The 72,089-nt window shown below is 36.9% G+C and overlaps 3 protein-coding genes and 1 pseudogene across 11 annotated transcripts; 3 read left to right on the top strand and 1 right to left on the bottom strand.

Moving 5' to 3' along the window:
- Positions 1-5,289, top strand: part of LOC109051296 — a 9,834-nt pseudogene extending 4,545 nt beyond the window's left edge.
- LOC109051171 (E3 ubiquitin-protein ligase znrf1) lies at positions 3,487-30,376 on the bottom strand. 2 transcript variants are annotated; one of them, XM_019068727.2, is made up of 5 exons: positions 29,334-30,370; positions 13,508-13,603; positions 6,591-6,696; positions 5,733-5,824; positions 3,487-4,173 (listed from the first exon to the last, which is right to left on the bottom strand). In XM_019068727.2, the coding sequence occupies exons 1-4, from the start codon at positions 29,719-29,721 to the stop codon at positions 5,767-5,769; spliced, it is 648 nt and encodes a 215-aa protein (XP_018924272.1). In that variant the 5' UTR covers positions 29,722-30,370; the 3' UTR covers positions 3,487-4,173; positions 5,733-5,766. The 2 variants fall into 2 exon arrangements, with proteins under 2 accessions (XP_018924272.1, XP_042608702.1); XM_042752768.1 differs by lacking the exon at positions 3,487-4,173 and adding an exon at positions 4,449-4,458 and having other exon boundaries at positions 29,334-30,376.
- Positions 30,377-32,925: 2,549 nt separating this feature from the next.
- Positions 32,926-35,437, top strand: LOC109051172 (DNA replication complex GINS protein PSF3). The gene is made up of 3 exons (XM_019068728.2): positions 32,926-33,241; positions 34,049-34,282; positions 35,013-35,437. The coding sequence occupies exons 1-3, from the start codon at positions 33,071-33,073 to the stop codon at positions 35,241-35,243; spliced, it is 636 nt and encodes a 211-aa protein (XP_018924273.1). The 5' UTR covers positions 32,926-33,070; the 3' UTR covers positions 35,244-35,437.
- Positions 35,438-41,334: 5,897 nt separating this feature from the next.
- On the top strand, positions 41,335-71,412 carry LOC109051173 (protein NDRG4-like). Of its 8 annotated transcripts, XM_042753128.1 has the most exons (18): positions 41,336-41,489; positions 42,947-43,020; positions 48,921-49,011; positions 49,901-50,035; positions 53,254-53,292; positions 58,436-58,541; positions 61,276-61,396; positions 62,179-62,241; positions 62,325-62,385; positions 62,482-62,625; positions 63,064-63,167; positions 63,355-63,411; positions 63,497-63,548; positions 64,732-64,779; positions 64,874-64,909; positions 65,106-65,157; positions 65,399-65,437; positions 69,355-71,412. In XM_042753128.1, exons 2-18 carry the CDS (start codon positions 42,947-42,949, stop codon positions 69,507-69,509), a joined length of 1,377 nt encoding a protein of 458 aa, XP_042609062.1. In that variant the 5' UTR covers positions 41,336-41,489; the 3' UTR covers positions 69,510-71,412. The 8 variants fall into 8 exon arrangements, with proteins under 8 accessions (XP_042609064.1, XP_042609068.1, XP_042609062.1 ...); XM_042753130.1 differs by lacking the exon at positions 42,947-43,020 and having other exon boundaries at positions 41,335-41,489; XM_042753132.1 differs by lacking the exon at positions 49,901-50,035 and having other exon boundaries at positions 41,337-41,489.
- The last annotated feature ends 677 nt before the right edge of the window (positions 71,413-72,089 follow it).

Below are 72,089 nucleotides of genomic sequence, written 5' to 3'. Positions count from 1 at the left end.
GAGCAATGTTATAAAAGCACCACACAGCCAGTTATAAACTATTTAGAGAAAACAGCCTACACTTTACAAAAATGTCTCCATTTTCTTACAGGCATATTCTACAGACGTCTGTGTGCCAATCTCACGACTGCCTCAAATTATAGTGGAGACAAAGGAAGATCTAATCAGAAACAATATAACCGGTAGTTTGATCAAGTTTGATTTTCTCATTTAGTGTTGAGAACTGTTTTTAACTGCTGATATATAATATCTTTACATTTGTAGGTCCCATTGCAGGTCATGTGGGCGATGGAAACTTCCATTGTTTAATAGTACTGGATCCCAATGACCCAGACGAGGTGCAAAGGGTTCACTCCTTCACTGAGAGACTAGCCAGGTACTTCTACTTAATTCCTTTCAGCAGTTTTGCTCTCTTACACTGATCTTCTGAGGCGGCTGAGAGGGACCGGCTGCAGCTTTTGTGTACATTGTCAGTTTTGTTTTGTGTAGCAATCAATACCAGGATTATTTCTCAAAGTGTCTTCTGCCATTTGGACAGCGTTTATTGACAATGACAGACATAGAGGGTCTAGTGTCTGGCTTTGGAAACAAGCACAAATAATAAAGGTCCTACCTGCCTTAAGTCATTACGGGTAAAGTGCTGTCTCTGTCAGATACAATAAACCAGCAACAAAAAAGAAGACAAACACTGCAATCTCATTTGCTTCAACGAAACCTGGCTGACTTGATACTCAAGAGTTCTTCCTGATAGGAGCAAATGGAGTTGGACTTGCCCTTTTAGTGAATGACAGACATAATGTAACTTCAAAAGCATAAGTTTGCAAAAATGATAGCTATATTAACTGCCAAAGGAGTGTTTGCACACTGAAGTGAATACACTGTAAGGAGAAGAAATGTTATTGAGTTGAACTTGTGTGGAAACTTAAGCAGAACAATGTGAAGAGATTGATTTCAGGCTCGCTACCTGGAAGTATAGAGAAACTTGACCAGGCCAAGTTAGATGATCCTGCTCAATCAATTCAACTTCAATACCATTCTGCCTGTTAAAGGAAAGTGCTAGGTTCAAGTAAAGGCTGGAAACTGGGCATCGTACACTAAACGACTGAGGACTTTAAAATCGTTCCGAACACAAGAAACTCAATGAAAAACGATGTCTTTTATAATCTTATCAAAAGAGTAATCATCTTTGATTTCCTCAGACTGACTGGCAACTAGCATTAGTTCCTCCAGACTGTAAATCTGGGCAAAAATAGCATGGTTCATCTTATCGCAACACATATTCCAGTCTCAATAAAGCTCAATCAACAGCATTCGGTTTATAATTTTACTTCACAAAAATAATTCAGAATTGTCTTATTGCAGCAAAAATTGTGGTTAGAGTATACAAGGTGTACTTCGTCATGTTGAACAGTGGAAACCTGCATGAACAAGATGAGTAGGAGTTGGATTTCTGCTGCGCCAGGGAGCCCCCAAGACTAGTCTTCATCATTCAGTTGGAGAATGTGGAGGTGGAAACACCTGGGAATATGAATTGGACTGGACAGACAGCTCAGTTGCACAGATTCTACTTCGTGAGGAAACTGTGGTCTTTCAGTGGTTGCAAGCTGCTAAAAGAGTTCTTCCAATCTGCCAGCCACACTGAGGTCTTTTGGGGCAACAATGCCAGATCTAGTGATTCCAAACTTCTTAATTGATCAAGATGGCCAGATGTGTTACTTGGGTCACCCTATTTATTGCCAGTAACAATTACAGTGGATGAATTCGTTCTCTTGTTGTCTTTCCCCATGCAGGAGAGCACTGGCGATGGATGGAACTTGTACTGGTGAACACGGGATCGGTCTAGGAAAGCGGGCCCTGCTCAGAGAAGAGGTCGGTCTATTGGCCATAGAGGTCATGCAGGGCCTCAAGGCCACCCTGGACCCCAAAAACCTCATGAATCCTGGAAAGGTGTTATAATTAATGCAAACCAACACAGAACACTATAGAAGATACTCTGCACTAGACTTTCTGACCACTAGATGTCAGGAGAATAAGGTTTGTTTTAAATTTTAAGAATGATAATAATTTAGACTAGAGTGTTTATAAAATCTGCACATGCAAAACATAATTTTTGTGAAAATTGCATATGATTTAAGCTCCTTGTGTGAATATTAAAGGGTAATTAATTTGTTATGTATTATTATTGTGAATGCACAGTATAAATGTACAGGGCTGTATTTTCTAAGAATTATTCCATCCTTTTATTTTGCTTTTTTCATGGCCATCTCACACCACTTTGAAATATGAATGAATGTGAAATCAGTGTGCCTTAACAAATTTGTATATTTCTGTGAATACATTTATTTATATGGATATATGTGCTTCTAAAAACAGAATCTGTGAAGCTGAACTCCAAACAAGCTAAATGTGATTTTAATGAACTGAAAATAATGTATCTTGTTCTTTCTTAAGTGATTGTTTTTGAAATTATTTGACCCTTTTTGTGTATTAGCAGTGGACTTAATAAAAGAAAGCAACATCTGATCTTATTTCATCTTGCTTTAATTATATGTATGATCATCATCATTATTACTCGTCCCACAGATTGCACATCAAAATCGTCAGACACTTAGTTTGTACCTCCTAAAAACAGGCATCCGTTCATGTCCCTGGAAAAAAAGAAAAGAAAAACATACAAAATAACAGACAAAAATAAGAAAAGGATGGGTTTCGAGAGTGCCGAGTCACTTTCCGCAGCCCATGCTGCACAAGATAGTGCTACGCTACCTGACTCTGTTTTTATTATTTGTTTGAATTGTTTTACACGGTGAGGCGAAATTATTATCCATTGTTTTGATGGATGGTGTTTGTATGCCCTCATTTACAGGCACAAAGCAGAAAAAACTCAGAAATGCTCTATTTCTATCCAACACAAAAAATAATAGGCTGTCAAATATTTTCTTGCGGTTATTTTTTTTTTCTACCTTTTCATTTTACTAATTTTTAAATTTTTTACAATTTCAGCAACATTATTTTCTAACAGTGCTTGCTGTTTATACAGTAGACAGAGGCATCCTGAAGGTTAAATAGATTTCTTGTGAGGTTTCTCACAGATTTTTCAAAAATAAAAAGTAAATGCAGATCATAGAAATGATCTTGTAATAGATTCACACCAGTATATCTGGGCTTTACATACAGTAGTGAAGCAACATTAGCTTACCAGACGCAAGCTACACAAAAAAATACAGAAAACATGGGAGGATGACAGAAGCCGAAATCACACACACATACACACACACTGAATACGTACTCAAGGCTTTTACAGGGAAACTGTCCGAATGTTATGGTCAGCGCTTCATAATAACTGCCCCAAAAAATTGCAGATGAAACTAGGAAAATAGCTTTGAGCTTCTTATCGTTTCAGAATCCGTTGGGGAAAGACATCTATCGTGAATTGTAAACATTTGAAGACAGACCGTAAACCCCATCCCAACCCACATGCTGATGTCTTGGACTTGCTCTGGCACTAACAGGAAACACAATTTACACATTTCCCTGCCTGTGGACACATGATCACGCACATGCACACACAGAATAAGTAAATCTACGTCCACCGGCTGTCCAACACATCAATAACGAGTGAACCGCGCACACAAAACTCCTCCCACGAACCAGGTGTGAAACCCCGCCCCCTGCCACACCCCTATAATCAGCATCGTTTGATTGACAGGACAGGTATGGCCTCTGGATCAGTTTGCAAAGCGTGGTCTACTTCCTACTTATTTACCGCATATGCCCCGCCTCTTGTGTTGCCCCGCCCCGCCCCCTCTTTCCCATCTCCTTCCGTCTGATTACATACACAAGGAGAGAGGAGCGGGTCAGAATGCAGACTGAATACACACGCCGATAAGAACACAGAGTATGGAGATTGGGCAAGAAAGCGAGACATTTTCCAAAGCCAGACATCCGGTGTTGGTGGTTTTGCCGTGAAGGGGCCATTTAGCAGTTTAGCGGGCAGGAGATAAGGGATTCTGCAAGTGGTAATGATGGTGTTGGCTGGATGAACGCTTTTATTTGGTTCAGTTTTGCGATGACACATTTCCGTTTCTGTAGGTTTCGATCGAATTGGTTGGTAGATTGATTTATGTGGTTATTTTTGTGTCAGGATATCCAGGTTTAGGTCCATAAAGTGCCCTACAGTGAGAGAAAAAGAGACAGAGATGGAATATGAGAGTCATACTGAGCCTGAGGGGGTTTCCACACTTGGTTTATGTCAGGGGTCTCGGGAGGTGGTCTAAGCGTGGTTTGCTGTAAGTCAGCTGTGTGGGTGACGTATAAAGTGCATATATACATAGAAAAACAAGCATCTTTAAGGTTTAAATTTGAAGCCTTTACCCGACCACCTTTCAATACCATGTCAATGAAGAAACTACAGAAAAATCTTTCTAAATGTGATTTTTTTCAGGTCTATAAAGTGCCCTGAAGTGAGCAGAAAAGAGACTGAAGAAATACAAGTTATAATAATCCTGTGGGTGTTTTCACACTTGGTTTACGTCAAAGGTCTCGGAAGGTAGACTGAGAATGTTTTGCTTTAAGTCAGTGGTGTGGGTGAAGTATAACGCACATTTAAACATAGGAACTCAAATTTAAAGCTTGAACCAAATTGCTTTTTTAATACTGGACCAATCAATAAATAACAGAAAAAAACCCTATATAAAAATCTAAATAATAATCATGTAGTATTATATATGCAATATCCAACTTACTACTACTACTACTAAATAAATAACTTGATTACTCAAAGGGATAGTTCACCCAAATATGAAAATTCTGTTTACTCACCCTCACATCATTCCAAACCCATAAGACCTTTGTTCATCTTCAGAACACAAATTAAGATATTTAAGATGAAATCCGAGAGCTTTCTGACCCTGCATAGACAGCAATGCAACTGACTTGTTCATGGCTCAGAAAGCAAGTAAGGACATCATTAAAATAGTCCATGTGACATCCCTGGTTCGATCGTAATTTTATGAAGCTATTTTATAACTTTTTGTGTGCAAAGAAAACAAAAATAACAACTTTATTCAACAATTTTTGTTTTATTTGCGCATAAAATTTTTCATTACGGTTGACCCACTGATGTCACATGAACTCTTTTAATGAACTCTTACTACCTTTCTGGGCCTTGAATGTGTCAGTTGCATTGCTGTCTATGCAGGGACAGAAAACTCTCAAGATTTCATCAAAAATATCCTAATTTGTGTTCTAAAGATGAATGAAGGTCTTTCGGGGTTTGAAACGTCATGAGACATTAATGACAATATTTTCATTATTCATAATTTGAAGTATTATTGTTAACAATAATAATAATAATAATAATAGGAGAGTTGTCTGAGTTGTAGATGTTTGTGAAAGTTGATTTTTTTTAAAGGACAGAAGTGTAAAAACTTGCATGTGCATATTATTACTGTTAATTGTGATATTTTAACAATAATGACATTAATAATAATATATTACTGAAGTGGTCTGAGTTCTAGACCTTTGGAGACATGGAACAAAAACCTGTTTTGCTACTCTGGAAATTGCTTTTTATAGTCTATTTAAAAATAGTGCACTGAAGTAATGACTAGCTGCTAATTACTGTTTGAAGAAGTCAAAGTCAAAAATTCCAATACAAAATGACTGACAAATATTCAGATTATTGAGACACGTGTTGGCATGTAGGTGAATATTTGTGAGAAGGTGTTCACCTTTCTCAGTGGTAGCAGAAGTAGATGATGGAGGTCAGTCTGAAGGATGTTCAGGGCAGGAGCGGTTGATCTCAAACCAGGAGTCTATACAGCTATTTACATCAGAAAAACACAATTTCCATTAGCATAATGCTTTTAAAGGATTCTACTAAGATTACCACAGTGTCCTAAACAGTCACAATGAATTCCAGCATTAAATCACTTTGCTGTCCTCACTAAAAGTGCAGAAAATGACTAAATCAACGCCAACATATTAGATGTTAATATACAGCTATGTATAATGAATTCTGGACCAGATATAGAAACCATGCAAGCAAATTTCACAAATGTCTTGCCGGTTGCGGCAGCTTAGGCCAAAAATATTACGATTTACTTAGAAGTGATAGGATTTATCGGTTGTCACTTTGTTGTGCCTTGCCTGGTTAGGACTGAGCGTATAATTTGCTTGTGGAAAATTTGTTCTGAAAACATCTCAAGTGTGAGCTGCGGTTCACTTAAAAGGGTCAGTTGTTTGAGACATAAAGACTTTGCAATGAGTGTGCTATTCAATACCAAGAAGCCTCCTGCTGAGACGCCATATACAGACATGAAATGTCAATCATATTGTTACATAATCACATAATTATATATAGGACTTGACAAGGTTTGTGTTTCACGCTGAGCATAAAATGTAGAATGTAAATTCTCAGGAAATTTGACAGCTGAGACTGTCGTTCATTTGACTGGCAAAAAGCTGTAACATTTCCTGTCAGCTTGACACAGGGTTGGACAACAGGAGGTTTGTCATTATCACAAGCAATTTACCAGCACATTAACAATATAAACTGTGCAATAAAAATGTGTTTCTGTCCATCTCACCTTTTGTGATAGATACAGAGGCACGGCAGTCTAGCGATGGTGTCTCCCTGCTGTAGCTCCTCCAGACATATTACACATTCTCCTGAGTCTCTTGACAACACGTCGTCTGTAACACACACAGACACTCACAATGAGCACATCATGCAAACACTGCTGTTCAAAACGTTTGGGGTCAGTAAGATATTTCAAAATAAATTCATATTTTTATTCCGCAAGGGTACATAAAATTGATAAAAAGTGACAGTAAAGACATTTAAACTGTTACAAAATATATATATTTTAATATTTATAATATTTATTTATCAAATAAAAACTGTTCTTTTGAACTTTCTATTTATCAAAGAATCATAAAAAAAATTATTATGGTTTTCACAAAAATTTTGAGTGTTTTCAACATTGATAATAAATAAATGTTTCTTGAGCAGCAAATCAGCATATTAGAATTATGCTGAAAATTATGAGTTATGATGCTGATAATTCAGCTTTACCATCACATAAATTACATTTTAAAATATATTTAAATAGAAAACAATTGTTTTAAATTGAAGTAAAAAACATTACTGTTTTTACTGTAATTTTGATTAAATACATGCAGGCATATTTTTTCAAAAAGCATATTTTTTTTTTTTTTTTTTTACCAGTCCTTATTTATTTATATATTTGTGGCATAAGAAAACTATATGCAGGGGCATCCGACAGGGTGTAATAGTGGAACTGAGTAACAGAACAAAATTATATATATAATAACAAAATTATATCCTGGTTATTATTCTTAATATGATTTATGAGGTGTTGTGTTGTGAGGGGCCCACCTCCTTGGTTATGTGACCGGGGCCCGACATTTGGTGCTACACCCCTGACTATACGCAAATACATTTATAAATAAATTAATATAAATTATGTGTAAATAAAAATTTGTATAATAATAATAATAATAATTTTTTTTTATTTTATTATATTTTTATTATATTATATTATTTTTTTATCTATTCATTAATTTTAACAATATTTCCATATAGTTTTCTAAAACACTAACTACTCTTCAAAACTGTAATTTGGGTTGAGAAGATTTTTTTAAAATGTTTTTGAAAGTCTCCCATACGCAACTGTGTTAAATTTATTAGATTAAAAATACAGTAAAAACAGAACTATACCTTTTGTAGCACATACATCCCATTTGAAAACTCCTGTTTTATCATATTTTTGGCCATTTTATAAAATCAGTATAACTGACTTTAACACATAAGCCCTGTGTTTTTTTGCGGCACAGCTTATGTCTGATTGGGATGTTTTTGATACTGCAGATTGATGAAAACATACACAGTGCATTATTCGAAACAGCTTGTTTGGCAGCAGGGGGCAGCGGTGAGTAAAGACGCATGAAATGCAGTTTACAGCGTTCCTCCACTCTCTCACTCACAGTAACGTCTGGTTGGCAGTCAGCATAACTAGTAGTTAAAGACAGTTACTCATGCTTCATTGCTGTGTGTATGTTTGTGGTGGAGAGATGATGACGAGGTGTGAACTCATTTTCTGCTAATAGCTTAAGGGCAACAACCAACACGATTTGACTTGCATGCCCATACCAGCATAACCACACACACACACACACACACACACACACACACACACACACACACACACACACACACACACACACACACACACACACACCGTTCTCAGCCTGTTTTAGTTTCCAGTAAAAGTCTTCTTCACAGGAAATGCTCCAGAAAGCGAAACAGACCACTTCCTTTCATATAACGTGCACAGCTTCCCCTGGAAACACCTGTGTGTGTGTTTCTGTGTCTGTAAAGGTGAGGAGTGTGGTAAATACTGACAGAAGGTTAAAGAATCATGACAGGATAATGGAGTTTTTGCAAAACAGGATGTTGATTGTGGGTTAACCCAGTTTCCCATAATGCTTTGGGATGAATCTCACACTACAGAGGTGCGAAACCACCTCAAAGACGTGTCACAAATTTGTTTGTATTCAGGTTTCTTTTTCAGTTTAGGTTTAATGAACAGTAACAAAATAACTTTTTTGGCCTGCCATCTGCATTGCTGAAGAAGTGGCTTGGGCAGCTGAGGTGAAGATGGGGAGATGAAGCTCCATTGTTAAATGTGCAGGGAGCAGGCAGACAGGACAAGAGATAGATTGCAGTTTAGAGAGGATGTGATGGAGGGAGAGAGAACGACACGGGGTGGAAAGCAAGAAGAGGTGAGCTGGGAAAAACAGGAGATGATGGCAGCAATGAATAGAGAACAGACGGCAGACATATGCTCCAAATACAAATCAGCTTAGTGAGGCGACGCAGTATGAGAGACCGAGGGCAATTGTAACATGCTACAATTCTTCAAAGTTAGGCTGAAATTAAACTTAATATGTTAAGTGTATATATATATATATATAAGTGTATATATATATATATATATATATATATATATATATATATATATATATATATATATATATTCACACACACGTATATATATTACACATCCAATACTGTTTTTCTTTTTTGTATTTTTGCTCATCAAGGCTGCATTTATTTGATCAAAAATACAGCAAAACAGCAATATTGTGAAATATTGTGAAATATTATTACAATTTAAAAGAACCATTTTCTATTTTAATATATATTTAACTAAGATTTATTTCAGTGATGACAAAGCTGAATTTTCAGCATCATTACTCCAGTCTCTATTGTCACATGATCCTTCTAAAATGCTGATTTGTTGCTCAAGAAACATGTATTATTCATTATTATCAATATTGGAAACAGTTTTGGTGATTAAAAATAATGTGGATTTAAAAAAAAAAAAAAAAAATCTTTGATGACTAGAAAATTCAAAAGAGCAGCATTTATTTGAAATAGAAACATTTTGTAATATTATAAAGGTCTTTACTGTCACTTTTGATCAATTTAATGCATATTGACTGAATAAAAGGATTCATTAAAAAAATAAAAATCTTACTGACCTGGGCTGCGTTTCCCAAAAGCATCGTAAATGTAAGTTGATCGTAGCTCCATTAATAAAGATATTTCTACGATCAACTTAGGCTTATGATGCTTTTGGGAAACGCAGCCCAGATCTTACAATACTACTGTATATTATAATTAAAAATATTTCATTTCTTTTTAAATAATCAAATAATTCTAATGTACTTAAAATAATAATTAAATGTCCCACTTAAATTTATGCTTTATTTTTTTTTCTTTTTACAAAATAAATATGTAAACTTAAAAATACAAAAAATAACACAAAGGATAAAACAATTTAGTAAAACTTAATGTTGGTTAATTGTGTTACAGTTGCAACAATTGCAACACTCTTTAATAATCTTGTATTTAATTCAGTATTATATTTCTAATTATAATGCTTAAGTATTAATAAAGTTACTTTTTGCAATATAAATGTGTCTTCTATTAGATATATAATACATACATGTGTAGTTGTTTGTGAGTTATGAAGGAATTTATATAAAATATTGCAACTATTCTAGCTCTTCAAACAATTCTCAAATGCTGTTGCAGTTTTCCAGACGCTGGTCCCGGCAGTCAAAACACGTCGCCCTTTCCCCCGCACATCCCTGGACAACAGCAGGACGCACACCCTCCTGCACTTGAGCTTGTTATCCTCTTAGGGCCGATGACTTCAGCAGCTCAGACGAGCTGCACTAGTTTACAGGAATGGACAGGTGTGTGAAAGAGAGATCAGCCGCTGGTTTGGCCTTTCAGTTCAAGTTGTTGGTAATCATGTCCCCCATTCTTTCTGCTAGATAGCTGTCAATTTGTGTCTGGGCTTCTGGGGTCAGATATGTTAACGCTATTACTTTGATAGCAGTTTTGTGTGTGTAAGTGTGTTTATCACCCTCTGAAGAGCCCATGTGAGCCGACCAGTGTGTCTTTTCCAAGCCAGGACTATGCATGATGATATTTTAATACCTGCTGTTAAATTTAGCTCTCACATGGGGAGGAGGATGAGAGAGAGTTTTTCAGAGGGCAGAATAACATTTCTGTTACACAATCTATCTATCTATCTATCTATCTATCTATCTATCTATCTATCTATCTATTTATCTATCTATCTATTTCTCTTACAGTACAGTTACTTTTTGCAGTGTTTCACTACACAATTCAGTGACTGAGTTTTTCACTTGGTAACTGATTCAGTGAACAAGTCGTTCCTTAGGTCAACCCTCCAACTGATTGACTGAATGAGATGTTAACTCACTATTTATTTGGACTATTTCATATCAGAATGATTAAGAAAATGAACACTTTGGACATCACAATAAAGTAGTGCTGTATTTGGACAACACAATACAATAACTATCTATTATTTTGTGACTGCCATCTCCTCTGGGGTGAAACATGTATTAGTTCAGGGTTAGTCCAATGTTACATCTAGCATTAGGGTTACATCTAGGGTTATTCCCTGCCTGGATCAATACAAACTGGGGTGGATTAGAGTTCGCAGGGAAATGGAGGGCTAGCAGGCACAAACCACAGTGTCAAAAGGCAAGCAAAGTGTATTGCATTCACAGACAGCGGCTTTTACAGTGAGCAGATCTGCTGACGTGTGACTGTCACTGGCTGCAGCTGACAATGGGACAGAGTGCATTGTGGGAAATAAGATTAACTCCAGTGTGTTCTGGTCTGGTAATGTCACTAACTTGAACATGGTGGGGTCAGTAAGTGAAAAAATGCAAAACTGTAATGAAAGCAAGTCTTCTTGCTGTTTTAAACTGGTATTAACATGCATAACCTGTATTAATTTTCTTTTAAAGGTGCCTGTACATTTAAAAGCCTTGCTTTATCTCAATAGTGACTGACAAGTAAACCAAAAGGCATTAAATGAATGTTTTTGTGAAGACAGATCAGATGCATCGCTGCGGGTCACCTTTAGCTCAGGCTGGGTTGGACAGTTGTCCCTCAGTCAGGTAGCTGTCAGTCAGACGTCCATCTAACCCAACACAGCAGTTACAAGCAGAGACTACACATGTCATCGGGTCACTACAGCTAAGTCACGTGTGCTATCTTCCTGCAAAGCTGTACTTGACTGATCCAAAAGCTCACAGAATAGATAGTGAGCTAGTGTTGCTTGTCAGTGTATTGCATCACTTCTTGAATTGTACATATAAAAAAAACAAAAAAAAAAATATGTAAAGCATATAAAATGATTTCAAACATTTTCATAAAGATAGGTTAAGATTAAAATAAAATAAAATGTATTTATTTTATTTATATTAATTAATTTTAAAATTATTAAAATTGCAACCGTTTTCTTATAAGAAAAAAACTTATGAAAAGATAATGAAATGATAAAAAGAAATATATATTCATCATCCCTTCCTATCAAAATACTTACTACGTATGGAAAAATGCAGAAAATAGAACCTGATCCGAATTTTTTTTATGACAGATGAAAGTTTCGGAGGCAGTGTGTAAACATGATTGACACAACATGAGGTCCTATTTATTTTTTTAAGGTGCGAAAATTTCGGAAGAGATTTCGGACTCGATGCAAAGACCTTTAGATTTTAGTTTTATAGAATAAAATAAAGAATAGAATGAATTAGAATAAAATCTAAAATTTAATTTTAATTTTAATTTAATTTTAATACAACAAAATAGGTTTAGATAGTTGAAAATTAAATAGAACAAAAAGAAAAGAATAAAATTAAATAAAAATAAATTTATTTATTTTATTTATATTAATTAATTTTAAAAATATTAAAATTGCAATTATTTTTTAATTTTTATTTAAATTTTTTTGTACTGAAATATTTTTATTTTAAGAAATAAAATGAATGAACTAAAAAATAGGTTTATAGGTAAAAGATAATAGGTTTAGATTTACATTTACATTTAATCATTTAGCAGACGCTTTTATCCAAAGCGACTTACAAATGAGAACAGTAGAAACAATCAGATCAACGAGAACAACAACGGTATACAAGTGCTATGACAAGTCTCAGTTAGTCTAGTACAGAACACGTGATTTCAAGGAATTACAAGGAATTTAAAGGAATTACATCATTGTAATTTATTTTATAAAGTATAAAAATGATATACTTGTTATGATGATAAAAAATCTTGTTTTTAATAAGATCATTTTAAAAATATATTAGAAATTTTCAAAGATGTAAGAAGTCAGTTTATTTGAACTTAGGGCTCAGTTTTAAGTTAATTAACCAAAGCATAAAATATAAAATTGTAATCAAAGTTGACCTTATTCTTAATAAAAACATTTAATTGAGCACAATTCATCAAAGCTCTAAACTTTTTTCTAAAGAAAAAGTTCATATAAACTTTAAAAAGAAAAAAACAAACAAACTTTGAACTCTGAAACAACCTTTTATCTGATGTAACCATGGGAAGAATAATATTAATATTTTAATATACCCTTACATTTAACATTGAAATAATTGAGGAAAGGATTCAATGAAAACCCAATGGAAAAAAATAAAATATTGCCCTATTTATTTAGCACTGAACATTCTGTTTACTCGGATATCATATTACGGAACTTTAATGCGATGCAAATACACTAATATCTTTAAGACAATATAAGGAGTGATATCAAACATGGCTAGAGTAGAAATCCATAGAGGAACATTTTGAAAAACTGACTGTAATTCGACAGCCTACAGATGCCTTGAAACTCTTTAGAAGAAAAAAGAGAAAGCAAAAAATGGGTGCCAAATGTCATATACATCGACGACCTTAGTTTCCCACGGCAAAACAGAAAGAGAGAGAGACCTAGATTAAGGGGTCATCTACAGTTCACAGACTCTTTTCAGCCCCGGAATTGAGATACAGACAAGAATGAAATGGAGAATGAAAGGATAAACTGATACAGTGACTCAAAAAAGGAGGAAAATAGTAGAGGATATTGGGGGCGTGTCTTACCGTTGTAGGAGAGGCGGGGCTTGCTCAGACACATGATAAAGTGAACCTCCATCTCATTGGATGCCACTGATTTGGAGCAGACAGGACACTTAAATCCTGGAGAGGGAAAAGGAAACAGCATTGTCAGAACTCTTGAAGCAGCAATAAGCCAGTAAAGCCGGTGGAATGAGCTGTGACAGTGATGCAGCAGTCAGATAACTGCCAATGACATAATCCTGCGCAACATGTTATGTTTCTATGCATTAGCTTGGCTTTTAGTAACTTCGTTGACACAAAGCTTTTTTAACTTAAACTTATACTTTACAAACACATACATCACTGTCACTTGTTCACCAATGTCATTATGACATCGGCAGCTACATAAGGCTCATGTTAGGCCGGGATCATGCAAACAAACATTCAGTTTTCTTAGCCTAGGGTTCATCACGTGTATCTTACCTGCGTCATAAGAGCTTCAGACTAACATATGAGTTTTACAGTCCAATAATGCATAAATGGCTGATATTAAAATTCTATATTATTTGAGGCTGGTAAGATTTTGTTGTTTTTGAAAGAAGCCTCTTATGCTCACCAAGGCTGCATTTATTTGATGAAGGATACAGTACAAATAGTAATATGTGAAAGGTTATTACAATTTAAAATGACTGTTTTCTATTTTAATATATTTTAAAATCTAATTTATTCCTGTGATGTCAAAGCTGAATTTTTAACATCATTACTTCAGTTTTCAGAGTAACATTATCCTTCAGAAATCATTTTAATATGCTGATTTGCTGCTCAAAAAACATTTCTTATTATTATCATTGTTACAACCAGTTTTGGTGATTAATAATTTTGTGGAAACTGCAATTTGTTTCAAGACTGTTTGATTTAAATACATTTTAAAAGAACAGAATTTAAAATATAATTTTTTTGGTAATATTATAAATGTCTTTGCTGTCACTTTTGAGCAATTTAATGCATTTTTGTTGAATAAAACTATTATTAATTCTAATAAAAAAATACATTTAATATAAAACTCAACTTGTAATCTACATTCAAAATCAAACACTTAAAATTAAAATCAGGTGGTGATCCAATGTACGTTTGATATTCATTTTGAGATTTGCTAAAGACTACATTACAAATTTTAATAACACAACAGTGTTATTAAAAAGATTTCCTTCATTTGAGCACCATAGGATGAAAAAAAAGTCAAATGTACTAGTATAGGAAATTAGTATTGCACAATTGTATATTATTAAATAATGAAAAAATATATATAATATCAGCAGATATGGCACCGTTATGCCCAGATCCAAGCCTTAAATTCGTATTATTTATATTATTGTGAAAATATTCAAATTTGCCTCTAAATTTTATGTTTTGTGTTTCAGTGGGGTATTTCTGTAGACCTCTATTCACATCGACAGTAAAAATGGTCACAAAATGTAACTATCTAATCATATAGACTCAATCTCCATATTACACCCATCACAAAAAATAAAACAAAAATAGAAATGTTTCATATCTTTTATTAAAAAAAAAAAAAAAAAAAAAAAAAACTTTTATTAAAAAAAAAAAAAAAAAAAAAAAAAAAAAAAAAAAGTAAAAAAGTTTGTCTTTCAGTAAAACAAAAACTCCTTAAAACAGTATTTATAGATGTGAGTTGGCGAAAATTACGGCCTTTTTTACAGTGCATGCCATTATAAATAACATCTATCCCTCACAGCCTTGTTTTCATCACCGTTAAGTTCATATGAAGTCTAACCTGACTATTATGTCTAACCAGTCTATTATGCAATGAACCACAACACTAGCATCAAATCAGCAACCAAAGGGAGCTTCCACTCACACCCTGTTCTCTGACAACAACCGCAGGCCCGTAGGAGAAGACAGAGAGAGAGAGACATTCACACACCGAGTCCCACAGAGCTGGGCTGTGTCCTTCATAAACACAGTCGCAGCAGCAGGTCATTGAGACTCTGTTTGGCATCTAACATCCCACCATGAAACCCACAGGCCTTGTTTTAGACAGACAGCAAAGCCTATGGGCCTTTTCGCATGATTCGTGTCAATGTTTCCCAATGCACTGAACTCTAGGATGAGAAGTGGCAAGCTAAAGTGTTGTTCCTTAGCAGGCTTTGATAAATGAATTTACGTTCACAAACTATAAGAAAACTTGCCACGTCAGCACGGCTATATAAAACACAGGCTGGTGTGTTTGGGGGACTTCCATTGGAGAAGGTGCAGGTGTGGTTTTGAAACTGTACTGTACACGAGGGCATGGCCTTGACAAAAAGACTCGAAACCAAGAAAATTATAGTTTTGTACAACTTGCAGAACTGGTATAATACAAGTTGCTCTCAGTATTCATGAAGAACTAGGAAGAAGTACTGAATAGGAAGCTCTTTCACAATTGCCTGGAGGGATTTTTAGAAATTGTAAACATAAGAGAAAAATCTGATTGGATTTCTGCCGAGAGAAGCTCTTTGTGTTCATGATGTGGAACCTTGGTTTGAGGGGAGCACTGTAAAATCTAATTAACAGCAGTTTTGAACACAATTCAAATGCATATAATTATAAATATTTAAGACAAATACATTTCCCTTTCCCAGCAGCATCAAACTCAAACATAAGCTGCATAAGATCTCTGGTTAACTCTCGAATTTTGTTCATATTTTTGTTTTAAATGAGGTATTAAGCAGCAATATCATAAAAGAAAAATTATTCATTCAAATGCAAAAATCATGACTTTAATTATTCAAACCTGTTTTGCTGAAAAGACTTAGTCACATGGTAAGTGGTAGAAAAGTACAAATGAATCAGTAACGCTTTGCATCATATGCATCGTTTTCCTGCAAAAGTGTTTTATGGAGTTACATAATAGCAGTAAACAAAACTGTAAAGTAAAAACTATAAAAATGTATAAATACATAAATTAGTATTTCAGCAATCTTTTATTCATCAAGGATGCATTAAATTGATCAATAGTGACAGTAAAAACATTTATAAGGTTACAAAATTTTTCTGTTTTAAATGTGGTTCAATTCATTAAAGAAAACTGAAAAAAAAAATTTTTTTCAACATGGATAATAATAAGAAATGTTTCTTGAGCAGCAAATCTGCATATTACAATAATTTCTGAAGAATCACGTGACACTGATGACTGGATTAATGATGATAAAAATTCAGCTTTAATATCACATGAATAATATATTCAAATAGAAAATAGTTATTTTAAACTCTAAAAATATGGTCAAAAAAATACCGCCTTGATAAGCACGTTAAGATAAGCAGATAAGAGAATTCTAGAGTTTTTACTTTATTTTTGGTCAAATAAATACCGCCTTGATAAGCACGTTAAGATAAGCAGATAAGAGAATTCTTTCAAAAATATAAAAAAATCTCACTGACCTCAAACATTTGAACAATAGGGTAAATATACAGTATAAATATATAAAAATATAAAAATCTTCAAAAAAGTCTTCAAACGTGTCTACTCTTGTGTTAAACAGCAAGAAAAATCAGCAAATGAGTTTGGAACGACATAAGGGTAAGTAAAAAATGATAAAATTTTCATTTTGGGGTGAACTTCAGTCAAAGAAAGCGGGTGCAGACAGTCTAATGAACAAAAGTAGCCATGCCAGGAAAAAGAGTGAGAATCCAAGAGTCCAAACAGAGCCAAAATGCAAAGTCAGTAAAAACACAGCACAAAGTAAATGTAGGGATGAAGACAGCTCCATCTGTCAATACAACCCAGGTTCGATTCTCTCCGCCTCCTGACTCTTCACGTAACGCACAAATCCCACCTCAGGAACCCATGATGATGCCTGACCCATTTTTCCCTAGGCTGCTATTTTCAGGCTTTCCTTGGGGACAGATGGAGAGAGAGAGAGAAAGAGAGAAGGAACGAAGACTGAAGTGGAAAACGGAGGTGTGGAAATCTCTGACAGGGATGTCCCATCTCCGCAGAGGTGTGATTCACTAAAACAAAGCTACTAAAGGGGGGGTGACGGGGTTCCATCTGTCAACACGCAGAACTCGAGTCGCACATGTGAGAGAGGCCAACTGTCTCCACTACCGCAAGTATCACATGACGCCGAAAATATCAACAGCAGCTCACCGCAGCAACAAACAGACCAGACATCTTTCATGCACAACAGAGATCAAGTCATTAGACTTATTAAACTTATTTGTAAATTACCTCAGTTGACCTCGTTCAAGTGGAATGTTGCATGTCACAAATCATATCATTTCATCTTCATGATGTTCTAAACCTGTATAACTTTCTATGATTTTTGTCTTGATTGCTGCTTTTCAATGGGGATTGAAGCTTTCACACTTCGTAAAGGGATGGAAAAATATTACAGAAGTGGTCATAGGACTTGTACACAATTATTAAGGTTTTCTGATTGCTTTTTGTTAGAAATGGACCAAAACTGAAAAATAATTTTTCATTGATAATCTTTCTCCAGTCATGCTGAGTCAGTGAATTGAACTCAAGAACTGAGTGAGTCCAAACAGTGAAAGAATCATTCAAACTAATTTTGTGAACTCCAATCAGAATTCAGTTGATAAGATATTTAGAGTATATAGCACATTTAAAGCAGCATAAGTTGCTGTACAATGAAGAAAAATCATTTAAAATCATAAAAAGACCAAAACCCAAATATAAAAATGATACAACTTTTTAACAAAAATGCAGAAGTTAGATGTTATACATAAGGAAAGAAGTTATACATAAGGAAAAAAAATGATTAAAGAGAAGGAAAGAAACAATCAATTAAGAAGAACAATATGAATCGGAAAATGTCACTTTTCTCAAAACCTTTGTTGAGAAGATGTTTAGCGACACAAACTTCAGTTTCCCATGACTTCAGAAGGCTTAAAACATAGCACACAGATCATATGGACTACTTTTATGGTACTTTACCTTCCCTTGTGCAGCTAAAAATTACAGCAGTTTAGGTTACAATTTATTTTAAGGTGTACTTGTTATATGTTACATGTACTTACTATTGTGATAACAAATTATGCATAATTACATGCAAGTAAACCTAAACCAAACCCTAATCCTAAACCTAACCGTGCATGTAGTTAATTAATACTACTCAGTACTTAAATATATAATTACACTGTAACTGCACTTTATTTTACAGTCCTGTTCCGCATGTGCATACTATGTACTTGTTATAGTAATTACAATAAATAATAACTAGGTACTAACCTTAACTCATGTGGTTACCTTAAATCACCCACTACTTTCTTAGGTAAGTACACATAAGTACACGTGCTGTAACATAAAGTGCAAACAAAAAACTCTTTTCATTGTAACTGAATGGAAAACAGTGACTTGTGCAGAATTTAGATGAATAAATGTGAAAAATAATGGCTTAATTTTCATTTTTGTGTGATTTGTCAAATAAATATGAATTCAGATGCCAGGCAGCATGGTTTGAACCTTTGTAAACAGGGTTGGGAGAAGAGTCCATGGAAAAAGGCAAGAATAGAGCCATGGGCCCCTCAGTCAGTGAAATCCTAAAGGCTGCTGGGAAGACCAGCTGCTTGCTCTCACAGTGCGTAGCTTAATTAGACACTCTATTGGTCTTAATGAGCTCTGGCTCAAGTCAGGACATTAATGGGAGACCGAGCGTTTGGAACTTTTGTGTATTTGTGGGTTAATTGCCGCTGTTGTGTGTTGTAGCGGTCAAGGGGGACAGCTAATGGTCAAAAAGACATTTTTTAACGTGAATTTAGCCTTGATTACAATCGGGCTACATCTTGAAAACTTCATTTCTTTCAGTTTGGGAATTCTTGTTGTATAGTTGTTTCACTGTATGTCCTTCACACTTAGAACAAAAAAAAACATCTTTCAAAACAAAAAAACAAACCATCCACAATACTAGGAGAGCAACATCTCATTGTGCCGTGTCTCCGCACGCATCTGAAATAGAGCCGTCACGCTCTGCACCTGTTAAAGTGTCCCCTGGCTCTCGTCCTTCAAGCTGACGTGTTCCTCAAGCAGAGCCGACTGCTCCGTCTGATATCCATGCATTTTTGATGATACCTCTGCATATAGTTCTTGCTCCGTTCCCCACGGCTGACGATGAAGAAGTCAAAAAGCTTAAGGCTGGAATACACATTTTTCTTCAATTTACAGTCTGGAGAAGTTGATGCTAGTTGCCAAAAGTCAGAGCCAGTATTACCCACCAATGTAATATACAAATAATGAACCGTGATTCTAAAAGAACTGTGGTTCTTTTAGATTTTTATACAGAAAACAATGAAAATCAATAATTAAAAACTATTTTAATTCATGTACAGTACTATGTGTGTAGATAGATAGATAGATAGATAGATAGATAATCAGAATATTATAGACAGATAGATAGATAGATAGATAATCAGAATATTATAGAGGATAATAAACAAAAAATTTTATATATACAGATAGATGGATAGACAGATAGATCAAGATACTCAGATTATAGATAGATAGATAGTTTATATATATAGATAGATAGATAGATAATCAGAATATTATAGATAGATAGATAGATAGATAATCAGAATATTTTATATATACAGATAGATGGATAGATAGATAATCAAAATATTATAGATAGATAGATAGATAGATAATCATAATATTTTATATATACAGATAGATGGATAGATAGATAGATAATCATAATATTATAGATAGATAGATAGATGATAGATATATAGATAATCAGAATATTTTATATATAGATAGATAGGTAGATAGATCAGAATATTAGAATGATTTCTTAAGGATCATGTGACACTAAAACTACATTTTAAAATATGTTAAAATACAAAAAAGTTGTAATAAAATTTCAATATTTCACAATATTACTATATTATTGCATTTTCAAATAAATGCAGCCTTGGTGAGTTTAAAAACAAACAAAAATTTGAAAAATCGAACAAAATAAATGTATCAATATCATTAATATATATAATTTTTTACGTAATTCTGCGTAGTTTTGTATGCTTTTATAAATACTAAGAACAACAACAAACACAAATGTGCACCTTTGTTTTCATGTGTGATAATAACCCTAGTCAACTCTCAATCAAAGTATTGATCTGTCTCTTCACAAGGCGGCTTGAAAGGATCAGTGTTTCCTAAACAGTATTCGGACGAACCGCTTGATTACAATGAGGCCCTTTACAGACACCAGCGATGCTTAATCAATCAGCGGCAGCATGAGTCTGTAAAGGACTCTATGATGATTACATCACAGAACTGCATCAGGAAGGACCCAAAGCACGACTGTCAAACAGCTCGAGATGTCTTAATAAATCCACCAAGTGAGCTGCAGTCTGTAGATATATTCTGCAGCCAGATAGGAATATATCATGATGTTTCAAACAAAAACTATGAAATGAACCATAGCCAAAGACAAACAGGCCAGTGTGCAAGCAGGAAACAGTGCATGACTCAGCAGAAAAAAACCACATACAAAAACAGGTCAAACCATTAAAAGGTGTTAAGACTAGAAACCTCAACTAGCCAGACGACGATGACTTCCTGTGACTATTCATTTGTCATAACGCACTACAGCTTAGCGCGGTACACACATCCATCACTGCAAGCCAAACCATAAAGCTCAGTTTCACTCGCCAGCCTCTTTCATTACAAAATATTGATCTGTAAAATATATAACTACTCTGGGGACATAGTGAACCATCTCTAATGCTGAAGTCCGAGAGCTTGGTGTTTAATGTCTCATTGCCATTAAAATCCCCCCTTTTAGTTAATGCTTGACGAGCAGTGCTAATTTCTCCCAGCCTGACCTTCATTCTGGTTTATAAAAGGACGACACAGCTGACGCACATCTGCACTGATACAATGGCAATACTTCATTGTCTGCTCTTCTTAGGTAAGGTTTCTGTACATTGTCTCTCATACAATGACTCTGACAGCAAACAGAAAGAAGAGGGGCCATTTAAACAGGTACAGGTCTGTGATAGAGAATGGATTTTTTTCCAACCAATGAATATATATTCATCTATTCAAACAGTGTTCGGTAAGCAATGGATGGACATTTATTCTGTAGTTAACTTATTCTTGTAGATATAAATACATTTGGAAAATAAAGATAGTTGCAATATATTAACAATATATTATATCATAAATTAGTAAACAAGATGTATAGTCCTGTATGTATTAAAGACATGAAATATATAGATACGAATAAATAAAAACACGTTTTATTAAAAGTATTCATTTTTCTCTACATACATAATTACATGATTCAACATTTCATTTTACACAACATTTGGTAAAAAAATAATTCTTTTTGCTTTGATGTTCTGACCAAATGGGTTAATTATTCACTAAAAGCAAGCAACATGAAGAATACTGTTAAATTATGCACAATTAATCGATTCTGCAATTATGAGGAAAGTGCATGGGATTTTGTAATTTGCTGGTTGGTTTATATATCACTTTCATCAATGGTATACTTGTATTATTAGTCTAAGAACACTCTGAAAGGAAAGGAAAGGAAAGGAAAGGAAAGGAAAGGAAAGGAAAGGAAAGGAAAGGAAAGGAAAGGAAAGAGCAGAGGGAAAAGGGGAGGAGTGCTGGAGAAGTGCGAGACAAGGACGTAAACATGGTGACACAGCACTGTCGAAGAAAAGAAGAGAGCAAGCGAGCAAGAAGACAGCATGACAGCTTCTTTTAAAGCAGTGCCCATCAGGACAGTATTCCTGCATCTGCATGCCCCCTCACAACAAGCAGCTTTGCCGTCTGAAGCCTCGGATTCAAGAGCAGACGAATCAAGGGCATTCCCTGTCACTAGTTGCGAGGGCGTTGTGTATTAGCTTATTCAGCGCAAGTGTGTTTGTGTGTGTGCAAGTGCCTCCATATCACTTTGTAGGTTATACACAAACATATCAATTTGAAGTGTTTATGCTATACAATCCCAGAGGAAATCTGAATTGCTCAACGGCTGCTATTTCACAGCTCAGGAGCCATTTAATTTACATTGCCTCCACCTCAGATGTTTCTCCTAAAATATATTACACAAATTAATTATAATTAGTTAAAAGGACAGAGCTATAAATGATTGTGAATGATACTATAGATCTGATCATTTGGTCCTGGAACAATGTGATCAGAAATGTTTTAAATCGTATTGATTGTAGTATCTTAGCAAACCTAAGCACAGATTGAGATACTGTTTAAATCTCGTTTTGAAGCTACACATGTGAGATTACTAGGGATACACTGATATTTAAATTATGGTTGTTACCAATAAGCCAATAATAAAAATAAAACATTTGATAGTTTTTTTTCTAAATAAATACGTATACTACTATTAAAAATTTGGGGTCAGGAAAAATAAAAATAAACAAATAAATTATACTTTTATTCAGAAAGATGCATTAAATTGATTAAAAGTGACAGTAAAACCAATGTTACAAGATCTATTTCAAAAGAAAATTTTCTATTCAAAAAATAATACTCAAAAAAAAATACCAAAAACAACCCAAAAATACTAAGGAAAAAATACTAAGGAGCAGATCTGTTTTCAACGTCTTGTTTCTTGAGCAGCAAACTGGCATTTTAGAATGATTTTTGAAGGATCGTGTGACACTGAAGACTGGAGTAATGATGCTGAAAATTCAGCTTTAATATCACAGAAATAAATTATACTTTAAAATATATTAAAATAGAAAACAATTATTTTAAATTGTAATATTATTCCACAATATTACTGTTTTACTGTATCTTCAAAAGAGAACATTTAAAAATAACTTACTGACTTTTAAATGGAATTTGCTAAAGGTTACATTTAATATTATTATTAAAATATGAATGTTTTAAATGTTAATTTTAGGTCAGCATTAAATGACGTCAAGGAATCTAAATGTTCAAAATATTATCTATTTATATAGCTGCAATTTCAATAATTTCTTAAAGTGTAAAAAACAAAAAAACAAAACAAAACACGTACAAGTTCCAGAAATTTTAAGGCATTGTTAAACACAATAGATGCTGATGACTGAATAAATGTTGTTAGTTAAGCCAGATAGGAAACTGGGTCAGGAACGCCAGCTCATCAACATCTAAAAAGTAACATGTGGATGACAATTCCAGATTTAAAAAAAAAATGACACAAGAAGAAACTAACACTTCTGACACTTGTTATCCATCACTGAAAATAATCTCAATCTCAATCTAATTTATCAGTCTATCACTACATAATATACTGTAAGAAGTTTACAATACACAAATGCATTTAAATGCGAAGCGCAGAGAGATATAGCGCATAAAAGCGAGTGAAAGCGGCAACAAAAACAAATCAATATTGCATGTTGTTTTCACCGCTTATCAGCTCTCAAAGAACGCTGTCTGCAGGGAGGCTTATTGTGTCTCGACATCAGCGGTGGCCATCGGAGGGCCATCTGAATCACAGCCTGCGACGCTCCTGAATGGAACGGCCAGGATGCCCATACATGGGCGTAACGTGTTCACATGACATCAGACCGAACTCTCCTCAACTAGTTTCAACTTATTACCTTCAGTGGGAAAAGAACACCTGTTTCCATGGCAACAGCAGAATGAGAGGGAGGTAATGACATGGAGAGTGTGTGTGGTTATAGATGCAGACATACTGTTTTCCTCTGTAAACTTCCTGATTACAGGATGTTGTTTTGGCCCTTGAGAGAAAAGACGGGGGTATATTTTTGTCGTCGATAGCGTACGAACGATCACGTAACAATGTGTAAGGTCTCAAAAGACAAGGAAGTGGGCACACAATGGTGAAAAACTACATCGCAAAAGTCCCTGGGGCGACACAAGCCGCCCTTGTGCTCGTCACAGGTTTATCTTTAGCTGGTCTCCACTGTATAATGGCAAGGTTTGGTCGCCGCTCCATGGAAACGGATGTCACGGCCTTCTAATTGGCTGGTTGTTTGCACTAGCGACTCCTCCTTCAGCTCTGGCAGCTGTCATTCACAGGAGCCGCTACATGCAGGAATTGTGAGTGATGGGGTGGGGGGAAATGTCTCTCTGTTTCTCGCGCTCGCTCTACCTCCCTCTGGGTCTCGCTGAAATGAGTGTGCGAGTGTTGTGGGGGTGGCAGGCTTGTTGAGGCCGCATGTAAGACTGCAGCCTGAAAACAGCGGTGGCAAGCGACAGGGTTGTCACAGCAACAGCCGACCTCCTTCAACTCTGCGGTGTGTGGCTGCCTTCCAATTCACAGGGGCCCTACGCAGTGTACACTGCTCCCTGTGCACTGTAGATGTTCAATGGCAATGTCATCAAACCTGAGTAAACATTTGACTTATATATTAATTTAGACCCTCTAAATCTAGCAAACTGACATTCAGTGTATTTCTATATGGTGCTAAATGATTTACTCAAAACCCTTCATTTTTGCTGGACCCTCACTTTTTTCACTCAGCATTGCTGAATATCCCATGAAATCAACTTCAGAGACACTACTAGGCGATTGGAACACACCCTGTATATCTGTGCATATGTGCGTGTCTGATTTTGTTTTTGGAACTCTGTGTCTTCCTTTTGTGTCAGTAAGATGCTGCGCATGTGTATGTCTTTGCATAAATGTATTACACCCTGAGCTAAGAGAGAGAGAGAGAGAGAGAGACCCAGTGAGGGCAATTAAAAAAGCAGAAATAATTTGAGAGAGTGACCTATATTTCTTGAATCCTGCTGCCAGACCGATCAGCACAGATGTTCCACAATTCCAACATTCCTAAAAACTTGCCACTAAAACCTGCACCGTAACATACTGTTTCAGTTTTAATTAACACGAAATGTTAACGTTGACTTAAGATGTCATCTTAAAGGGTTCCGTTGTGATATAAGGGCTGCTTTAAAAGTGGCAAATATGCAGCAGCGAAGGCCAGTGAATGATTACTCAGTTTTCTAATGGGTGAGCAATAATGATTAAACAGAGCGATTACTTTAATCTGCTTGTGTGCAGCAAACAGGTGAGTTGACCAGCCTTCAACACAAATGCTACAGCTTTAACATGAATGGACCAGCTTTGAAATAAGCAAACTAGCTACAGTATGTGAAGACTGCCATGACAGCACAGAATGGAATGCATCATTTCGACAGAAAGATCAGCAAGAAATACCACTTTCTAATTGGAAATTAAACACTGCTACTAACACAATGAGCCTATAATTATTCTGAACAACTTCCTCTCAATAAACAACTATCAATGAGTCAACTTTAAATCACCAGTGCTTACGCTTTAAATAAAGGCAATTATTGATGATTAGTGGTGCTTGCTAAGAAAAGCAACACTACTACGATTGCTCATACTTATTTTCCAGTCCATAACTCATCCCACACGTTTGTGTTACGAACATGAATGACATCTCAAGTCGTGCAGCTTGTTGAGGAGAGGTGTGCTACTTTTCTAAGATATCATATTCTCCTAGCAGGCGATAAAAAAAATCATGTATCTTAGGATCAGAATATCAAATGAACTTGAGGACATAATAACATCCTAGCAATGCCCTAGCAACCACCCAGAACACATTAGCAACCATTTAGAACATCCAAGCAACAACCTATATAAAATATATTTTCCTATATATTAACTATCAATATATTTAATTACTTATAGCATATTGAAAATATACTGATATAATGTGTTAATATATTACTGTTTACTGAACAATAATTAAGGAATTGCTTTTTATATATTGAACAATATGACAATATATTTACATATCATAATATGTAATGTTATATTCAAAAATATCCTTCATATATAGATGTACATGTAATAAAATATGCTACTATGTGTGTAAATATATTTGAACATATATATTCACATTTATATGGCAACATGTATGTACAATATATGTACTCGTTATGAGGAAAATATATATTGTGATATATATCCATGTATTTTTATTTACATAAAGTACTCACTCAGTCAATTAAGACCCCCATGTTGCCATGACTTTTTTTTTTAGTTTTCAGCTATTGTACTAATACAACCACACGTTTTCATGTATGTAACACCAAGCATTAAATTAATTTTACAATTAAACCCTTACCTAAATCTATTTATAAGAAAAAGGACTTCTCTTATTATTTATTCTGCATAAAAATCCCTCCTTTCTTACAATCGATTGCATGCTTGCATTAAGATCTGGCTCCATCCAATCAACAACCAGTTGATTTAACCCAGTCCCTTCCCTACATATTTGTTTATTTTTTAATAGTCCATTCACTCGGATGTACATAACAATAATTGCAAATAAAAATTTAATGAAAGAAAGAAAGAAAGGAAGGAAGAAAGAAAGAAAGAAAGAAAGAAAGAAAGAAAGAAAGAAAGAAAGAAAGAAAGAAAGAAAGAAAGAAAAGAAAGAAAGAAACAGAAGAAGTTAAAGACAATAGAAGAAACAGAACAAAAGGAACAGGAGAAAGAAAGAAAGAAGAAAGAAAGAAAATAAGCTGAGAAAGAAAGGTTGCAAGTAGACCAACACTCACCCAAAGATGGTCAATGGTAATGCAGTTACTGTAAATATCATGAAGTTTGACACAGGACATAAATGAATAAAGCAGGTAGGCTTAAAGCGCTCTACAATGTGTTGCAAGTAGACCAGCACTCATGTAAACAAAACTTCTGTTTGCCTAGTGAGAATAAACAGAATTTACTTGTAAGACACTGATTGAATCCAGGCTCATTCATGCCTTGTAGAGCCTGAAGGTATTGATAGCTCTACAGATAATATAAGCTTACAGCTCATCAAATCTCTACAGTTAACGTTTTTTTTTTTTTTTCTGAAAAAGTCTAACAGCAAAACTGTGAACCTGTAAATGTGCAGTCGATTATTAAAGGCGAGGTTTCTGTTCCACCGGCTGAACCGAATTGCAAAAATAATGAGTGTCAAACAGGTTTCCTGAACACTCCCTCCATCTGCCATTGGCCAGCCAAACTGATTGGTTGTTTAGAAACTAATGTTTCTAATGCTAGTTATTATGCTCAAACCAACAGATTACTGTCTTAAAGGACTGATATAGAACAAATACATAGCTTTTGGGTATACTGGTTGTAAAGGACCATTTTATTACAAAATAGAGTAAAAAAAAAGAATGAATGTTTAACAAATCTGTTTGTGTTATATGTTAAGCAGTATGTACTTATTTTCTTCTGTGGAACACAAAATAAGATTTCTTGAAGAATGATTTTGTTTTTGACACTGTACGAACAGAAAATCCCAATAATTTGCTAAATATCTGCTTTTGAGTTCCACAGAAGAAAGAAATTCATACAGGTTTGGAACAACACGAGGGTTCGTAAAAGATTACTAAAGATTACTGTCTCTTTAAAAGAGGAAAATAAAATTGCAGAGTAAAAGTATTCACATTTATGCAGCTTTAAATTATAGATAAACTGGGCTGATATGAGTGGGTATCTTTAAGTCAGCGTTTCAGATGAGTCATTCCCATTTCATTAAGTGTTTGACATGAGAATATACCTACGGTATTTACTAAGACTTACTTTCAAACACAAGGGAACAGGCAGTACTTTTCCAAGAGACATTTCCCCTCATGATCCCCAAGCCCCACCCTTCAGAAAGGCACCTGACCTCTCTAGTGCTCACTGTGACATTCATTAACTCACAGTAGCAACCTGGCAACCTGTGTCTGATCACTGTTTAGAAGCCAAATCACACACCATGACATTCAAGGCTGAACGCCTCACCTGTGAACATGAGCTACGTTCCCTGAAAATGAGGGAAACCTCATTTGGTGTCAGTGGAATAACCTTTAAGGGAAAACGGAGTCAAATTGTTTACATCTGGCAGATTTCCTCTGGAGGCCACATTTGGGGCTTGCTTAACGAGCACCGAGAGACTGAGGCTGGAAGACATCAGAGCGCTGCGGCTCAGGCCTTGACAAAGCTAGCAGTGGTGTTTCAGTCGTGAATGAATCGTTCTTGTTCACTTCTATGTGCTGACTCATATTTCTGTCTCTTCCTTTAGAGGCAAGGGACTGTCTGAGAGGACTGATATAGCATGAATATGTAGCTTTCGAGTACTGGTTCTGATGGACCATTTTATAGGTTGAAACTACTGTAGACTCAGAGCAACAAAGAACAAGAGATTTTAATGTTAATGAGTCGTGAAAAATAAGCTAGGCATCTATTATGTTTATTTGCGCTGATAAACTGTCTGTTGTTCGCTTAGTTTGTCAAGCGAGTTAATATCGATCTCACAAGAGAAAGGTGCAGATGATCTATGAACGTGTTGACTTATAACCATCCGTGGTTAAAATAATGTACTTAATGCAACTCTTTTGGAGCTGACAAAATGGAGATCAAAATTAAAAAAAAAATTAACAAATCGGTTCAGTAATTGATTAAGTGACTTGCTCGCACACACACATAAATAAACTTGATAGTCGCCACCTACTGACACAACGATATAAGTCGCTAAACATATCAGCAAACGGATCTTTTGAGTGAAGTGATTCAAAAGATTCGAGTCACTGTAATGAAACAAAATCCCTACCACTAAAACCCAGTCACAGAGACATACTGTGGTTCGAGCTAAGCGGATGATAACCACTGAGTCCCCCTCTCTCTTTGTAATCATAGGCTAATTGTCCCAGTAAGATTTGGCAACCTGGCTTATTAACGTCGGTCCGCGCCAGCCGTTGGTCAGACAGGTCTCGTGCGCATTCCCCCTCCCGCCGGCGCGAAAACTGGAGCAGCAGCGTGCCCTCAAGTGATATTCCGTGCTACATGTGGTGGCATCGATGTAGCTGTGTGCCACTGCGCCCTGTTTATGCGGAGTTTGAGTTATCACTTACCGCTATGGGCGCTAAACCATCGGGGCGCAATGTGCAGGGGCAACGTGTCTGCCAACGACGCCCGGGGTCCCAGGTAAAGCATACCGTCCGTGTGGTGCCCGCCGCCCGTTTCTTGGTATCCATTCCCGTTATGAGCGGGATCCGAGCCAGACCCCCCTCCGGCTCTGTCCGAGTCTGTTCCTCTGGGGGTGTAAAACCCGAAGGGCACCGTGGCGCTGTGATCTATGCCCATCCCCGCCACGGAGCTCACCGAGCGGCTGCGCAGTCCCATCGTACCACCTGGCCGGTAGTGTCCGAAGTGGGCCGAGGGTGGCACCGCGCTGTCATCCGTCGAGACACCGGGAAAAGCTCCCCGGGGCCGCCCCGCCGTACTCTGCTTGCCCCCCATCCAAAAGTATCCACTAAAAATGGGTGGGGGTGTCGCGGAAAGGGTGTCACGGATCGCCCTGCGGCGCTTCTCGAGCCTCCTTCAAACAAGCGACCAAAACAAGCGCTAGAATCCGCGGTTGTCAAGTCTGACTAACACAGCTGTGTCTCGCAGACGCAACAGCCCATTTTCCTGGTCGAATCATGGACCTACAGTCTCGATAATCACCTTAGGGCACAAGGGGGTGAAAATAAAGCCGTTCGCGCGAGCAAAAACGCAACACGTTCTCCGCTTATGAGCAACTGACAGGACAGCCTGCCCAAAATCACCAGGCGCGACAACACATCCGCAGTACTTTGAATGCAAAAAGCTCTCTCTTATACAGAGAGGACTGATTCAAAATACACCAGCCATGATGCCCGTCCAGTGTGTACGTCCAGAGGTCCGCTCGTCCTCCCTCCGTCTGCCTGGAGATCGATTCAGCGCGCGCTGCTGCTGCTGCTGCTGCGAGACAATAGAGGCGCGTACTGCGCATACGCGGATTAACAGTGGCGAGACGCGCTGTAAACGCGAGCATGGATTTACAATATCTAGCCCAAACAATCAATTATTAAGTAGTGTCCTTTCTTTCTTTTTTTTCACGCAGACAACGTCTCGCCCCTGACAGCCGCTTGGTGATCTGGTGTTAAAGGAGGACAGATATGTGACCCAGTAACGTTGCGATAACGAAGTTAACACAGAGGCGGCAGACATGATTTAATTTAGGCACTCCTCATGTTTTCATTTGCAACCACTCATTCGGAGGCCTAGTAAATGCTTGAGTAGAGAAAAATGATAGTCTTTCATCTCCATAATGGGGCCAAAAATGCGAGTGTATTCTGTAAGCAAGCCATGAAATCTCAGAGCATTTGACTGTTACTGACAGAAGTTACAGAAAACCATGGTTTAGACCACAAACTGATGATATCTGCAAAATCTCCTTCAAAGTACTTTACTGGCAGGAATATTTTAGTATCTTGACGAATAATTAATACACACATAATATAAACACAGACACACACACACACACACACACACACACACACACACACACACAAATAAAAGGCATGCTGATAGATAATTGCAATATACAATCAAATAATATGCAATGCAATCAAATAAACTTTCAGTAAGACAACAATCTGCTGTATTTCTACTCATTGCTTGCAGTAAATCAATATATTATGCTTTATTTATATTTCTGGATTCATAAATTATGTATGGACCACATCATTAATATCATAGTCTGCATTGCATAAAACTTACTTAAATCTTTTAGAGACACAGTCTTGTAACCAGGACCATAACAACCAAAGACAGTGATGTAAATTATTACTTTTGTTTCCCCTGAGGCTCTTTAAATTAGCATAAAGTACACGATTATTATATTATTTCCTACTGCCTGCCTATCTCACTATTCAACAACATTTTAGTCAAAGTGTGTTCAGGGCATTGAGCAATGTCACACTGAGGAACATTTTGAGAATATAATTTAAGGGTAATTTTAGGATATGAGCACAATAAATAAAACCATAATTTATGTCCATAAAGAGATTAAATAAAACAGAGCACTGAGTCTGTTCTGTAAATTTGGCTGTTACGTTTATAACTACAATACTGTCTTTTCTCTTTAAAAGAAGACAGTGACCTGGTATTGACCTTCATGAACCTATTTTTCATTTATGCTGTAAATCAAAGTTGATTTGAGTATATAATAGCACTAGCAGACGAAAAGCACACAACTGTGTTGGTAGTGCAGTTAGAGATAATATATTAACTGAGACATTTAGAGAGATTACGACTATATTATGATTACTAGATTATGAAACTGACTTGTTACAATACAAGAACTTAAAGTTAGTTGTAAATAACTTTTGAATTTACAACATACTTATAAGATGTTTATATTATAAGTTTGTTTAATGACAGGCAAACTATTGTTATGTTTAGATGAGTAACCATGATATTCAGTTCTACCTGACAGACAGTAATCACTGCAATGATTACTGAAATTAAAGAAACAGCGACATCTGATGGCCAAAAGTGATCAGTATATATTTCATTTACACATACAGTCGTGGCCAAAAGTTTTGAGAATTACATAAATATTAGTTTTCAAAAAGTTTGCTGCTAAACTGCTTTTAGATCTTTGTTTCAGTTGTTTCTGTGATGTACTGAAATATAATTACAAGCACTTTATACGTTTCAAAGGCTTTTATCGACAAATACATGACATTTATGCAAAGAGTCAGTATTTGCAGTGTTGGCCCTTCTTTTTCAGGACCTCTGCAATTCGACTGGTCATGCTCTCAATCAACTGCTGGGCCAAATCCTGACTGATAGCAACCCATTCTTTCATAATAACTTCTTGGAGTTTGTCAGAATTAGTGGGTTTTTGTTTGTCCACCCGCCTCTTGAGGATTGTAGTTCTCAATGGGATTAAGATCTGGGGAGTTTCCAGGCCATGGACCCAAAATTTCAACATTCTGGTCCCCGAGCCACTTAGTTATCACTTTTGCCTTATGGCACGGTGCTCCATCGTGCTGGAAAATGCATTGTTCTTCACCAAACTGTTGTTGGGTTGTTGAAAGAAGTTGCACTTGGAGGGTGTTTTGGTACCATTCTGTATTCATGGCTGTGTTTTTGGGCAGAATTGTGAGTGAGCCCACTCCCTTGGATGAGAAGCAACCCCAAACATGAATGGTGTCAGGATGCTTTACTGTTGGCATGACACAGGACTGATGGTAGCGCTCACCTTTTCTTCTCCGGACAAGCCTTTTTCCAGATGCCCCAAACAATCGGAAAGGGGCTTCATCGGAGAATATGACTTTGCCCCAGTCCTCAGCAGTCCATTCACTATACTTTCACTATACTTTTATACTTTAACTTTTGGCCACGACTGTACATAATGCAGAAAGTATTATCTTAATTTAAATACTTTTTTATTTTTATATTGTTTTCTTTTTTCTAAAAATAATTAAAACGATTTTAACATGGTCTAATTAAATATGTACAGCAGCCAACCAAACAAGTTTTTCTTTTTTTTACTAACCTGGTATAATATACTGACCTGGTATTTTCTAGTTTTCTTCATGTTTTTAAGGTATAAGTGTGCTGCAAATCAAAGAGGATCGGAGATGCTGTCTGTCTTCATCGCTCTGTTATCAACTGCTCGTGTCTGTTCGATGCTCCTCGTGCTCGACGCTCTATTACTTCTCATTTGAAGTTGCGCGCCAAATACTGCTTTGACGGTGCTGTTGTTTTGACATGTTCCTCTTTGTTTTCTATTAGCTTCGTTTGCTCATTTAGAGTTGACTCCTAAACAATAAAAATGGACTCGCAATCCTACATGCCTGTTCCCCCAGGGATCGGAATGGAGGAGAATTTCTTTTCTCTCGATGATATTTTACTTTCTCACGAGCGACTGCCGTGCAGGACTGAGAGCGCGTTCCCGCGTCTCGGGTTCCTCGAGAAATCCAGCGAGACACGCGACATACCAGAGGTACTCGCATTATCGGTCATGTTTGTTATTAACGGGTATAAAAGGATTTAATACCTTTCAGAGCACATTTGTGTACAATTGGTCGAAAGTAATTTTTCATAAAAGTTCTCAATTGTAGCATAGCAACCCATTTTGCATCACCTAGGTTTTAACAAAAGTTATTGTACTGTTTTACAAGTGTAGAGTATGAAGAATGATATTGATATCTCTTCTATACATTTATTTTTGGGCTTCATTTGCAAGCAAGCTGTAAGTTCCTCAAGTTGTGCTTAATTTTAGCAAAATTGTGAAAATATTATGTCTGTTGTTAAATATGCATAAAATGCTAACTAAGATGTTAGCCTTAACAAGACAAAAGGACGAGTTGTTTTATAAGCCAAATGTTACTTTCCGTAACTGTCATCTTCACCACTGAATGTTACAAATACAAATGGCACTGTGGAAATATTCATGACAGAAATTATATTGTTAACACTAATATTGGAACTGAAGAAGTCGGTTTGGTGTTGGTGACGGAGTTGCATGGATAGAAAGTTCTTTGCATACTCATTAAATATAGGCTAAGTAGGGTTGCAAAAGGGTGGGAAATTTCCCAAAATCCCTGGAAGATTCCAAAAAATCCTGGAGAGTTTTCAAAATTTCTGGAATGTTTCTGAAATTTACTGGAAATTGTCCACCTTTTTGCAACCCTAAATATAAGTCCCTGACCACGACATATTTGTATGTGTGTTTAAACTAAATATAAGGTTCTGTCTTTTGGCACATATGATTGATTGATTTATACTTTTGTGTGTTTTTATGTTTCAGGGCACAAAGATGGAGATGCCACTGTGGCTGGCCAAGGGCTTATATGAAAGGAAGAGGCGCGTTTTGTCCATGGAGCTGCCAAAGGTGTATCGTGAGGGTTGGAGAACAGTGTTCGGGGCAGATCCCACTGTTGTAGACCTGCACAAAATGGGGCCGTATTACTATGGTTTAGGCTCCCAGTTGCTACATTTTGACAGCCCAGAAAACCCAGAGATTGCGAATACCATCCTCCAGGTGAGCATGTCTAGATAGGTAGTCACACAATACACAATTATTGCTTGTAAAAAGCATGGAAATTCAAGCTAAATCATATGTTAACCATATAAGATATGATGAGTTGTTTAATTTACCGTAACCTATTAGTAATGGGTGGTTTGAAGAAAGCCAGCTTGCTGTTACGGTACACAGCTTCACATGCTGAAATCATCTCAGTTAACTAACTGAGGAATGTGTAATAATGCATCTGCTGTTTCTTACCTCAACCAATAGAGGGAGCAGTGCGTTTAAAATCATTACTAGTACTGACCAGTTGCTGGGCAGACTGATATGCCAGGTTGAATAGGACGTACAGTTCTGTAGTGTTTCATCAGGGAAATTTCAGGGCATAATTTAGGGCTTTAAAAGTCTGCTGCATAGTTATTATGGCTAGTACTTTATATTGATTATTACAATACAACAAGCAGCTTTGAACTTTGAGCAAGAATATGGCTGAATTCTTCTATTATGTCTATAAAATTGCAAATACAAAATGTTTTTTAGTCTTTTAGTTTTAGTCATGAAGTCTCCTTATTTTGATCACTTCTACTGCCGTTTTTATTCAAATTTAGGAGTTCTATTTTGTAGCTCTTCAGACTTGAATGTTTGTTATAACTCATAAAAAAACTAGAGAAGTATTTTGCAGCTGTCCCTGTATCCTGTGTATGCCTCCATAAAATCTATATACTGTCCCCATCTCTCTAATCAGACATTCATCGGTCGTTTCCGTCGGACCATGGACTCGTCCCAGAACGCCTACAATGAAGACACATCAGCGCTGGTGGAGCGCTTGGACTGCTTAGAGAGGAGCTTGTTTAAGGCAGGCCAGAGTGGACTAAACAGTTTCCAACTGTGGGAAAAGGGCCGATCCTCTCACCTCACTGCCTCTAGTCTAGTTATCAACTACAGAAAGAGGAAAATTACAGACCTGCAGGCCTGAAAGACCAAAAGATTACAAAGAAGGACTAAGAACACTTTCTTGTGAGTGTGAGAGAAAGTGGGACACATGCATGTATGTTTGTGTTATTGAGAGGCTTGTGTTAATTGCTTGTGAACTTTTTACTGTAATATTTTTGTGTATAAACATTGTTTCTGATTGGTATATGGTCAATAAATCAATTTATTCTATTGTTTTCACTCTGTTTCTTCATTGAAACTTTATAAAGGTCATTAATTCTTCATCTTTACAAATATGTCTTCTTTTCCCAGAGATGTGCTTTTTATAAAGCAATTACAGATTCTTCCATTCATTCATCCTAAAGAGGACTGAACAGGTTTCATCTGTGTTTTTTTTTTTTTTTTTTCGTAGTCTGGGGAGTTATGAGTTTGCACGTCACATATGTCAATATCTAAACATTTTTTAACAAAGATTATTCCCGGTGTTCAGACTGAAACATAAATAATGAACATTAATGCATTTATGCTGTTATATAAAGAGTGCTGGTTTCTGATAATCCATGAACTTTTATATTTAGAATATTGGAGGTGACATTTATATGTGTCATCAGGTTGTTCATGACTCTGTGTGTGAGCAAGCCTTATTTGCATCAGTCAACAAAAGGACAAATCAAATCACTGCGTGTCTCCACACTTCGGTGCCCCTTTCTCTCCCCTCTTAAAACAAACATCTATATCTTATGTATATTTGAACTGGGAATCTCTTTTCTCCAGGATCAGATTTCAAATGTCTTAGTCTTCCTTATTTTAATGAGCATGTTTATGAGTCCTAGCTGCTTGTTCATGTTTAAAATGTGGGTCAGCTGATATGGACAACCTCACCCGAGATTTCGTAATGGAAGTTATTGATATGTCCCTCTGGGATGGTCATATCGACCTTATTATCTCTCTGCAGCCTCAGCTGAGTTGGCTTGGGTAGGGCAGGAGGGATTTATTGACTTTGTGAAATGTCTAAACTAAAGGAAAGTCACTCATTGCCCTACAGTTCTCTTGAAGTTACATCATTTGGTGGCTTGATTACAAATGGGGCAATGACTTTATTGAATAACCAAACATATTCAGACTGTAAATACAAGCATTAATGTTTGCAAAGAGTAAATTACAGTTGTCTTTTTGTCTTGTTTTTAGGATAGTGTTGCATAGTGGTTGAGGGCAATGGTAACCAGAAGGTTGATTCAATTCCACAAGGTAAAAGCCATGACAGTTGTGCCCTTGATCAAGGTGCTTTGATAGTTGCCCAGGACTTCTTTTCTTGGGCTTGCAAGCACCCACCCAACATAATAGAAACTGCATAGCACTAAAATAATTGTAACATTTTAGAAACCGCACAGCAATGCTATCTTTATAATTTAAATGACATTGTATCTATCATTAAAGATTATTCCCTTCAATATACATACAGAGTTAAAAATCCTAGGTTACCATTCCTTAGCTACCTAGTGAATGGTGTCAAGTGTTGCACCATGACCCATGCTGGGTCTCCTAGAACTCTACTATTTCTTGTTGTTGCTCAATGAATCACTCATGACCTGGATTCACAGTGGGGCTTTTTTGGCATGAGCTAGAGATGTACTACTCTTAAGAGTCATGAACATGGAACTGACCCAACTACTCCCAAATAACCCTGTTAATAGTCTGTTTTTTTGTTAAGAGTCTGTGGCATTTATAGCTGATTTATGAATACTGATTTACAGTTCATGCAAGATGTTTCTTTAAGTGCAGACACTTAGGCTATAATATTTTATGAATATGTAGTCCAGTGTGTAGTGTTAGAAAACTACAGTTCATTAAAAAATCAAGACTTTCATAGAGATTGTATGCAAGCACAATGTATCTACAGTGGCACTGTCTCTGTAGCAACACTGCATATTTTGAGCTGGTGCTAGAACATTGCATTGTGCCTTAAGATTGCATTTCATTTGAATAAACACACACACGCACACACAGAGATCACAGAGACAGGAAGAACAAAAATATTCTAATGTAAACCCAAAAAGTTAAAGCATTTTTGAAAAAAGCACCGACGTCTTTCCATAATCTCTTCCTCTCTCAATAGACCTCTAATTTGTTGCAGAATTATTCATGTTTTTAACTGTGTGAGAATCCTGCAAATGATTTCAGATCCCATCTGTCCTCAGCTGACTGTGTTGCATCTCTTTTTAACAGAGTTGGAGGAAAAGTATCCACTAGTGTTCCCATGTCTGTCTTTGAGCTTCTTTTGGCTTCTCGCCTTAGCTGTTCCATTGAGCCGATTTTCAGACCTTCTCGTTTAAAAAGAACAGACACGACTCGGAGGCAAAAGAGTGAGAGATGGAGAGAGAAACAGAGGTGTCAGGATTAGCCGTATCTAAGCTAACGCCCCCGCGCTGCTCTTCAGATGTGGCTAATCTCTCCCCGACTGGGTTTGCATTCACTCTGAAACACCGGCTCAAACAAGCCTTTGCACTAAAGTAGGTGGGAGGTTGAGAACAGTGTTTTATGCCCCCCTTGTTAATATTTTTGATGGTGGAACCTGTGGTGGACTTCTAAAGTGAGGAGGCAAAGTCTCCTCTCTGAGTTTTTTTTTTTTTTCACAAATGTATTTAGGTTAATGGCATATGGAACATTTCATATAGCTTTTATTGGTACCACTTGCTGTTGCTAGCCTATTATTAATAATGACCTTATTTTCAAACTATTAGTAATCATATCTTTTGTAAACACCACATGTAAAAAAATATATAAAAATAATCAACCTTAAATTAAATTAACCTAATTGTCCAAACATGCCCAAACAGGTGAGTTCTTTACTAAATTTGTTCAGTTTTTTGACTAAGCATTGTCTTCTTTGCCTTTTCATACAAGACGACCCTTGTGTAAATTCTGCTGATGTTTGATGTTGGAATGGATAGGGTGTTGGAAGACATTGCCCTTTCCTTCCTGAGCTACTTGCAATGCCTCATTCGTCTGTTTTGTTTGCAGTATTGCTCACTGCAGAGTGACCTGTCTTTTATAAATAGGCTGAGCGAGTGTTGGAAGTGCAATAAATGGTGTCTTCTCCTGTGTTTTTATGTAATTTTGTCTCACCACCTCTATCCTCACCTTGTTTTTTGACAGACAAATGCGTTCAGGCTGATGAGAAAAAAAACATCCATAAATATCGGTCAAGTGACCTGTTCTCCTTCATTCCTGCTATAATGGTGGGATGACTCATAGCTCAGCTGTCCATCTCTAGTGCTCTTTTTCTCTTTATTCGAGTGGCAGATCACCACATGTAAGAAGCATCGTGTTTCACACAGAATCCAATTTATATGTAAGCATGTACTGAGACAACTTATGTGCTGAAACACCTTAGCAACTGCACAGCAACAACCTACAGCTTGTGGCAGTGATTTTTTTCATGGGCAACCACACACAGTCACACAGAAAGTTGCAATCTTGGTGCTTCCTGGGGTTTGATGTGTCATAGTGGCTGTCATCGTTGTTAGTAAGTGCATTTCTCACTTTATCCCTTTTTTTTCTAAATGATGTATTATGTCAAATAAAATAAGCATTTTTATATTTCAGACAAAATCCAGTTATGGATTCAAGCATGTGCTGAGGCAACATCGGTCTACATGGGATTCAACAAAAAGGTGGTGATAGCTGGCACAGGAAGTATCATTTCTTTAAAAGCTACTCAAATCACACAAAATAAAGTTGATTCTCCATCATCAACGCAAAGAACAGGCTGTAAATAGAACATTTGTATTCAACAATTGTAGATCTAAATGTAATACTGAAATCTACACAATATTATCTCAGTTTATGATCTCAGTTTATTTCAGTTTATTTTGTAGTCCTATGTGCAAGTAAAAACTGCGAGGCCACATAAGGCATGGCAGTTGTGATGACCATTGTCTGGATTTGTTGCCTGTCCATTTTCAAGTAAATGATAATTCGGAAACAAAAGTTTCAGTTGAGTTCCATTGAGGATTCTGTCAACTTCTACTGTACGTAGTCCTCTGACACTCCTTATTCTGACCATTTATACTCCGGACAAAGATGTACAATATTGACGCTCTCCACATTGCAGCGAGCCAGCTGTGTTGCCTCTGTGATAGCACGTGCCTTGGGTATGTCTTGTTGAGCAGTTTAAATTAGCAGTTTAAGGTTGTCACATTGGCACAAGTACAGACAACCAAACCTCAGATAAACAAGGACTCAAAACGTGCTTAGCCTATCAACTGTGGTCACTCCGCTGCCAGGTTTCTCCCAATTCACCACTTAAAACCTGGCTGGAGTCCATCTACTGTTCTAGACCTTTCCAAAAAAGGCGACTGACCTGATTTCTCCTTATCACATAGCTAATATAGGGACAAATAAGGGTCAATTAGCCTGCAAGATTGTGAGCCAAGAATGTGACAGTCTTTAAATTGCAACAATGAAGCAGGGAGAAATGTATACTATGCTGCACTGTTGTGTACAGTATGTGGTGATAACTAGTGCATAATTCCTGATGAAGCTAAACATAATCATTTGGGGCTGGTTTGAGCTAGTGTATTAACAAGTTTTAAGTTGAAGAGCAGAAAGCAGCCTTCAGCAAAGAATATGTCAGGCTGCAGAATAATGTGAGTTGATTGTATGTGACATCACATCTCTCATTCAGTCAACTCAAAATGTGCTGAAATACTGTAGGTCGGCTTTAACATCTCTCTCAAATATTGACAGGAGGCTGCCATGGTTGATTCTGTCAACAAATCAGAGCATATTTCATTTGATTTTAAATTGTTAAAATGTAGGAACTTTAGTGGGTTGGCCTTTACCCCCTTGGCTTTTCAACTGTGCCAACAAGACAATGTGAAAAGGTTATTTAGATTCTTGATTCTGGCTCCATAGTGTGTTATATTGACTTTCCAACAGCAAAAGACCCTGAGAATTGCCAGGGAAAGGTTTATTGCCATTTCAAAATTGCTGACAATTTCCAGCCAGAATCCACTTGGCTGAGTGAGACTAGCAAGCAACATTTCTCTTGGTAAAGTATTAAAGAATATTAAAGACAGTGAGACCATAGGGGGAAACAAGGAATGGTACAGTTTTTCCATCCTTTGGATGTGTTAATTAGGATAATGATTTACTATAATTCAGTGTTCTTGGTGTCTTGCAAATGACAAGTGATTATCACACTATATGTCATCTCCATCAGTATCATCATCATTGTCAATATTACCACCACCCCAAACATTTATCAATTTGTTTGCATCAAAAATATGTAGTCAGTCATGCAGCTTCTTTTGAATGACCATTAATTGATTTTTTTTTTATTGGTGTAGTTACAGTATCTTTCAACAGGACTGGCTAACTGGACCATGTTAACCAGTCTTGAACCCTTGACTGCCTTAGTACATTGAGACAAGCCAAATTAGCTATAAAAGGTATAGTAGTAAAAACAGACAATTCTAAGAGTTAGGGAGAGGCTGAAAAAAAAGCTTAATTACATGTTTTTAGTGCAAGAATTCTTGACTAACATTAGTAGTTGTCTTCAGGGAAAAGTGCAAATTGCTATAAAATAGTACAAAGAAGAAGAAAACTGCTTTGTACCAACACATGCATGGGCGTATGTGTCTGTCCTTGATTCATGCTGTGATAAGTAAATGAGTAGGTTTGTTATAGCAGTGTTTGGGTGGGTATATGAGTATGTTCTTATAATCTTTGGAGAACAGTTTCTAGTAAAAACTGTCTTGATAAAAGCTCATGCTGCCAAATTTGTGCCTTCCCCCTGAAATGTAAGAATCATTTGTACAGAGCTACCACTTGTGGTCTAATTGGACAGCCTTTCATTCTAAGCCTCCAGGCTTTACTCAATATCCCTGTCTCTCTTTTTTTCCGTCCTCTCTGTCTCCTTGGTTGTCTGCCCTTCGCTATTCTTTCACTCTTCTCCTGTATCCAGTTTCTTATCTCTCTGTCTCTCTCCTTGTGTGTCCCTCTTCTCTGTCCCTCTCTTTCTCTCTCCCTCTGTCTCACTCTCATCTGTTGGTATGGCTCAGGCTGCATCATCCAAAAGGACACGTGTTCTCTGTTTATTACAGAGCAAAAGAAGGGAGGGGAAGAGTGAGCGAATGAGGGAGGGTGGAACAGAGGTAGAGAGATTCACACAGCATAGACCTCACTGGGTAGACAGCATCGCTACGAAACGCACTCACGAGCAAACAAAAAGAGGCTAAACCATCAGAATCCTTTAAGACGACAACAGAAAACTCCTTCAGCAGAGGTAAGAAATATATCTTTGGTTATTGTGGTCATTTTTGCAAAGATGCACAAATTAGAATGATCAGTCAAGAGAACTCTGTTCTGTTGTTAGGTCATGTTAAATACTTGGTTGTTTCGGTACAAGGTGTACTGTATGAAAATACAATCAGATCAAAAAGTACCCCAACACAGGGCCTTGAGGGACTCCATCTGAAGAGAAGCATTAGAGTCCCTCCTGCGAGTATTACAGCGCTTGAGTCATAAGCTACACTTCATAGTTCCAGCGTCTGCATTGGCGTGAATGGGAGGTCGACAGGTTAAATTTATTAACCCCGCAAAATATCTGCGTCAGACTGGGAAGCTTTGCCAAAAACAGCAAGCCAGTCCCAGTCCATTCAGACCACCCCTTAAATTATGGATAAGTCTACTAACAGGTGCCCTTTCCTGTTCATTGGAGTAATGCTATCTGCTGTGGTGCTGAGAAATATTCAGGTCTGTGTAATAACAGATAAGCAGAGCTTTTGTTTTCCTAATCTCAATAACACTTCACAGAATATCTGACGCCAGTGCACCTGGTTGGGTGCCAGGTTGCATAGGAGGCCAGGAGGGCTGTGGAACTTTCCAGGGTGGATAATGTGACTTATCATAAGCCTTGACACTTTCAGTTTTAAAGGGGTGATGGATGATGTTGTAAGCATGTGCCTTAAAATGAGAATATTTATGTTAAATTTAAATAAAACGGTTTTATTCTACAGCTAATGGCAACTGCCACACCTTTGTCACACTTGGTTGACAACATGGCTTGTAGCTGAAATACATTTTGTTTATGTAACTGAAAGGCTGGTGGAAATTCAAGCAGGTACTTCAGTTACTAATGTGTGGGATGATTACAGCTGTAAAGATGAATGACAATATGTGGCATGGTTTTGAAAATGAGTAATTGAAAATATTGGATATCTTTCAGCCTTGTAAAATACTGACGCAACATGATGCAAGGCTGATTAATTTTTAATTTTTTTGCTAAATCCCCCTGCAAGACAACGAGATGCCCCCATTTTTGCATTATATAACAATGCAACAGACGCCTTGGAAACTTTTCTGTCTCACTCGTACAAAACCCATACCGCCTGGAAGCCTTCCCTGTTAGAAGTGTTGTACTATTCCTTCACTGAGCATGGAAAAAGATTCTTCAATAAACTGCATGTTAGCTTTACTTTAATAGATACTCTCCTGGCTTGAGGACTATATAAAGAATGTCATTTATAGAGGATTTTGTGAATTGTCTGGAACCTTTTCATAAAACATCTCTTTATAAGAGCCATGCCCTGCGACAAGTTTGCATATTAGTGTACAGAAGTTCAACTCGGAGGGGGCTTCCTCAATATCTTTCCCAGTTTAACGTACTTACTGTGAGAGTTTTTTGAATACCAAATATTGTGTATAGCTAAATTACAAATGGATCTTGTTTTGTACTGATAGATGGGGCCTGGATTGTTCTGGAACTTCCCATCCAAGACTAGCTGCACGGTTCCACAGAGCCTGCTGCAGACAATGTACGTAGTTCTGCCTGTAACCGAGGTTGTAGCCTTTTTTTTCTCGGTTTTTTTAGCATCCATCCCTTCATTTTTTGTTTGTCTCTTTGCTTGTGAAATCCATGGCCCGTTGCTGTGTCTGACCACATAATGATCACACCTTGATTTGTCAACCAATCACTGGGCAATGGCTGAACAAGGTCAAGTGTCAATAACCATCATAACTGCTGTAGATCATTATTCATATTTCATTGCCCAATAGCTGTTTATTGTTTCAGCATTCAGTCTCTGACCAATCAGTTAATGTAGGTTTATGTGTTCAAGCTGATTTCATGTAAAAATATTATTTTATACTTTATTGTAAGACTCATGTCCACTATATACATTAGGAATCTGAATAATGAAGTCTTGAATGTCTTCCAGTCAGTTGTTGCCTGAGCTACGTGTTTTTTGATACTGAAAATAAATGTTCATATGCAAAGATGCATATCAACCTTGATGTCCATTGTTCTGTTTCGGTGGCTCTTGTACTTTAGATGTTTTTCTGTTCAAGAGAGTCCTTCAAATCTTGAATTGCCTTCTGCAGTTCTTGACCTCCAGTGCCCCCAATGCAGCTTATAATCAACTGAGCCACGTGACACCAATTTCATGTTAATGAACTACAATAAATGAAAAATCTCCATGAATAATTTGACTGCACATGAGTGAAGAAAACTATTATGGACTTGATTGTATTTTGTTCTGACCTAAATAAGTGTGCAGCTGTGAGGCAAAAGATTTCTTCATGAAAGCTTTTAGATGCAGGTTATTTATCAAAATGGAACCATTAATATTTCAAGGAAACCACACCTAACATCCCAGGATTTGTTTCCTACTGATCCATACAGTAAAAATTTGTTTTAAGGTAAGGTTCGGCCAGGCTACTGTACTTTCAGCCAAGGTAAAATGGCATTATTGAGGACCACATACCAACCCACCTTCTGTCAGCCTGGCTTACAGCACTAGGCAGCTCCTGACAAGAGGCAGTGTGAGGGGTTGAAAACATGGTTGATTCTGGTGGTACAACACTTTCAAAGCTTCTTTGAAAGCCAGATAGCCATGACTGGTCCTTCAGATGTTACCCAGAATCCCACTGGAGGTGTAAAGTGAGCTCTCTAAGGGGTTGAGATTACAAGAAGTTTATTTGAGTTCAACAGCTGCTTTTCATCTCAATTTTAATATTAGACATATTCTGTTATTGTCTACTGCAGTGTTTCTCATCTCCAGTATTTGGAACTCACCTCCCAGAATGTTTTCGATGCCTCCATATCTAACACACTAAGAATCTGATCACACTAAGAAGCTGAATCAAGTGTTTTATTAATGAGGCATCTAAAACATTCTGGTAGGTTGGTCCTCAGGATTCAAGTTAAGAAACACAGGTTTAATGGACTAGGGTGTGCATCAGTGTATAGTTGGAGCTATAGTGGAACTACTGGAGGAACCTTTCCATAGTTCCTAGAACTATTGGCGGAAGTTCCTGCTTTTTGGCATGTTTGCACCGGAGGGACTAGGAACGTATTTAGTTCTAGGAACTCCGTTTAGGGGAACTAATGTAGCTCCTACTTCAGAGTAGGGTCTAAAACAGTCCTATAGGAACTATCAGTGACACAGGGTATGCTGATTGGTCAAACACATATGAAACACTGGCTACCCAGCATTTTTAAAAAGTCATGTAAACATATTTACTCCACGAACATGGAAAACAGCGATAACGGTTTTTACCTGTTTTCTGCAGCATTGTGTTCTTTTCTCAGCCTCGATGATAACACTGCAAGTTGCATTGGAGATTTAGTCAGATTTTCATGCTCTTTTAATCATGTAAATTGTGTTTTTATATTCCATTTCCATTACCATTAAACCCACGTCAAACATCAAAAACAGCTTTGAATGGAGTTTCACCGGTTGTTGATGTTTGTAAATGCCGCAAATAAAGATGTCACTATTGGCTTCTTTAAAGTTCCTGCTGCCAGTGCGAATGCAACCAGGAAAACGACCTGAGGGGGAAATTGGTTCTCTAGAACTACGAACCACCCTGCTGGCTAGTTCCTAGAACTATGTGGTGCCAAAGCGCCTTATGACTGAAGTTCCTAGAACAGTCTATATGTGAGAGTTTTGTTTTTATGCCCATTTAAGCTTTTTTTTTTTTTTTTTTTGCTTAACCTGTTTTGTTTTCCATCACCCTCAACATTTCACCTTATGAAGAGGATCCTTATAAGAATCTTGGACATGAGTAACATATACTCATTAGAAGAACAAGAAGATAATTCATTCTATAAAAACAGAGAAAACTAACTCAGCAATGAAGCCAGTTTTTAATAAGCATAAAAGGAAGATACTGTATTTGTCTTGATGTTTGACTTTTCCAGGCAGCAACAAATGTTTTGTAAAAACTACAACAGCTCAGGTCTTCCACTGATTTCTCCCATACTTCCACAATGATATAATTTATTTTTATTTCCTGGTATATTTGATTCTGCCAGCATGTGGGTGGTATTTAGCACTCTCTACACCTTGCTTATGCAGCCATGTTCTTTCTATTTACCTCGATTATGTTAGTATCCAAATGGCTAATTAAAACTTTGATTACTTGTATAACCTAATAGTGATGCCAAGGAGACTGTACTGCTCAGCTTCTTGACGTTTTGTGCCAAGATCCTTCGCCTGTTTTGCGTTCAGAGAATGATTTTAGAATTCCGTTTGCAATAGATACATTGTCCTAACCCAGTTTCCAAGTATTGATTGGGATTCTGTATATTAGGTCAGACCCTTGCCTTTGAGCATATCTATTGATTTGGTGTCTGACAGAATACTCCTCCAATGGTCTTTCCAGTGTCATAATCTCTTATACACAATTTTTTTTTTTTTTTTGTCACTGAACAGGGTCAAAAAAGCTCTGGCTGATGTTGCCTGCTCAATACATGAACTCTATTTAGATTCAAAATGTCTGAGAGTTAACACATTATCTTGGTGACTCCAAACTCTCTGTTTTTCTAGTACTGCAATTAGGACTAGCAGTGATGCTGTCAAAAAGGATAAAGAAGCAAAGATAAAGGTTATCCAACTCCCTAAAGATTGCAGGGGCGTCTACTGGCATTACCAGAGGTTACCATGGCAACACTGACGGGGTACAGAACCCACAAAAATAAATCTCTGCAAACAAGAAGAAGGTTGATATTTGACATGAATGTATTTATTTTTTCTTTATGCTGTAATTTTAGTATAGGATGATATTAATATTGATGATCGTGAATAAGCTGTTATATTTATACATACTTAAATATCATGGATCCAAATTATTTATATTTACCCACACAATCCAAAAACCAGTCAGTGTTTAGTCAATAATTAGTGATTGGTACATGCTAAGATTGTCATTACTATTGCTCATACTTGGGTTTAGAGATATGAACAAACCCATAGTCCTCAGTATTAAACATTGGCATGTAACTCCCGCCTTAAATTGTGCAGCTTGTTGTGGAGAGGTGTAGTATTACATTTATAAGCTACTAGACTTATCTAGTGACCAAAATTTCATAGAGACTTAGGCTGGACTCGGTTGACTTGGGCTAGTCAACAACCACATCCAACAAGCTAAAAAACACCCATAACACCAATATGGCAATTATGGTTGCGTGGAAGCTCTGGCAAGCACCACTCACGTTCTGTTTATAAAGAGTAAAAGTGTTTCTCTATTATGGTGTAGCGAAACAGAGCACTAACGATTATAATAATGATCTGAGAAAGGTCAGTACATGTGGGGGAGGTGGGAAGGCGAGATAGATTAACGGAGAGATCGTGACAGAGGAAAGGGAGGGAGAAAGAGAGGCCAATTGAGAGTATTGTGGTCATGTCTAGACCTCGTTATAATCACCTCATGGGAGGAGTTATGCAACCAAAATAATCATTCCCTGCAGGGCTCTGAATCATTCTATCCGTTCACATCTGAGGGTTTGATTTGCACTGCCCATGATTCCAGATTCATGCAGCTCTTGGCACTGACAGGAAATAAGAGTGGAATGACTTTTCGGTTGACTTGAAGTGTTCTGGATTAAACCCAGTTATTGTGCGACTCTTGCAAGAGAATGATATATCAAAGTGTTCTGTCACCTCTTGAGTAAAGTGGCAACAATCTGCACTAATATTTGATGAGGTGGTTTTTCCTTTTTTATTTCTCATTCATGTTCTTGTTTACTCATTTTCACAACACTTGGATGGTAGAAAAGTTAGATGTTCTGGAATGCTACTAAAACATGCTAACGACTGTTGCTTAGCCTAAATTATTATACTAGCAATATTGCCATTAAAGTTGAAAATAACGACATGCTTCATAATATTCATCTACATACGCATGTGTTTGCAGAACTATTAGAGTGCAATAAAGTTAGCAGTAGGCGGTGGAGGTGTTTGTTAGCTTAGCATCGTGTTATGGAAATATCAGTTGACACTGACAGAGCTCCCATGAGCCACTACCTTCAGCTGCACAGCTGGAGTTTAATGAGAACCTAATGGAAAAGTACATTGTCTCATCCATCAACAGTTACCTTCAGACAACCTGAGAGCTAATGTCACAATTGGCCATGTGTTCCTGGAGACTGACAAGTCTGTGCCTTTTTGTGTCATCGTGAACCTAACCACCAAACAACATTCAAGCCATGTTCACAATGCCACCTCATTTTAAGTCCCCGAAACACCATAACCACATGTAGTTGTAAATATTTTGGAGCCAGATTAGCACGCCTGCTGAAAAAATGCAGTAAAAAACAACTTTTGATGGAAGCTGAATTTACATGGGGTGTGTCTCAATCCGCTCCCTAGTTCTGTAATTAGTACACTGCTCAGGTAGCCAGCCATTTCTTATTGTGTGTGCACACCAAAGAAAATTTAATTATTCATGTGAGTAGATTAAATACAAAGTCAGTGCAATCGCAGGTGACATGTTTGCCACAAATGCGCAATATATGCCTCAATCGCGTCTTCTGCGCAATAAGAGATTCCAGTTTACTGAAACCATAAGCCACTCAGTGTATGAAAATGTTGTCTTCTTCAGTCCTTCAAGCCATCAGACCAGTGATGTTGCTTATATGTTAAATGCATAATGTCATAATCATGTTGCATGTAATTGAGTCATTAGTATCCTAATGTTTATTGGATCAAGGTCCTTGCTTGTGCCCGAAATCATGTTTATGATATACCGATTCTTTCCATAGAGAACTAGGGAGTGGAAAGAGACACAACCATGGTTAGCTGGTATAAACCTAGTCCCAACCAGATTAGCTACTGTATGTACCAAAACACAGCTTGACCAGCTTTACCACTTTAAAGACCCCTGGGATATTGTTGAACAAGAGCAGTTTTTACATATTTCCTATTGAAATGGGAAGTTTGGGCAGGACATATTGAAGAGGTTACGTCTCAGCCATTAACCTATGCACTTGTTAATTTGTTGCAGGTGGTATAAGAGGGAGGGACATTTGGAATCGAGAGAACTTCTGATTGGACAAAAATCTGTAGTGCAGGATGAGTCATCAACATTTGTGGTCTGTTTTTGGTTAGAGAAATTCTGTCCATTTTAAATGTGTATATCTGATTAAAGTTAACTTTTTTGAATACTCTATAATATAGATGATCTCAAAGCTAACAGACATGGAATAAAAGCCACAAAACTACAATTTAGATATCATGAGGAACTACAATTTTGATATCATTGGGTCTTTAAAGTGGTATGATCTGATTTTTTTTCCAGCAGGGACTGTATACAAGATTTGAGTGGTGTAGGTAATATTTCAATACTGGAGCACCAGGCGGATTTGATTAGATTTTGGTTTGCTGTCGAATAGCCTTGTTAATCTCAGGTGTGTGTGTTGCCATGGTGATTGCAGGTTGCTCTCCAGGATGGCTGGCATGAAGGATCAGCAGTTCACTGAAGAGAAACCACTACTGCCAGAATCCAGGGGACAGGAAACAGAGATGGTGAGTATGTGTGTGTGTGTGTGTGTGTGTGCATGGCTAAATATAGTAGGCCAGTTAAAAATGGTCCCGTTTTTAGGCAAGAGAACAAAAAATTGGACATGTGTGTGTGTGCATGAAAAAGCATTTATCTATGCTCACCAAACACTACATTTCATCTTAATCCACACATCTGTGTTAAGCTAATGTGAAATGAAAAGCATGATATGTCTTTAATGCCAGTAATAATAAATGTCTTTAAAATATCACTTTTTAGGACACTGGACAACAAGGGGTGAACTACTTTCTTGCTTTTCTGTAGAAGTGCTCCGATATTCATCAGAGCACAATTAATAATAGACATTTAAGTGATGCAACCTACTGTAATTTCTAACCCTTATCTGATTAAATTAATGTAGACAATCAATAAAATGCACTGTTTTAAATTTGAATTTGAAGTGTAAAAATTGTGATTTTCCAGGCCAGGAATTTTATCAGTTCTTGGTAACACGTAACAATAAAGTTATATATGTTCACATTAGTTGATGTCATCAACTAGAAATGAAAAATGTGTATTTCCTCAGCATAAAACATCTAGAAATGAATATTTTTCCATTCATGTTCAGCTATAAAACATTTTGTCAAACTGCAAAGTGTAAACTATACAAAGATTAAAAAAATTCACATTAACTAACTGCAAATGATTGGAAGTCACAGTAATTAATTAATTCAGCTTGTTGTGTGGATATTGTGTCTGCTGCTTATATTCTCCACATATCACATTCATGCATATCATCATTTTTTCTTCAGCGTCTCACCTCCGCCACCAAAGCATTGTCCTCCGGTCCTATTGAGGGCACTGTCTGCTTTAGTTTGCTGTAACTAGTATTTGTGTCTGTGTGTAACGTGGCAGGCCAAAGGACAGTGTGAGCACGTGCTGCCTTGTGCTACACCCTCCCCCCCCACGGCTCGCCCCCCAAAACGCTGGCATGCCATCGCTCGACACTGGCTCGGGCTGACGCGCCGTCGGACCAGCGGGTACTTCCCGGTAGGCTGATTACCGCACAGAGCACGTCCACGTTTCCAACTAAAAGATACTAATTTCTCTCAAGTCCTTAGTTACTTTAGACGCAGCTCTGTTAGAAAAGACCAAACAAGGCCTGATATTTTCTCTCTCCACAAGTCTCTACCAAAACACCCAATCACAGTTTCACATGCTGTCTTATTTGGGAATTATTACAGATTTTAAATTGTGACGAGTGCAACATAGAAATGTTTATATTCAAACAATGTTTATATTCAAACACACTGCTAATTAGTATTTGCACAATTTTAAACAATGATCAGTGGATTACCTGTCATTTTATTATTACTATTTTTATTTTAGTTTATAGTTTTTTTATTATTATTCTGTTAAGCTAATTGCTTTGCACTTGATAATAATATAAAAATACAAACATCAACAAGTCACAGGTTTGTCTTTAGCTTTGTCTTTCAGCTTCTTCGTTCATCTTCGGAACACAAATTGAGGTATTTTGATGAAATCCGAGAGCTTTCTGACCTTGCATAGACAGCAACGCAACTGACACGTTCAAGGCCCAGAAAGGTTGTAAGGACATCGTTAAAATAGCCCATGTGACATAAGGGCTTCAACCATAATTTTATGAAGCTATGAGAATACTTTTTGTGTGAAAAGAAAACAAAAAATTCTTTTTTTCCGTGTCAGTCTTCGACGCACCTTCACGAGAGTACCAAGATGCATGTTTTTTTTTGTTTTCTTTGCACACAAAATGTATTCTCGTAGCTTCATAAAATTATGGTTGAACCCCTGATGTCACATGAACTATTTTAACGATATCCGCAGTACCTTTCAGGGCCTTGAACATTGTAGTTGTGTTGCGGCCAGTGGAGAGTCAGAAAGCTCTCGGATTTCATCAAAATACCTCAATTTGTGATCCAAAGATGAAATAAAGTCTTATGGGTTAATTAATGACAGAATTTTCATTTTTGGGTGAACTATCCCTTTAAGGTTTTTGCTGGATATTTATTGCAACTGGACTGTAATGTCATATGTAAAGCTTAGACATGTCAATAGCTGTGTGTGAATCCAGTCACTTATGTTAAAGGGGTCATATGATACGATTTCAAGTTTTCCTTTCTCTTTGGAGTGTTACAAGCTTGGGGTGCATAAAGAAGATCTGTAGTCTCAAACCCAAAGAGATATTCTTTATAAAAGTTGAGATTTGTCCATGCCCTCCTGAAATGCCTCGTTTAAACACGCCCCTACATGTCTATGTCACGATGTGGGAAGATTTGCATAACGCAGACCAAATGTTCATGCAAAGAAAGAAGGCGTAACTTTGATTCTTGTTGTTGGTTGCAACCAACCACTGGTTGCAACAAATGGCTCGTTTGTAATAGGTTTTATTGTTTTTTCACGCCGGTGTTCTGACCAGGACATGCGTCACAGTATAGCAAGGGGTGTAACATTTCCATCACACGCTTGAGGTATTCAGCCAATCACAAAGCACTGGATAGCTGGCCAATCAGAGCACACCTCTCTTTTCAGAACGACAAGGTTTGTAAAAAAACGCCGTGTTTCATAATGTAATGTTTTTTTAACCTTAAACCGCATAAACACATTTAATTACACCAAATACACAAAATAATGTTCTTTTTAGCAACATCATATGACCCCTTTAACATATGGCATTCATCAAGTGAACAAGAACAAGTGAGTGATTTTGGACAAAACATATGCTTAAATGTGTACAGTAATGGCTCTGAATATGTTGTCATGATAGCAAGATATCATGATGGACATGAGCACAGGCAAAATTCAGTTCTTTCCACACAGATGCTTGTCTAGTATTGTGCTAACACCTATATCATTACTATGGCAACCTATGTAGATATGCTGGATTCTGACTATGGATGCAAAATGGCATTGCTTAAGATGGGATTTGAAACACCAATCAGCTTTATGCACAATAAGAACAAAGCTTTATATACTACAATGTCATAAGTTTCAGTTCCTCAAGAAGAAAACAGCACACTGTTATTTACCCATAAGGCTGCCCCCTTTTGCACTCTCGAAGTACTGCATTAGAGTTTCAATCCTGAAAAGGAGTGACACCTGCTGGTCCGACATTAAAACTGCTTTTGCTTCTCGGCTGCCAACAGCTCAAACTGCATGCACTAACCTATTTCTTTAGGTTTGTGGGTTTCTTCCTGCTTCTGCCAATCTGCAAAAGAATCACATTGTGATACTTGCTTTTCCAAAATGGATGCTTTGTTTTTATCTTACGTAGCATGTGCTAACTCATGTTTCCTTGCCTTTTCAGAAGAATGAGAAGGATTTTAATGCTATTCCTATGGTTACTGTATTGTGACACAGTTGTCTGGCAAGGAGATGTTGTCCTGTTCTCAAGCTGTTCTTTTACAACTGTGTTTTGTACTCATTTCACCTTTTTTTCCATAGCACATTGTGTTCTTAACAGTGTCTTTACTCACTAATATTAGTGTTGGACCAGCTCAAGCCATCAAAATGCTAACCATTATACTTAAATGTATAATGGAGTTAAACAGGCCTCATATCAGCACTAAAGCAAGCTCAGCTTGCACATTTTATCTTTCCACAAATAGCTGCTGATCTGAAGCCAGCTAAGCCTCCCACATACTAACCAATCATGCCTAGTGAAACAGCAACAAGGGGTATAAAGTACTTGAGTAATTATACTTTACAATTGTATGCAGTATTATTTTAGGGTATGTTTACTTTACTCAGTGTAAAATAAATAGCTGCAGCTTTTCTTATTTACATTTTTTTAAAGAAAAAAATTACTTTAATACTCCTTAAAAAGTATATCACTGGTCATCATGATGTAAATCTAGACTCCACTTGACATTTTCCTCTTGAAAATCCAGTCGATTTCAAATTTAATTTCAAAATTTGCTTTTAAATTGAACAAATAAATCTGAGAAACATTTTGGTTTCACTCTAAATGTTTTTGGCTTGATACTTTGACATTTGAGTAAAATGTTGATATCTGTACTTTAATTTAAGTATAATTTCTCAGTACATTTTACACCCTAGACATTGTTCTAGAAACAACAGCTCAAGCAAATGTTTCCATCACAGAAACTCCTTCCTCGCTGGCGGGACCTTGCAGAGTGTTGCTCCAGTTGCTGCTTATTTTATTCTGATAGCATATTAAAATGAATGTGCTTTGGCTTTGATGAACCTGACCTTTTGTGTTCCTGCAGGAAAACTGTGAGACCTTTGTGGCAGAAGGAGATTGGAAGGTATTGTGACTCTTCCTTTTGCATTTTTGATAATGACTTAAGATTTATATTTAAACAGCCAGTCCTTGAAATGATTTTAAGCCATGTCAGATTTAAAATGTTGTGGCTGACATAGCCTCATGATTCCCTTTTTCCATTTGATGATTAAAGACGTATTGTTTTTCTTGGCTCGAGAGTGGAATGTGCTAACAATTACAGTTAATGAGAGAGCGTGAGAGAGAATGAAAAACATGGAGGCGCTGCTATGACCCCCTGAGTTTCAATCAAAATCCTATTCAGAGCACTGAGAGCAACCTGTAGTACCAGCCTGTTGATTAGAACTGCTAGTTTAACTGTCAACAACAAGACATCTAACATTTCAATAATTAATCTATTATATTCAGTTTCTTTCAGCTTTTAATGTGCTCTAAGAGTTACACTGAGTTACAGAGATCAAATAGTAATTCAAGTCAAACTACTGAGATAAAAGTTGAGGTATAAGAACTTTATCACCTCAGTTTTGTCGCTGTCTCACGGTTTGCATCATCTCTTCACACCTCTGACAGAAATAGGACTAAATCACAGAGAGAAGAATTTGAATAAAACAGTGAGAAATCCAAACAGCGGAGAGGGCTGAGTCAGATGATAGGATTTGTAAGCTGCACGCTCATCAAGTGAGAGATTTTAATTGTGATGGAGAACAGATAATTAAATAGGTGTTTGCTAGCGCAATACGGTTACCTAATGCCAAGGAAGAAAAATGAAATGTGACATTATAAATCAGATTGCCCAATACAGTACGCTTGCTTAATATAGCATTCCAGACAGCCATACTAAAAAAAAACTAAATAGATTGGCCTAATGCAGTAATATCATTGTTAAAAACTTGCTGCATATTAAAAAGCTTTTTTTTTTTTTTTTACATTATTAATAAAAGTTAATAAGCCAAAAGTCATGACTAACAGAAATGCATTTTGTTTTCCAAATTAAAATTTTTGTTATAAAATATATTAAATATAATAATATATAATAATATTTTAGAACGAGGATTCAGCCTCAAAAGATTAAAGATTACATTTTTGTGACGCATTTATGCAACCTACAGTGCATTCAAGGTACATTCTATCAGTTTTGTACTGTTTATTCATATTGGGACGGGCAGTAACCATTTCATAGCAACAAAGCACTCAACGTTAAAAAAATACAAATTGAAAGTGTTTTTTTTTTTTTTTAATGATGATTTCTACATTTACTTTGTCCGTGAACTAAAAATGCCTGTTACGTTAGATAAAGCACTTAACCTGTTAACATTAAAGTATGTGCAAATGTGTATGGTTTGATGTGGAGGGTGAAGTCCATCCTTTTATGACAATAACAATGCAACTGTATTTAGACAGTGCATGAGATCTGCGATTGTGAAAGGGAGATAGAAGTTGTACGTTTAAGCGAGACGACAAAAGTCAAGTCAGCCACAAAGAGATTAATCTTCCATGTCCAAAGAGAAAACTCATAAGATGCATTTGAGTCAGCATGCTCCTCTTAGACAGAAAATGCAGGTTGAAAATTCATAGAGAGGTAGTTTACTACAGAATACAGCATATGTAAATATATCCTTGTCTCAAAAGTGGGCCATGTATCTCATGTGTTCATGTCTCAGTGCTCCATCACATGTTCATGTCAGAGCGCATGTACACACAGACACTGTCACATACTCAACTCATGCAAGAGCCTTGCCGTGAAATTGTCACTGACCTTTGACCTGGCCCGTTTCAGTGTGTGTGTTGTGTTTTTGTCTAATAATAATATTCAAATGATAAATAAGCATATGCAGAAGCATTTAAATATACAGTAAATTGTAAACAATGACACAAACCCTCTATTCATAGAAAACCAAGCTGCCAAATTGCAATAAAATTATAGAATATATATATTAAAGGCCATTATAGGCATGCAGAAGATAAAGATTGCAAATATGTGACAAATGCAGACAGAACACAACAGATTTAGAGTGACACAAAGCCCAGCCAATAACAGGCAGCCATTTTTGCAGACAGCCAATGAGAGGACAGGGGTGGGGTATGAAATTGTGTCGGGGGAGGGGCAGCAGCACTGTAAAACTACCCTGACAAGAACAAGGAGAGACAAAGAGACGCCGTAGCAACCGCAGCATCTCTCTGGTTGCCTGCATCCGAGTCCGATTTCCCGGAGAGGACCTTGTCTTCTTCTTGCTCAAATATACACCTTTAAGCAAGCGTACACAATCTGTAAGCAGCCATGCCGGAGTGCTGGGATGGGGTGAGTGGGATATCTGTGATTACAGGAATGTAATAGTGTGTGAGAGACAATGCTTTTGTAATAATAATTTGTACGCTATATAATCATTCTTGTTTGGCTGGTTAAATAAATTGCTACTGATTTGCATTGTGGTCAGAAATGACTAGACTGAACTAGTAATTATGAAAAAATTCCATTGCACATTTACAGTATATGTTCCTGATGGCTAATTATTGTTATCATTCTATGATATTCAATTATTTTTATTTATAATGGCTAATTATTATACTAAAAAAAATAAAAAAATAAATCAGCATCCTCTGTAAATGTAAAAAAGAGTCATAATATTTAATAGAAAAAAATAATAATAATAAAATAGTAATATTTTTCTACAGAATTAAGTAGCTTGACCTACTGATCTGGTAATTGTGGAATAATTTCATTGCACATTTTCTTGATGGGCAATTACTGTTATCATTCGATGATAATCTATGATTATTTTATTTTACAATGGCTAATTATTGTACTAAAACATCATAAACAAAGCAGCATTTTCTTAAGCAACAACCAAAAAACTTAATAACATTTAATAAAAATAATAATTATAAAAAAACTATAATAAATGATCAGTAAAAAAAAGAAGAGAGAGAGATAGAAAAAGATATAGAGCAATAAATGTTCCATCTTTCAAAAGTGTGTTTAGAATTCTGTGTTGTGCAGAAATGTCTTGTCATGTGTGAGGTAGCCATTTGCACTGACACACTAACACACTGACACGTGTGCTACGTGCACTCTAATGTACCTCTGCAGTAACCTGGACAGTGTTCAGAAATTTGTGTTTGCGCATGCGGTGCTGATGATAAATCTTATGTCTGCAATCTAATCATAAAAATCCTCATACAAGGTCAGTTGTGTGACCTTGAGAATGAAAAATGAGCAGCGACAAGAGATTTTCTTGAGAGATGATGAACAGCTTTACTATTTTCTGCCCCATATTTGCATAATATTGTTGAATCTAGGTCAAATTTCCTGTTTATCCTGTCAGTCTTTGTTGCATATTATCTCCCTAGAAAACATGCTCAACATTTTGCGGCACAGTGACAGCTGTCACAAGATTTTATCTCGATCTAAACACAGAGGGACACAAACAGCTGTCCTAAACTCACACACAAACACACAAAGACCATTGTATCCGCTCTGACCTTCCACAGTTTTTCCAGAATCAAAAACACCAAGTGACGGGCTTAAACCCCACGGGAGATTTATTTCCTGTCTCTCTGTGGCTCTGCGTTAAGCTCAGACGTGGGCTGCCTGCGAGGTGTCTGCTAGGATTTGTGCATAACACTGGGAAGCTAGAGATGCTGAAATAATCCTCAGGACAAGAAAAACAACATGCACACATACATCCATCATTCCTCCGCTCGGAATAAAGTCTCCGACTAAATGTGGGTCAGTTCAGATTAAAATGCCTTTGGAACAGCCAATTAAAAGTGTGTTATATGACCTTGTGCACTGAATCTGGGATCAGAGATGCTTAATGAGATATTAATTAGTCTTGTTTTTAACTCTTGCCACTCTTGATTAAATAGATTTTTTTTCTTTACCCATTGAAAGTAGTTGATTGTTGTAAGTCAAGATCTGCTAAGGAGTAATTAAATGTAACAAATTATGTAAAAAAGTATTATCTTTTATTGGAAAATTAAACAACATTTTATCAATCTTTAATAGTTGTTTTAAAGGGATAGTTCACCCCAAAATAAAAATTATGATTTATTCACACTCAAGCTATCCTAGGTGTATATGACTTCTTTCAGACAAATACAATTGGAGTTATATTTAAAAATGTCATGGCTCTTTCAAGCTTTATAATGGCAGTCAATGGCTGTTAAGATTTAGAAGTCCAATAAAGTGTATCTATCGATCATAAAAAGTGCTCCACATGGTTAATAAAGGCCTTCTGAAGAGAAGCAATGCATGCCACTCTCTCCTGAACGTACGGATGACAGTTAGCGGAAGCTAGAGATTACAGTTTATAAAGATTTAAATATTAATATTTTTCTTACACATATGCATTGCTTCTCTTCAGAAGGCCTTTATTAACCATGTGGAGCACTTTTTTATGCACTTTATTGGACGTCAAATTTTTAACAGCCATTCACTGCTATTATAATGCTTGGAAGAGCCAGGAAGTTTTTTTTCCAGGAAGTTCCCTAACTTTGATTGTATTTGTCTGAAAGAAGTAAGTCATACACCCAAGATGACTTGAGGGTGAGTAAATCATGGGATAATTTTCATTTTTGGGTGAACTATCCCTTTAATCTTTTAAACAACTGAGAAGAAATTTATTCTCATGTGCGTTATGTGTTAGGTACGTTAGCCTCTGACAGACAGCATGTTGAAGCCGCTCACTCAGGTTGCTATTTTCTCCTTTTTGGAAAGTGATGATGTAGTCAAAACATCTGGTAGTGTGGGTTTTCCTTGTAATGCGTGTACTCCCTGGACCTCTACTTCTCGTAAATACTAGTGTGTTGCGTTTTCTGACAGACAAAATGTTACATTCAGCTGTCGCAAATTCATTTATTTTTGAAAATATTTATTTATTACATTTTTTTTTTTACCAGGAAAGGAAAGGTTTTGATGAACAGAGTTGTTTTTAATTGTCTCTTAAAACCAGAACCTTTTATTTAAACATAAAAATGCAGATCCTGTTAAAAAAATACTTTTCAAACTATCATTACTCCATAGCAGATTTGGACTCAACTACTGTTTAGATGTTATAAACAATCCAGGCCTCTCAAGAGATCCATTTCAGGTCATTGGTTATTAGGACAAGACCGGCTTGCACCTTCTGAGACTGTTTGCTGAAATTGTTGTTTTTCTGTTCTTGTAGGAACATGACATTGAAACCCCTTATGGGATGTTGCATGTGGTGATCCGCGGGGCTCCCAAGGGCAACAAGCCAGCTATCCTGACCTACCATGATGTTGGGCTCAACCGTAAGTAAACAGAGTTTGTGTGTGTGTGTGTGTGTGTGTGTACCAAAGGTAAACTACACCCACACTGCTCTCCAATACCCCGAGCAACATGCACTGAAAGATTTCCGTCTTGGTAGGCCATCTGTCTCCAAGCATTGACCTGGTGTTAATTTCCCCATCTTAACAAACAAGAAGAGATAGTTGTGTGTTAGTGTGTGTACTTTTGCATATGTGCGTGTTCAAAGAGCAGCCCTCTGGAAGTGATGTGTGTGGGCTGTGATCAGAGCTGTACTTTGGATGCCAGCTGACTGCAGTTTATCAGTTCTGTTAACAGATTGCATGCAGTGTGAGACGAAGCTCATCTCAGGTGGCAGGTGATCTCAGCACCACATATGTGATGGAGCAAAAACTGAAGCATTTATTTTTTATTTCTTCCTCTACCCCTACCCCTGCAGACCCCCCCCCCCCCTTTATTTTTTTGGAAAAGTACACCAAAAAATACAAATGGTCAAAAAGGCAAACACAATTATGGATTGGAGATTAGTAGTACAAACGAGCTTTATCTTTTTTTTTTTTTTATATTTAAGTTATATATTTATTTATATTATATACATTTGTATTTATGTATTTATATTTTATTGATTTATAATACTTATAATATTTACAAACATGGCTCTCTTGGAGATTAGTGCATACTACACACTAACTTGAACTTGAGCTTATAGTTTTTGTATTTTATAGTTATATTTACATTAATATTTAAAATATATTGATTATTAATATAATATAAATAATGTGTTAATTTAAAATAACGTATGTATTTTTTATTATATATATTTATATTTACTTATGTTGTTTACAAATATGGCTACTATTGGAGGTTAGTAGCTTGAACATGAGCTTAAGCTTATGTATTTATTTTTATTACATTTGATTATATAAATTACATATTACATAAATTGATAAACACACACACACACACACACACACACACACACTCATATTAGGCCAATGTATATAAAATGTATGTAATTTATATAAATTATTAAAATAGTGATGTATATATATCTATTGATACTGAATTTATGTATTTATATCAATTTATAATAGGCAAGTTGAAATATAAAAAAATACAATGTTGTGTGTGTGTATGTAATATAATGTATTTATTAAAATATGATGTATTTATATCAATTTATAATAGGCAAGTTGAATTAGTAAGTTATACAGGGTTATATAACAAAATAAGACATATACAAATTTAAAAAATATTAATAATTAATATTATACAATTCGTACATATAAGAATTTTAATCATAATTAATATTATACAATTCGTACATATAAGAATTTTAATCATTTGTTAATTGTAACTGTTTTTTACTTAAACACTGTTAATAATTAATATTATACAATTCGTACATATAAGAATTTTAATCATTTGTTAATTGTAACTGTTTTTTACTTGTAGCTATATTAAAGAAGAATGAATGTCTAATCAAGAAACACATTTGTAGAACAAAGGCTGTCGAGTTGCTTTTGACCTTGATATTAAATTCCACATTCTGCCAATGTGATGGAATTAAATGACTCGTAACCTTGGCCAAGATCTCATCACATCAATCACAGCATGGCTTTCCTTTCCTCTACTTCTTATTTTTTTCTTCCTCTTTCCTCCTAATCTCCTTCTCCCTCTATCTATCCATTCCACATTATCTAGCCCTGAAGTGTGTTATTGTCTGCTGGTTCTTATTCCTATGCAGTGCACGCACATGAGAGAGAAAATATGTAGGTCACAAAAACATACCCATCATGCAGTGATGGGGAGGGGAGCGGGGAAGGTCAGCACTGCGGCATAGAGTAGCTCTGACTCCGCTGCGGATACATGTATTAGTATGCATGGCCATCCTCCATCACAAAACATGACTCAGTGGGCGAGAGAGAGAGCAAGCGAGTGACATAGACCACCGAAAGGAGACACTGGCTTATATAAAAAATGCAAAGTGAGCAATACAGCTGGGAGGCAATGGGAAAAAATTGGGTCACTTAATATAGGGTAGAGAAGCTTGGATATGATTCATGCCACAATGCAGCACCTTTAAATCGGCAAGTCTTTTTTGGTTCAAGACCATGAGAAAGGTCATTTTTATATTATTCTATTTTATTTTATTTTATTTTATATTCTGCAGCACACAAGTTATATGGGCGACTTTCCAAAATTTCTACTTTTGTACTCCATGGAATAGGTAACAGCATATGGGTTTGGAACGACATACGGATGAGTCAGTGTTTTGGGTGATGTTTTCCTTTAAATTGCTTGAAGACCTGCCAAAACACCATTTGATGATGATTTGGGAGATGGCATGAATTAAAATGAGATCTTAGTGACGCTTGAGCAGTTAGCTAGAACACTGAAGTTGTTTTGTTTCTTTATTTCACGATCTAAATAGGCCAATGATTTTGGCATGAGAGATGAGCGGACAGAGAACACGATTTACTGAACTGCCCCAAATTTGAATTGTTCTTTTATAGTCGGTAATGTTATAAAACGTTTGATGTTACGAAAGGAGATCCAGTGGAATCTGGGATAACAATGTATTATACAGTATATGGTTGTTGGAGAAGTACCATGTAAATACCACGAACACTGTATAAAACACGATATTCATTCTGTTAACATCTGATATCATTTTACCAAGGTAACAACGCGATACGTTTTTGTTTCTACAATGTCTCGCTCTCTTTCTCTGAGCAGATAAGCTGTGCTTCAACACCTTCTTCCACAATGAAGACATGCAGGAGATCACTAAGCATTTTGTGGTGTGCCACGTAGATGCCCCAGGCCAGCACATTGGTGCCCCCCAGATGCCACAAGGGTAAGATGAACACACACATAAATATATACACCAGTATTTGCCATTTTACTAACCCTACTGAAAAAAAGGTTAATGGATTGAATTATATGGTCTGGTAAATTGTTGACTTCTATTGGAGGCATGTTAAAACTACTAATGGAATATGGCCCAAAAACATTTTTAATTGTTAAGAGTTGATGGTTTGTAATGGTCTAGGCCTATATGCAGTCAAAACCATTAGACCTTTTGTTTTTTTTACAGCGGGGTATAGGCTATATACAGTCAGTCAGAAAACAATAATAGGCCTATAGCTACAAGACTACCGTGCATTACTGCACTTATAACAAGGCTATCTACCAAATAAATTATAACATGGACATGAAATATTGATTTGAGTAGAAATTGTGTTAAAATCTTACCTTAAAATCTTTAAAAAAGTGCCGGCCTAGCAACAAGACGAGCACCGCTTCTATACAGTAAAATGACTAACGTTAGACCTCTGAGGTGATTTTCACTACAGTCGATAACTGAAACACAAGATGGCGCCAGTTGCGTTTGAATGAAACAAAAGCGCGCGAGTCTGATGAAACAGTCTATGGATGAAAGTAGCACAGTTTGTGGTTACGGATGAGTGGACTATGTAAACATTTATGTGTACTACAAGATGGCGAATATCTAAGCGTTGAATGCCCCGAATGACCAATCAGAATCAAGTATTCCAGAGAGCCACTTGAGATATCATTTAGGCCTATAATACCTTTATTTTTTTATTATTAATTTTTTTTTTATCATGTTATTCCTAGATATCAGTATCCCACAATGGATCAGCTAGCTGGGATGCTTCCTAGTGTGGTGCAGCACTTTGGGTGAGTATGGTTGGGTTATACTCTAAATCATGGGCTGTGATGATAATGTAATCGAATGATAATCCATTCCTTTAAATTCCTAGCTTCAAGAGCATTGTTGGAATTGGAGTGGGGGCTGGTGCCTACATCCTAGCCAAGTTTGCGGTTAGTTAATCTCAGCCTTTTAATGTATGCTGGTCAAGATTTTTTATTTTTTTTTATTTACATTCAGTGCAATTCAGTTGTGCTCTCTACTTGTAGCTGATTTTCCCTGATCTTGTGGAGGGTCTGGTTCTACTCAACATTGACCCCAATGGGAAAGGATGGATCGACTGGGCCGCCACAAAATTGTCAGGACTCACCAGTACTTTACCAGACACTGTCCTGGCCCACCTCTTCAGCCAGGTACAATATTAATCTACATTCCTTATGTTTCACTGTAGATACATACAGTCAGGGGTGTCGGACTGGGGGTAAAACCAGTACTGATTACCAGGGCGCCAAAGGAAGAGAGGGCCCTTGAAAAGTCTGGAATATATTTTATTTTACCTGGATATTTTCATGGGGGGGTGGGGGGGGGCATGGGGGCCCATCAGGACTGCCTATGCATAGGGCCCGGGATCTTGTGCAAGGCCCTGCATACAGTCACCTTTAAAAATAAATTTCAAGGCTTAAAATTGATTTCAGTGTATGCATTCATTTCAAGGGCATTCAACATAAAAAAAAGTTAGCTACTTTTTCAATTTTAAAATAATAAATGCATATCAAAGATTAAATTTTTAAAATGTTCAATTGAATTTTCAAGCTAAATATTTAGCTAACATAACATTCACTGTATTACAGGAGGAGCTTATGAGCAACACAGAAGTTGTCCAGACTTACCGCCAACAGATCAACAACACCATCAACCAGTTCAACCTACAGCTTTTCTGGAACATGTACAACAGGTAACTGTCCTCTACCTCTTTTTAAATATAAAACGCGTTGTAATGCTGAGTACATAATGCAAATGAGTAAAAAAAAAAAAAAAAAAAAAATATTATATATTATATATATAAATTATTGTATAAAAAAAAAAAAAAAAAATTATATATATAACTTGATTTAAAATGAGAATTTTCTTTTTTTCCACAGCCGCAGGGATTTGGAAATGAACCGCAGTGGCTCTGTGCTAAATGCTAAGACCCTGAGGTAAGAACTAAGTTAATTAGAATATGTTTAGTCTCATTTACATGCCTGTGTGATAAGACAGAAGTCTGAAATCTCTTTCTTGCAGGTGCCCAGTCATGCTGGTCGTTGGTGACAATGCTCCGGCTGAGGAAGGCGTGGTGGGTCTTTGTTCCACTTTTGTGCCTGATATTTAAGAGGGAAACTTATTTGATCATCTTTTTCTCATCCTTCACATTTTTGTCTCTCAAGTTTTGTTCCTCCTACCAAACTTTTTCTCCTATGAGTCTTTACATAAATATACACCCAAACGTGGATGTATATTGTCATTCAGAGACAAGTCAATCCGCTCAGCATTTCTCCCTTCCTCTTTCTCCGGTAGTCTCATGGGAACAGATGGCACTGGCCCCGGGGTTGATCTCCTAGGCTTTGCCAGCTTGTGTGCGTTGGATATTTTTAACTCCGCACTATGGTCCTTTAATCTAACATATGAAAGCTGGGTCAGTGCCCCATCACATCTAATCAGACACGCAGGGTGAGAGATGAGGAAAAGAGGGACACGATGAAGGAGGGGAAGAGATGGATAAGAGCGAGAGGTAAACGAAAAGAGGATGAGAGAAGAGACGGATTTGAGTAATTTAGGCCAAGTGGAGAAAGATGAAAAGGTGGGAGCAGAAGAAACAACAGAAGGATGAGGAAGAGATTAGGACGAAAAATAATAAATAAATAAAGCAAAATCATGGAAAATTAAGTGATTTAGAGCAGAAGGAGAGATCAGAAAAGCAAATACGCCACTAGTGAAACCCAATAATTCTTGTTTATTTAAATATATTCACCATTTTAGAATAATATTAACAATAGTTTCATTACTTTTGATTTTCCTTCAATTTCTGGTATAAACCATCCATATGTTAATCTATGTTTATATACATACATATGCACACACACACACACACACACACACACACACACACATAAATAAAACCCACAGGCGAATGCATCTGCGCAGCTGTCTTTCTTTAGCACTGGAATATGACTCATCTCTGCAGTACCGCAGAACTGGGTCAGACCTCAAATACACACACACACACACACACACACACACACACACACACACACACACACACACACACCACACACAACACACACACACACACACACACATATATATATATATATATATATATACACATCAATTTTTCTGCCCATCATTCAAAATACCTTCTGCAGAAGCTTCATTTTCTCCATCTCTTCTTGTACTGTTCTGTAAATGCCCCAATAAATATCTATATGTTTACAAACATTTATAAAATACAGTATAAATGTTTTCTACTCCTACTGTAGGTTGAGTGCAACTCTAAACTGGATCCAACCAACACCACATTCCTAAAGGCAAGCGAACAGACATACTGTTAAAATAGAGGACAAACTTAAACCGTTTTAGCGTGTAAAATTTCTGAAATATAACATATTTGATTTATTTCAGATGGCTGATTCCGGTGGAATGCCTCAAATAACACAGGTGAGACTGCTTGACGTGTCTGGACTCAGATTAGTCTCTGATAGTATTAAAGTGGAGACTGAACACAATACCAAAATTGTTCATTGTACAAATGTAAAATCAAATCTTTTAATTTATTAATGGATAATTATTAATTTAAAGCTTGTCAAACACTAGTTTAACAATTAAACTATGTTAAATGTTTTGAATCCTACAGCCTGGAAAACTCACAGAGGCTTTCAAGTACTTCCTGCAGGGAATGGGTTACAGTAAGTTAACAATGTTAATAATGTTTCTGGATGAATCAGAACCCCAAAGTTCAATTGATGATTCTTTCTCTTCCAAATGTAAACCGTTCCACTATGTTCAGTGTGTCCTTTCTTCTATGTGTGTCTGTTTCCCATGATGAGAGAGTTGAGAGTGTATGCAAGCAAATAAGTGTGTGTGTGTGTGGAGGTTTTGTATTTGATATAATCTGTACCCTATGTGTATTTTCCTGCCCCTTCTCAGTTGCTTATATGAAGGATCGGAGAATGAGTGGGGGGCCAGGTATTTCCTGCTTCCTGTTCACGCCTGCCCTCTTCCTCATTTAGATGACACATTTAGTCTTCTAATCCCTTGTTTGGCATTGTTTAATTACTGATATTTCCATTCATTCATTATTTAATTTACTGATCAGTGATTTTTCCTTTTCAAGGAAAAATGTGCTTTGAATGCGCTCTCATGCTCTCTGCATGGCAGTTATTTGAAACTGTACCATTGAAAACAAAATAGTAGGGTGAATACTGGTAAAGTGGGACAATGGGTAAAGTGGGACAGTTAAGCTTAATAATTTATATCTTTACATGGATATGTTTTTTTTACTAAAAATCAACACTGAGCTCATCAGTAGCAAGTATGTGATACAAAAAAAATAAAAATTATGTGGCTATGACATCACTTCCGGGGTGTGGCACATCATATTTAACAACCTTGCAGTGAACTGTGATGGTAAGTAAAATGACATAGCATTCTGAGGTAATAATGTTAAGGTTATAAAAATAAAACAACTCATGGATCATTTGTAATTGTTACATATTTTTGTTATAGGATGTAATGGTGAATCAGAATTTTTAAAAATCACATTCATATTAAATCTTCTTGGGGTTTTTTTTATGCGATTTTGACACTGTCCCAGTTTGCCAATAGCATATTGTTAAATTGGGACAGGGTATTACTGGCAACTGGGACAGCCATTCAAGTCATTCTAATGGAGGAATTGAGTTACCTTTTTATATGTCGCTCATACATAGTTAGTTAGCTAGATATTTCAACAAAGACTGACTTAAACTACGCCAGCTCTCACGCATTAACCGTGAGACACACGCAATTAACACTTTTCACACGCTCTCACGCCACACATCCATTTTCCATTTCTCACCACAGAAAAATCGCGAAGCAAAGAGGACACGGAGACCGACAGACTAGACAGAGCGGGTTACTTATGATATAAAAAAAAAATTCTGCTCTCAGATTCTGTCACTTTTATTACGAAAATTCAAACAATAAATACCGTTTTTGGCGCTTGTAAAATGTGACGTGACAGATCCCTATAGCGCCACGTGACCCCGATCATCCTCTACTAGCTAATAGTAAATAAACATGAATGAATAATGTTATATTTTTACATATTTCAGAATCCAATGTCAGAAAAAGAGGACAGGGAGAAAGGAGATAAGGAAAGCAAAAGAATAGGCTAGGTCAGAAGCCAGGGCAAAAAGTTAAACCAATGGAGTGAGGATAGGATGAAGGGTGCGATTATGGAGTATAGGGAGCAGGTGGAGACAGGGCAGGCTCCTCAACTTCGCATGATTGCACGTGCATGGAATGTGCCAAAAAGCACCCTCCAGCGGAGGGTCAAGAATCATGTACAAGGCTACAAGCATGCTTCGGGTCGCAAACCAGTCTTACCTAAAGAGAGTGAGGCAGAGTTGGTTAAGATGATCAAGACCCTTTCCAAGAGAGGTTTCCCACTTAGAAGAAAGGAGATCCAGTTGCTTGCCTACCAATACGCACAAGCAAACAACTTGCCTGGATTTTCAGAAAAAAAAAAAAGAGGGCTGAGCAGTACTGGTTTGAAAATTTTATGCGCCGAAATCCTGACCTCAGCCAAAGGAAACCGGAGGCCCTCTCTGCTGCAAGAGCAGCAGGGATTAACCCCACAGCAATTGAGAAATGGTTCCAGCAGTATCAAGATCTTCTTACTGAGCTGGGAATCAAGGATGTGCCTTCCCACATTTGGAATTGCGATGAGACAGGAATGCAGGACCATTTTCTATCAGCCACTGTGATTTCAGAGGTGGGGAGTGCTTGCTACGAGATCACGTCAGGCGAAAAGGGGGAGACGACAACAGCTTTGGCCAGCTTTAATGCTGCAGGGGACTACGGTCCTCTCTTGGTCATCTTCAAAGCCAAGAGGCTAAAAGCAGAGTGGCTTTATAATGTTACTCCCAACACAGTAGTGAAGGTGTCCGATAATGGCTGGATAACAACTGAGCTGTTTTTGGATTAGGGGGAAGCAATTCGTGAACATGCTCCCTAAGGATGACCTCAGACCACATGTGCTGCTGCTGGACGGCCACACCAGTCATGTATTCAACATTGATTTCCTGAGGCTCATGCAGTCACACAGGGTACATGTGGTGTGCTATCCTTCCCACACCACCCACTGTCTGCAACCAGCCGACAAGTCCCTCTTCAAGTCCCTGAAACATCATTGGAATGAGGAGGGAAGGAGCTTCATGCGGCTAACAGGAGGGAGAAAGCTCCTTAAGGGGGAGTTTTTTTTCCTTGTTTGGGAGGGCATGGAGGAGGGCAAGCACAGTCCAGACTGCCCAAGCTGGCTTCAGGGGGGACTGGGATGTACCCAGTAAATCCCATGGCTATACACCCCAATGTGTATGAGCCAAGTCTGACCACCGAAAGGCCACTGGAGCCTGAAGGAAGTGCACAGGAACATGAAAATCTGGAATTTGCCAGAGATCCCTGATAGGATTGGGGCAGAAGTGGCTGTTGGGGAGGATGCCACTAACACAGGCCAAGAAGAGGTGTTAGAGGGAGTGTCTTTTGCCACACTAATCCCAATTCCAAAGAGAGAGAGAGGCAAGATGAGAAAGAGGTCCAAACCACCCTCTTACCACCTAACCAGTGATGAACATTTTTCATACATTGCCTCAAAAAAACAAACAAAGCCTACCAAAAAAAAACAAAAAACCAAAAACAAGAAAGATGGAGGGTACAAGCTCGGATGGCCAGGACATTTGCAATATTTGTAAAGCCAAATTTGGTGATGCAAATGATCCAAAGAAGACAGAGGACTGGATCATGTGCATTGTTTGCGAGGGACTGGTTCCATGAGACGTGTGGCGAGGAGAATCGCCTCATTGAAGACGGGGAGGCGTTCACTGCACTGGCTGTATTGACGTGGTAGATTAACCTACCATACAGAAATTAAATTAAGCCTGTGTGCAATCAATTAATTCCTACAAGAAGAGATGTTAATGAAGGTTATTTTTTTTTTTTTTTTTTAATTTGTATGAAATAAATTTAACCCAATATAAAATTTTGTGGGCAGGCGAGGGAGGGGGTGGGTTGAATTTGCTGTACCTGCACCCCTTCTCAAAAAAAAGTGATGTTTATATTATTGTTGTTGTTGTTTATATTGTTGTTTATATTGTTATTGTGTATTTAATTTATAAGGCCTACACTTGAATAACAACTGAATGTGTTTTAAGTGTCCCAGTTTTCCAATAAAGGTGTCCCAGTTTGACAGTAGCGCCTTGAAAAATGTGGTTTGGGGTCATTGTGTGTTTGAGGAAGAGTCATCCATTCTGTGTTTAATGTTTCTTTCTTTTTTATTGTCTATAGTATAGTAGAGCTCCTAAGCTATTTAGAATAGTATCATATGAGCGGCTAAGACATTTGGATCATAATAAAAAAGTATGCAGAATATAAATTATCAGAAAGTGTCCCACTTTACCAGTATTCACCCTAGATGAATACATGGCATGAAATGCAATTATTTATTTATTTTTTTAGCTTGGAATTATTTTAAAAAGTTATGAAACGTGCTGTTTAATGCATTCTTTTTCAGAAACCTCCCCTCTAAGAGAGCACTTGTAGGCTGGAAGATCATTTATATTTGAATTATTTATTTTTAAATACTGTAAATATGTATGTATTTTATTTATTGACATATTTATAATATTGGCATATTTTTATACAATATTTTCTTGTTTCAAAAAACTAAGTATCATTGGAACAAGTTATGTTATCAGCTTGAGGCTGAAATTATTTTCGACAAAAAGTTCAAGCATGTCATCCCTGCCTCCTCTGCAACACATCATGCAGCCTGGACAAATTTCCCTATGGATATGAAATGACTATTCATCCCTATCTCTATCTCTCCTTCTCTGTGTTTTTCTCAGTGCCTTCGGCCAGTATGACCCGTCTTGTTCGCTCGCGAACGGCCTCTCTGACCAGCGGCGGCTCTGTGGATGGTTCTCGCAACCGCGCATGCACACACTCAGATAGCAGTGAGGGTGTCGGGCAGGTCAGCCACACCATGGAAGTGTCCTGCTGAACCCTCTTGCACTGTCTCACATGCACACATTTAGAGAGACGTGGCATGGAAGGAGGGCGTGAGAAGAATGAAGGTCTCATATTGCTTTCATTGTTTCTTTCTCAGCCATTTTCTATGTCGTTTTCTCTCTGTTTTTAAGTGTTAGCCATCTTAAAGGAATAGTTGACTCAAAAATGAAAAAAATGGCATCATTTACTCACCCAAATGTCTTTAGAAACCCATATGACTTCATTTCTTCTGTAGAACACAAAATTAAATGAATATAGTCCAAGCAGCTATTTCCCATATAATGAAAGTGAATGGTGACCAAAACTGAATTTCATTTTTTTTTTTTTGTGAATTAGCTTTAGAAGACCTGAAATATCATGCACAGGTCATGTAAACCACTTTTATTATACTTGAGCACCATCCACATCCATGGTATGGAAGTGAGCAGCTTGGACATTCTGCTGAACATCTTTTGTGCTCCACAGAAGAAATAAAGCCATACAAGTTTAGAAGAACCTTAGTATGAGGTTTTCCTTTCGTGCTGAATTATTCCTTTAATCTGTAAAATGCTGTCCTTTTCGCCTTCAAAACAGTGTTTAGTTTCCCCCCAACTTTGTAACGCGGTTACTTAACGCTCTATGTGTCCGTATTCTGCACCCTTTGCTTGCTGCCTCTGGCCTTCACCTCCTCATAAGACAAAACTACAAGTCCCATCAGCCCCTGCTCTCACTCATTCCTGTCCTATGACAGTCTTTGAGGAGAAACTGATTGACTGGGTCGCAGGTAGAAGGGGTTGGTCTTGAGGAACAGCATGAAACAAAGTAAAAGAAAGAAGAAAGGAGGGTTCTTAAACCAGAGAGTGATTTATAAGTGACATTTGTAGCTCTCCCTCTCAATTTTGAGCAAAAGGAAAAAGATTGTATAGTTGAAGAGGGCGAAAATCTCTTAACCAGTAAACTGTGGCTTTCGGCTAATCATCTCAGCTCATTCAGTCGTTGGAAGTGTATGTATCACCACATACTGTAAGATACTTTTTAATATTTTTTTGCATTATTTGAGACCATAATTGGTTTTCTAATTGTAAATGTTATTAAAGCATGAAAAAATGCTTTTTAACTGTTTTTCTCCAGTAAAGTAGGAACAGAAGTTGTATGACTTGACTTGCCACTGACTTGCCTTAAAAGGTCTTTTTTTTCATGTTAGAATGCTTCATTTTACCATTCCTTTAACATTAAGCACTAATGCAGTCAAGTGCACTTTCAAATCAAGTTTCACTTCATTAAATACGAAATACCTAGTACCCTTTTAGTGTGCACTCTCTGTCATATGAAAGCGGTTTTGCCTGGGATCGGTTCTGTACGGTCTCCTTTTTTATAGACAATCAGTTTCTGACCCAAACCAAACCGGAACCGTCGACTGAGGCAGAGCCTGTGTGATAGAGTTTGCAGGTCGTTAGCGGTACAGAATTAAGGCTTCATGCTTCCTTTACAGCACCCAGCCCCGCTACAAGAATATACCAAAGCTACTGATACAAATGCACACATAAATGCACTCATACACATTTCCCAATGAGGGCTGGGTTCTGCAAGGTAACAGAGCTTTTGGGTGCGTGCATATATATATATATATATATATATATATATATATATATATATACACACACACACACACACACACACACACACACACACACACAATTCATGTACCCACATTTACATTTAGTCATTTTGCAGACACTTTTATCCAAAGCAACTTACAATTGGGGAATACATAAAGTTACTCGCATGCAACGCATGCAATACATAAAGTTACTCGTTATGCATATGACCGACACTGAAAGATTCATATGCATTCGAATCGATCCATATTCAGTGCATGCTTATTTCATAATTTACTATAGATCTGTAGATTCACATTTACTTATTTTTTGTGACCCTTGTCACATCTCCAAATTTTCATCATAGTTTGATCAATTTTTAAAGTGGTAAATGGAAACTGAAAAAATATTGTTTGCATTCCCATTTGCTCCAATAGCAAAAAAAAAAAAAAAACACAATAGGGTTTCTATGACTTTACAAATGATGAAACTCCCATTTCGTGTCCTGTTTTGTTAGAAATACCTACTGAAGTGGCAAGTTTGTTTTGTTAGAAATACTCACATAGCTACACAAACAAAAAAAAACATAGCAACAAAAACCACACCTATTTGTTAGAAATACCTACATAGCAGCAGCATGGACTTCTATTGATTTATGTACACAAACTGCAAAAAATTTTGGGAGAAAAACCCCACCTAAACAATTGCACAAATAAAAGAAATAAATGATCGAATTAATGTACAAATGAGTGAACAAATGAATGAATGAGCCAACAAACGAGTAAACTAATGAATGAACAAATTATTTGAATCAAGTTCCAGAGGTGACTGACATAAGCTGAGATCTGATTGGCTGATGCAGCTAACATGAGACTTAAGAGGGCGGAGCAACCGTTGGCTTTCCATTCCACACTCACGCTTTTCTGTCTTATTGAATGTCAGTTTTTCTGCAGCTTCCTCGAACAGGAAGTGCACAATTATAACTTTTCAGGGGT

The sequence above is a fragment of the Cyprinus carpio genome, chromosome B25 (assembly GCF_018340385.1).
Source record: "Cyprinus carpio isolate SPL01 chromosome B25, ASM1834038v1, whole genome shotgun sequence".
In the NCBI taxonomy this organism is placed as follows: Eukaryota; Metazoa; Chordata; class Actinopteri; order Cypriniformes; family Cyprinidae; genus Cyprinus; species Cyprinus carpio.
Note: the sequence above shows the minus strand (reverse complement) of the source record. Positions and strands in the feature narration are given on the sequence as shown.

Excerpts from the sequence above, each read along its gene's own strand:
- LOC109051171 (XM_042752768.1), bottom strand. The coding sequence starts at position 29,721 with ATGGGGGGCAAGCAGAGTACGGCGGGGCGGCCCCGGGGAGCTTTTCCC. Across the intron at positions 6,697-13,507 it reads GCCCCGCCTCTCCTACAACG|ACGACGTGTTGTCAAGAGAC; the intron begins GTAAGACACGCC and ends TGTGTGTTACAG. Across the intron at positions 5,825-6,590 it reads CTCTGTATCTATCACAAAAG|CTGTATAGACTCCTGGTTTG; the intron begins GTGAGATGGACA and ends TGATGTAAATAG.
- LOC109051172 (XM_019068728.2), top strand. The coding sequence starts at position 33,071 with ATGGACTCGCAATCCTACATGCCTGTTCCCCCAGGGATCGGAATGGAG. Across the intron at positions 33,242-34,048 it reads AGACACGCGACATACCAGAG|GGCACAAAGATGGAGATGCC; the intron begins GTACTCGCATTA and ends TTTATGTTTCAG. Across the intron at positions 34,283-35,012 it reads TTGCGAATACCATCCTCCAG|ACATTCATCGGTCGTTTCCG; the intron begins GTGAGCATGTCT and ends CTCTCTAATCAG.
- LOC109051173 (XM_042753128.1), top strand. The coding sequence starts at position 42,947 with ATGGGGCCTGGATTGTTCTGGAACTTCCCATCCAAGACTAGCTGCACG. Across the intron at positions 50,036-53,253 it reads GGACCAGCGGGTACTTCCCG|GAAAACTGTGAGACCTTTGT; the intron begins GTAGGCTGATTA and ends GTGTTCCTGCAG. Across the intron at positions 64,780-64,873 it reads CCAACACCACATTCCTAAAG|ATGGCTGATTCCGGTGGAAT; the intron begins GCAAGCGAACAG and ends GATTTATTTCAG.